This window comes from Scyliorhinus canicula, chromosome 18 (genome assembly GCF_902713615.1).
Source record: "Scyliorhinus canicula chromosome 18, sScyCan1.1, whole genome shotgun sequence".
NCBI lineage: Eukaryota > Metazoa > Chordata > Chondrichthyes > Carcharhiniformes > Scyliorhinidae > Scyliorhinus > Scyliorhinus canicula.
In genome coordinates this window covers 127,172,843-127,244,464 of record NC_052163.1, presented here as the reverse complement: position 1 = coordinate 127,244,464, position 71,622 = coordinate 127,172,843, and the positions used below count along the sequence as shown (strand labels likewise).

General features: G+C 43.2%; 2 protein-coding genes and 1 long non-coding RNA gene across 18 annotated transcripts; 2 read left to right on the top strand and 1 right to left on the bottom strand.

Annotated features, from left to right (window-relative positions):
• Positions 1-21,127: 21,127 nt before the first annotated feature.
• On the bottom strand, positions 21,128-22,442 carry LOC119952874. Its single transcript, XR_005457904.1, has 2 exons — positions 22,362-22,442; positions 21,128-21,732 (listed from the first exon to the last, which is right to left on the bottom strand). It is a non-coding gene; the product is annotated as an uncharacterized LOC119952874 (long non-coding RNA).
• A 44-nt stretch (positions 22,443-22,486) lies between these two features.
• Positions 22,487-35,405, top strand: LOC119952873 (cold-inducible RNA-binding protein B-like). Of its 2 annotated transcripts, none has more exons than XM_038776466.1 (7): positions 22,487-22,687; positions 29,596-29,703; positions 31,150-31,253; positions 31,782-31,914; positions 32,380-32,428; positions 32,509-32,582; positions 34,661-35,405. In XM_038776466.1, exons 2-7 carry the CDS (start codon positions 29,604-29,606, stop codon positions 34,672-34,674), a joined length of 474 nt encoding a protein of 157 aa, XP_038632394.1. In that variant the 5' UTR covers positions 22,487-22,687; positions 29,596-29,603; the 3' UTR covers positions 34,675-35,405. The 2 variants fall into 2 exon arrangements, with proteins under 2 accessions (XP_038632394.1, XP_038632395.1); XM_038776467.1 differs by having other exon boundaries at positions 22,561-22,687; positions 29,576-29,703.
• LOC119952871 (cold-inducible RNA-binding protein-like) lies at positions 32,380-67,072 on the top strand. Of its 15 annotated transcripts, none has more exons than XM_038776452.1 (12): positions 32,380-32,428; positions 32,509-32,582; positions 38,018-38,090; positions 47,113-47,222; positions 48,279-48,385; positions 49,294-49,435; positions 49,696-49,777; positions 49,895-49,950; positions 50,836-53,397; positions 64,343-64,477; positions 64,980-65,221; positions 66,812-67,072. In XM_038776452.1, the coding sequence occupies exons 4-8, from the start codon at positions 47,123-47,125 to the stop codon at positions 49,947-49,949; spliced, it is 486 nt and encodes a 161-aa protein (XP_038632380.1). In that variant the 5' UTR covers positions 32,380-32,428; positions 32,509-32,582; positions 38,018-38,090; positions 47,113-47,122; the 3' UTR covers position 49,950; positions 50,836-53,397; positions 64,343-64,477; positions 64,980-65,221; positions 66,812-67,072. The 15 variants fall into 15 exon arrangements, with proteins under 15 accessions (XP_038632380.1, XP_038632385.1, XP_038632383.1 ...); XM_038776455.1 differs by lacking the exons at positions 32,380-32,428; positions 32,509-32,582 and adding exons at positions 35,774-37,042; positions 39,281-39,356; XM_038776456.1 differs by lacking the exons at positions 32,380-32,428; positions 32,509-32,582 and adding exons at positions 35,774-37,042; positions 39,281-39,356 and having other exon boundaries at positions 47,110-47,222.
• Positions 67,073-71,622: the final 4,550 nt, after the last annotated feature.

Here is a 71,622-nt window from a genome sequence, read left to right as displayed (position 1 = left end):
ATACTGCCTCCGGTCTTGACCTGCTCCTTCCTGTTGTGCGTTTCTTGTCCAGCAGAAAAACAGATGGATTTCAATGTCACCCAATGGGTGCAAGAGCGGTTTAGGAGCATGTGGGCCTAAAGAAGGTCCAAAGTGATTAACAAGCAGCATGTCCTGCAATTGATAGAACATTGAGAGCATGAGGTGAGGCGACTGGCACACATTCAGTGCATATGTCCCATCTGCTTCTGAATCCCGCAACCCAAACACCTGTGCATTCGCACGCCCACACTACCTGCCTGGAGATAGAAGGTAGGAACATAGGAGCAAACTTTTCAGATGCCCTCACAAGTGCCACGTTGTAGCGAGAAGATTATGCCACTTAAAAGGTTGACATTATTCTTGGGCGAAGCGCAGCAAATAGTTTATTTTTTTCATTTGCATTTTTCTGTACTGCTGGGCAGTTATCCTGTGGACCCCTGGGTGTTAATGGCTGCTGCAACCTCCACCCAGGCCACCATAGGGTTCATTGCCTGACCAGTGATATTCTGGTCTCGGCAGAATCTTGAATGGCAGCCAGACTAATGCTCCTGGCCGACAGTAAGTGAATGTCCGCCTGAGTGCCCCTTAAAATTTACAATCCAACTATCAACCGCATGAGGTACCAACGGGAACCCCCTGCCCCGCAGCAAGATCGCATGTGGTCAGCCATTCCTCCCCCCACCCCCCAGCTGAAATCACTCTCACTTCCGTATCCACCACCAAACCCTAGAACAAAAAATTCTAGCCGTTAAACATTACTCTCCACAGGTGCTGCCTGACCGCTGAGTTTTTCCAGCATTTTCTGTTCTTATGATAATTGTGGTAGTTGTTCACATTTTGGCCACCAGAGGACAGTGTAGAAAATCATTCCCTTTCATTAATGCAATCTTACTAATATTTTGGTGAAAGTTCCTAATGCGTGATGTTATAATAACAATTTCAGCCTTAAATTTATCCTGTTCCTTGCCATTTGCATTTTTAACCTGTTATTTACCATTAAGTGCACTCTTTTTAATGTGTACTTGTCCGATTGAATGCAAAAGCACTCAAAGTTAAACTGGCTCTGCCAGTTTATTGTGAGAAACACTCAACACAGAGATACCTAGGAAGCCTTACCTCAGGAAAGTAATCGAGGAAATAAAGAAAAGTTTTGGTTAGCACGAGAAGGCTATCACTACAGGATGCCCGTTGAATGATCGAGCGATTGAATAAGTTGGAGCTCTTTACTCCAGAAAAGCAAAAGTTGAGGAGTGACCTACCTGATCGGTTTAAGATTATGTGAGGTTTTGTTAAAGATTAATGCAAGGGCCAGAATTTTACGCAATTAAAGCTGGCACGCCGCCGACCTCGGGTGATGTTGGATGAACGTCCTAACGTCGTCGAGCACACGTGTGATATTACGGTCAGTAGATGCGCACAGAAGTCAGAAGCGCGCCCGACAGCACTTAAGAGGGCTAATTACTAAGATCATGAATTTACCAATGAAAGCGGTTTTACGGTGCTGGTGCAATTTCACAGGCATTGCAACATGAGGACGTTTTCCTCGGATTTTCATCCAGGTCTAGAATAAAAGGCCACTGGAGCAGACTGATGAGACCATCAATTCACGCGACACGTGGTTAGAAGTGAACAGTGGTTTTAATCGTCTTACAACAGAGCCTGCCTGTGACACGATGAACTCCAGATGAACTATCAGGCAGGTTCTCAGCATCAACCTTTATACTTCCGGTTAGGGGGGAGGAGCCGTGGGTGGAGCCCAGTACAAACTCCCGTACACTCCCAGTGCATCTCCCTCTAGTGGCAAAGCAGTGCAACTGCTCGAGTGCCGAGCTTACAGAGACATAGTAATAGTGTGAATTACGCTACTGTGATTCACCACACAGACACTATCTCTTTAAGTTAGAGTTTATTGCTGCGAAGTTCAGTCGATTGGAGAGGTTCCACCGTCATTCCTGGTGCATTCCATGCACGGCTAGCTTTGTTCGGAAATACATTTTCTTGTCATCTATGAGGTTTTCAGCAGAGTGCACCCTCTGTGCATGAGACAGTGCCTTGTGTATTTTTGGTCATAGGCATTGTATCTGCAGTTGGTAGAACCTCTTGTGAGGAGGAGGCGGCCAGGAAAGTGACGAGGCCAGGTGACCACAGGCAGAGTCCCAGGGAATGACCTGTGGGAGGAGAGGTGCTATGGACCAAGTGCTGTAAAATGGGATAAGAATTGTGTTACATATCAGAGAATATATCCCTGCTGGTGGAATGTCACATGATCTGTAGTGAGGTCAGCAGAGTGTTTGTGTTGACTTCAGTTCTCCACCTTTGATTTTATGAGCAACATCTCCTCCTCATCGTGTTTGTAAGAATCGAAAACGTGTGACACCAGGGCAACATGGTGGCGCAGTTGGTTAGCACTGCGGCCTCATGGCCAAAGGTCCCAGGTTCGATCCCGGCTCTGGGTCACTGTTCGTGTGGAATTTGCACTTTCTCCTCTTGTTTGCGTGGGTTTCGCCCCCACAACCCCAAAAAAAATGTGCAAGCTAGGTGGATTGATCACACTAAATTGCCCCTTAATTGGAAAAAATGAATTGGGTACTCTAAATTTTAAAAAAATGTGACACCTCCAGACCTTTTCTCTTTGCGGCAGAGATATAACAAATTGATAGGTGCTTGATGGCTAGTGCAGATACAATGGACCAAAGGGTCTCTTTCTGTGCTATATGACTCTGAGGTTGAGATGTCCGCAGGAGATTCAGCTAGCTTGCAGCCAAAGTGTACAGGCAATGATCCAGCTATCTCAACATGTCCTGGTCCAGTGCCAAAGGAGGCTCTGTCTCTCTCGGGGCACTATCACAACCGTATGCCAGATGATTGGGTCAGACACCACCTCCAACTGTGTGGGTGTCCACCCTATGCCAGTGGCTCTGAAGGTCACAACCTCTACGATTCTGGTTCTTTCTAGGGGTCAGTGGGGATCTGTGTGGTGTGTCACACTCTGCTGCCACAGTTGTTTCAGGCTCGTTACTGATGCTCTCTTCAGATGGGTTGTGACATGCATCCTATGTAAGGCGGATGAGGTCAGCCAGTCTGAGAGAGCCAGAGGCTTCGTGATGATTGCAGGCCTCCCTCGCCATAGACTACATTCATGTGGCCATCAAGGCACCAGGGGATGAGCGGATCATATGCAACCACTAGATACAGATCCTGCACGTCTGTTGATGTTAACATTATGCGACACTCACAGGAGCTCAGGCTGTTTGTCACTCCTCGGTGACCAGGGCTAACCCCTGAAAAGGAGGCTAATGATGCCACTCCAGCCTCCACCTGTTGCAACACCCTGGGCTAGGGTTCAGGCAATTCCAGCCCCACTTGACCCAGAGTCACCACACAATTGAATTAACCAATAATTTTAAGAAAAATACCCAAAGTCTTTGGCCCTTGGCTGCCCAATAATTATTCACCAGGTTTGTAAATGTAAGCACAATTACTTTTTATTTACAAGAACTAAAATGAAAAATGCAGCAAATACAGTTGGTTAACTATTATCTAACTCCTAATCCCCCACTTTAACTTGTTCCCATCCTCTACACACACACACACACACACCAGACAAACACAGAGGGGAGGAGAGGGGGGGGGGGGGGGGGGAGAACAATAATACTTAAAGGGACAAATGTCTTTGTTTCAGATGGTTATATTCTCGTGCACATTCCTTAAATCCAGGTTTTCAGTTTGAGGTTTTTTACTGTAAATTCATTCATTCAGGTTGCCTGTAGGTTCAGAAATACAGCAGCTCACAGCATTTCTTGAGAGAGAGAAGGGCGGGACCAGGAACTCGCAGCTCCTTCTTCCTTGAGCGTCCAGGACCCAACACTGCTTTCCTCAGGTCTCTGGAAACCATCCCTTTCAGGCAGGATTCAATCACCACTGGGTACCAGGCAGAATACAGCCTTTTGGCCAATTCATTGGCCACCAGCCAACCAATCGTACAAAGTCCCATCCATCTCTTGGGTGCCACAAATTCTGAGTTCTGCTGCTCCATGTTGCAACTTTTTGAATTGTCACTCTCTCTGCTGCTTGACTTAAATATACTGTCCCTACTGTAAGGAACTTGCTGAAATCCTTGTCTGTTTCGTGTTCCTCATTTAATGCCTGCCCTGCTGGCTGGTTTTGAAATCACATACTTATGGTTTTGAACTGAAATTTCTGAAATGAAACCTCTTCCCCCGCTATGTGGATTGATCAGGCAGATCTCCTCTGATTCAGTATGCTCTGTGGCATAGCCCGTGATGCCATGCTGATGGACTTTGCAAGCAGCCAATGAGCCCATTTGCAACCCAGGCCTTGGACCGATTCTCGTTTGGGATTGGTGAAGCTTTTCAGAAACGTCTGGAACAGGAGAAGCAAGCCCCATTTTGTCAGTTCTGTGAAAGATCCAGGCCTGAAGCAGCTTTAAGGCACTCTCTCTCAGCCTTCTCTCTGCCAGGCGATTTGAGAGGCTCCCAGCCAGACCTGTGGAAGGCACTCTTATTTAAAGGACTTCAGGCAGTAGCCAGACCTGTGAAGAGAACTACTGGTTTGAAAGGCTGCAATGTGGTTCTCCCACATGGTCTGTAACAGTTTAATTCTCTGTCTGAATGGCTGGGAAAAGCTCAGTCTGACAATTCTCTTCACTATACAGCAGAATTTCTGTACAGATACCAGGAAAGCAGTTGAACAGCAGAGTGGATGTAAAATCCGCTGTAAACTCTCAGATCGAAAACTCCAGTAATATCTCAGGGTGACTGAGTCCATCTGGTGGTCACATGATAGAATTGCAGACTTGAATCTCCTGTGTAAAAGTAATTCCCCAGAACTACAGTCTAGGGATTCTAATAGATGGTAATCGTTAAACGATCCGAATTCACCGATGGTTTGCAACACCTCGCATTCTGAAGAGTTCACTGCTTACAAGCACCCCAACCTCAGCAGCAAAGATCCTCAATTCTCTCATACCCTTTTAATCCGTTATTTTTAATCCTTCGCCTACCTCTACTGTATGTTTGTCTTGTGTGTCTGGGTGGGACAGGGTTTTGGGAATAGGTAGACTAGTAGACCTTTGTTCCGTTATATGTTCATCTTTTACTCGTTATAAATAAAATTTGTTAATGTTTTACTTATAAATCTGGTGCCTGTAACTCATCGGAGCAGTCAAGGGTTAAAGATCTCAAGAAAATACACAAATTATTGGTTAATTCACTTATGTTGGGACTCCGGGTCTGTGGGTTTAGAACTGACCGTGCACCCTCCCAGGGTGTTGTAACACTATCCCTGGGTCACCGGCATCTGCTGCTGTTTTAAATGGTCGAAAAAGTCTGGAGCAGCCAGCACCGATTCGCCTAACATGGCCTTCAATCTCTCAAACTCTACTTGGTGTTCTGTGGACACCATTTTCGCTTGTTTCCCATGCACTGTATTTCAGTCTCTAACTGAGCCAGTCTCTGTGGTTTTAGTTGAGATGGATGTGGCTTTATTGGTTTGTTTCCTATATCTTCATAATAACTAGTTAATGGAGTGCACCCTGATGTTTCTTTTGTTCTTCTTCTGCTGATAGGTTTGCATCTTGAGTTTTAGAGATCCCTCTGATATCTTCAAACAGTGCCTTGTTTTCACTCTTTTCTTCAAAGTCAAAGACAACGTGCTTCCCTTTGTCAAATTAGAGAGGATGTCCTGAATGAGCATTTATGTCACTTTCTGTCTCTCAGATAATGCAGCCAGTCTTTTCTGATTGTCCACTGAATGTTTATCCAGATTTCGAGGATCTTCTGCAGCCAAACTACAAGCAGTATTGTCAATCCTGAGGGACGTATCTCGCTCATTTTTAATCAAATCCAAATTTATCTCAAGAGGCTTATCTTCTCCCGGGCCTGTCAAGGACTTTTATCTTACCTGGTTTGTGGCAGCTAGTGCCGTAAAGAAGGGGCATGTCCTCCTTCACTCCAACGGAGCTGGGCTTAACGGTGGACTACACACATATGCTGCACTGCCTGGATCTTGCCCATCCAGTCAGTACAGAACTTGTATGTTGCTGAGACATGTTGTCAAAGTTTTCTTGCACTCATCAGGACAAATGAAGATGTGGGCAGTACGGTTGGATAAACATTCAGGGTTAGCACAATTCCTTCACAGCTCCAGGGTGCCAGGCTCGATTCCGGCTTGGGTCACTGTACGGAGTCTGCACTTTCTCCCCGTACGTGCGTAGGTTTCCTCTGGGTGCTCCGGTTTCCTCCCACAGTCCAAAGATGTGCGGGGTAGGTGGATTGGCCATGCTAAATTGTCCTTAGTGTCCAAAATTGCCCTTAGTGTTGGGTGGGGTTACTGGGTTGTGGGGATAGGGTGGAGGTGTGGACCTTGGGTAGGGTGCTCTTTCCAAGAGCCAGTGCAGAATCAATGGGCTGAATAGCCTCCTTCTGCACTGTAAATTCTATGGAAGTGGAAGAGTGCCAAATTTCAAATAATGACAATTTATACAACAGGAGAAATTGCTGCTGATTGGTTGGCAAGTCGACTCCAATTGTCTGTGTGCGGATTTTCCATGGGGAAAGCAACAGGTAACTGTAGGCTCGCCCAGCACCTGGGGAATTCAAAAAAGGCACGTGGCTTGAAATTTGGCCTTTGTCCTGATAAGTGCAAGGCAAAAAGATTTATCTACGTCTCTCTTTTCAACAATATTCAAGTTATGCTTTTGAATGAAAAAATGAAAATCGCTTATTGTCACGAGTAGGCTTCAATGAAGTTACTGTGAAAAGCCCCTAGTCGCCACATTTCGGCGCCTGTCCGGGGAGGCTGGTACGGGAATCGAACCGTGCTGCTGGCCTGCTTTAAAAGCCAGCGATTTAGCCCAGTGAGCTAAACCAGCCCCTGATCAAGTATTTCATACTCATATTGATTTGGCTAACAGGGTTGCCACATTAGATGAAACCTTTATTATATAGACTTGATTCAACATTTCTGAAAGATTGACGTTCAAAATATTTATCAAATTTACAGGGGGTATGACATATACCTCAATTCTTCTCACGTTAATAATATCGGAGTTGCGCTTAATACTGAATAAAGATTGTATTGTCCTCCGCCAGTCTTTGTAGCCTGATCAAGAATCACTCAATTAACTCTGGTAAGTTGATGAGAGGATATTTTACATATTGGGACATGAAATGGAAGGAGGCTTCAATTGTCTTTTTGATACTTGATCTTTCTCATCTACCGATGCATTCCGACTTGATCATGAAAGTAAGGCTTTAAGATAGTACCTGTAGTTGAAAAGGATGTGACGTTCCTCAGTGCTAGATATAATCTTTGAAGAAGCTGAGATGATGCCTGGATCTTTTGACTAGTAAATTAGATGCAGTCAAAGGTAGGAACATTCTGACTGAGACCATTCCAGTTTGGCCTGCTGCATTGCTAAAATTTGTTCTTGGTATTCGTTTCAAGGACCCTTTTGTCTTCAATATGTCTTACTCCTTGATGTAAAGTAATCAAAGGACTTCTTTTACTGAATCACAAAAATGTACAGATATACAAGTGTGCCAAACATTCATCTCCATCCAGTCATAGTTAAAGTTAAATATTCCACTAACCTGCCAAGTCTCGCTTACTTTCATCTAACCCATTTCTAAGGGACTGAAAGAAAACGCTCTTATTCATTTGCAATCTATCTCATTGGATTTGTCTGACATTGGTAACTGTGCTGAGAGACTAGAATCCTTGGCTTCTTTTTCAAAAGCTGCATTGTTACTTGACCATTTTAGGATGTTCCTTGCTCTCCTTTTTTCTCTGGAAATTTCCAAATTCATATTGACTTATCAGTCATCTTCCACCTCTACTAATGGCTAATATGTAGTGCTCCAAACTACATTAATTCAGTTCAGTCAGTATAATGTTGCATGCATGAGCAGATCTCACATGGCTCGTGGAAATTCAGGTGGGTATGTTGTTTTGGAATGCCATATCGCATAATGTACAATGCTGCTATTAACTGAGCCTTTATAACAACAAGATCCAATTACTGTAAATGCTTCGGGAAGATTGTTGTGGAAAGGGATGTTTTCAGGTTGCAAATGATTCCAAACAGGAACTCAGCATGATGTACCTTCCCTTTTCGATCCTTTTGACACTTTGAAGTGTGTCATCTGAAGCGACAATACCTTTGGATAGATAGACAAGCACAAGTGCATTATCCAAAATCCGGTTGTTGGAAAACTGGAATTGTATGTAAACCTGGCATTTTTCTCAGAACTGGGCACTGCTCCCAGACCAGTGATTCAACTATGTGTTTGTTTGTTCATTCATTCATTTCCATTACACACATACTTCCATGCATGACCCTCCAAAAAGAGAATAGTTTCAATAGACTCCCATGGCCATTATAATGTTGTATAATTAGTTTTGAGTTTAAGGACAGCTATGCTTCTTCAGTGCTTCTCAGTGAGAGGTCTTTATTGAACTGCTCTGCGTGTCGGCTTCCAGAGAGACAACCACCTGGCCCAGTGACATGACTACAGAAAGCCAGATGTCACATCAGACTGATTACATTTCAAAACCCAAACAACCCCCTTTTCATAACAAACAAAAGATCCAAACACCCCCTTTTTCTAGTGAACAGAAGAAACATTTGCATACACAATCCTGTGTGACTGTGAGTTACCCACTACACACCCACTGTTCTCATGCATTAACAACTGTCTGTTTTGTTAGGAGAAATGAAATATAATTGATTAAAAGGGATTATAACTATTCCAGACTTAAAGAGTAAAAGTAAGGTCAGGTGAAGTTGCCACTGTCCCAGATGACAAAAGATTGCTTTCCCCTTTGAGGGGGGAGCTGACTGGTGGTGGTTTAACTTGAGGACCACCACACCTCAGGCAAGGGGCAAGTTTGAGAAGGCCATCATACTCGCGCTGATGGCCTCGCTCTGTATCACGAACCAGCTGACTAGCCAACTGAGCTAAACCAGCTAAAAGACACCACTATTGAAATGCTTAGGTAGACAATAAACTTTACACCAGTAAATCTTTACTCTATGGGGCATATCAGTTAGCATGAGTTGTCTGACGAACTTGTACTCCTCAGATCATCAAGGTCTTGAATACTTCCTGTTCGAAGGACAGACAGTGTGTCAGATCAGAGTAAGTAGGCCTCTGGGAGTAAGGAGAGGACAGACAGATCCTGTACCTGGAACCTGATAAACTGGAGTCTTCAATGAACCAAGCTGTGCGAGATTTGATCAAATGAATTTCAGAGACAACACAAAGGTACCAGGAAGAAATAATGACACTCAATTCAGTTGGCAACTCAAAGCAGATGAAGAAACTGAGCCAGATGTACAAGCAAGCAAAAAGGCAGGCCATCTGGCCTAATCAATCAGGTCCTCAAGACTACCTTGTCCCACCCGGGAGCCATCCCTCCTGTCCCCACCACGACACCCCCACAAATCCTGGGCTTTCGGCACTTAGAACCTGGAGACTGCCAGATTATTAGGTGGAGGTGGAATACCCTCATGAGTGACGGCATAATTAAGTCCCACCTCCAACCATCCAAAGAGCATTAAATAGCTACAGGATTGCAGACATTGGCAGGGATGTGGTGACTCCTGACATTTTCAGTCCCAGGCCCCACTAAAATCCTGCCTCAAGTAGATCTCTTCTGTCCTTGAAAAATATCGCCATCTGAAAAGTACCTGATTGTGTTGTTATACATCCCACATCTTTACCTACATCTTACACAGCTCAAACCCTGTTTCAATCTCTGTAATCAGGTAGCCCTGCAAGATTGTTTGTTCGACATCAGGTATGTAAGAAAAATTTCAAATCCCTAATTGCATGATCAATGATTCAGTACTCCATTCTGGTAATAGTTGTGATTATATTTAAGCAATGAGACTTAATATATTGTGGGATCCAAGTAATAGTTCAGAAAGTGCAATGGAGAATCAAGTTACCCATTATATCTGTTCTAACTGTCCTTTGGAAATACCCTAGCCAGTCCATGGCAGCATCTGTGGAGAGAAACTGACATGCCGTTTCAGTTTGATGAAAAGTACATCCAATTCCATAGGCTTGAACACAAATCCAGGCTGACAATCATGCACTACTGAGGGAGTGTGGCACCATCAGGTGGGCTATCTTTCAGATGAGATGTTAAAAGTCAAGTCTGGATTTAATGGAGTCTGCCAAGATGGACCAAGTGGCAGGTGGACCCGTTCGGGGAGGCCGTGAGTCCCATTCCCGCCAGAAAGGAAACTGACCTCCATTTGGTCAGCAAAGGAGAATGGACCAATGTGAGGAACCCACCCGCTAGCTAATTAGTCTCATTATCGAGCCACTTAAAGGTAATTATCCCTGAGCACACCAGATTTAACCGTGGCCGAGGGATTCTCCCAAACTCATGCTAGTTTCCCATGCTCTCCTTAAGGCCATTCTGTCAAGTTTGTCAGTAGCCTCCCAGGGGTCGCTCTTTCGAAGGCCTGATCGAGGGACCTGGCATCGAGGGGAACATCTGCTAAGAGACACCTCTTGTTCTTTCAACTGGTCCACCTCCGCCCCCACCCCCACCAACTTCTCTGATGAGACCCTCCCCACGACCCCAACCCGCCCAACACTGGTCTCAGAGATCCACTGATGATCCTCGGCAAAGGCCTCAGTTCAATTATTGACAACAGCCACTGCTCCCAATGGCGCTATCTGTAACGCAGTTACTGGCCTCTGATTGGCCAGCAGCTCTCAGGGGTGGGATTACTGATCAACTGAGGAATAAATTCTGAGGGAGACCCATCACTCCCCACATTATCTGCTTAGACCTAAATAGGATTGGGGTTCTCTTAGAGATAGCATGGCTCTCCCGCCGGTTCTCTCAGTTGAACCTGGATGATGAATTTGTCCCATCTGCTTTTGTAAATGATCTCATGACATTATTTTAAAGAAGAGCAAAGGGGTGTCTCCTGATGTCCTGGCCAATATGGATTCCCTCAACCGATATAACTAAAACAGGTGATCTGGTCATGATCACACTGCTGTTTCTGGGAGCTTGCTGTGTCCAAATGAGCTGCCACAATTTCTGTATTACAATAATAACTATGCTTCAAAACTACTTACAAACATACGAATTAGGAGTAGGCCATTCAGCCCCTTGAACTTGCTCCGTCATTCAATAAGATGGCTGATCTTACTGTAACCTTACCCCACGTTCCTGCCAGGCCCCGATAACCTTTCCAGCTTGGCCTTAAGAATATTCACTGCATTTTGAGGAAAAGAATTCCAGAGACTCATGACCCTCAGAGAAAGGATTTTTCCTCATTTCTATCTTAAATGAGGTACCCCTTATTTTTAAAAAGTGCCCTCTAGTTCAAGATTCTCCGACAAGGGGAACCCTCAGGGTCTTAAAGGTTTCAATCAAGTCGTCTCTTACTCTTCTAAACTCTAGTGGATACAAACCTAACCTCTCTAAACTTTCCCCTCACAGCAAATGATAACATTATATTAACTTTCCTCTCGCTGTACCTTTTGTGATTCATGCAATCAGGCACTCAGATCCCTCTGCACCTCAGAGCTCGGCAATCACTGACCAGTTCGTTAAGATGATTTTTTTATTTTTCCTGCCACAGACAATTTCACATTTGCCCACATTACGGGGGCCAGTTTGAGGCTTCGTTAGAGAACCAGGAAATGTGATTCTCTCGGAAGAGATGCATTTCCCGATTTTCCACACCCCTTGCCGGTGATGTCACAATGTTCACACCGACAAAGGGCAAGAACCTAATTTTAATGTTTATGAATATATTTGATTGGAATTGCCCAGCCCCCTGCCACATGACCCCTCCCCACTGAGTATTCATACCATTCCGGTTGGCGAGGTTTACAAAGGTTTTGATAAACAAGATTCAGTCGAGATGATCCCTCCCCCGGAGTCGCAAAGTTAAGTATAGCCCCCGGGGAGAGGGATATGACTGGACAGTGCCCCTTACCAGCACATGCTGGTAGTGCCAACCTGTGCCAAAGGGGCAGCGCTACATGGCAGTGCCAGGGACAGTCCCTCTTGAGAGCCACATGGGGTGGTTATGTGTGGTGAGTAGGAGAGCGCCAAGGCCATTAAGGAGGGAAGCTGCAGGCACAGGGTGGGGGAAGCAGGCAGTGAGGACGGAATTTGAAGGCACTGTGGGGAAGAACGGAAACTAATGGAGAGGGAATGACAGCAAAACTCTGCAGTGGAGGGCGGGGAGGAGAGCCCCGATGATTGTGTGGATGCTCGATGGTGGGGGGAGTTGATCTTTGGTTCCTAACGGAATCCGTGGATCCGGCAAGCAGGCTCTGGCATGCCAGACTTATGGCATAATCACCCACTGATTAAGGCTCAAGATCCGGAGTGAAAACTGGGCTATGCAACTGGAGGGCTACATGCCAGTTTTCAGTTAGAGCCTTAACCTCTCTGTCCCTTTTAGCCTCCTTTTATCCTGTTCACAATTTGCTTTCCTACCTATCTTTATATCTTCAGCAAATTTAGCAACCATGCCATTAGTCCCTTCACCCAAGATATTGAATCATAGAATCTCTAGTGCTGAAGAAGGCCATTCATCCCATCGAGTCTGCACCGATCCTTGGAAAGAGTATCCTACCTCGGCCCACACCCCGACCTTATCCCCGTAATCCCACCCAACCGTTTTGACACAAAGGGACAATTTAACGTGGCCAATCCGAAGCAGGCACTCCCAGTACAGACATTGGAGTTGTTGTGTTGGCGAATGGCTGCTGCTGTTGCTGCTTTCTCTCGTTCTCTGTTGCTGCTGCTCAGTTTGCTGCCTGTTCCCAGGGTTTTGTTGCTGCTGAGCTGACTGGAAGGAGGTGAGGAAGGAAGGAGACGAAGACAAGAAGGCGACTTCAACACCAAGGTGGGAGCAGAGCTCTTTGGGCTGCTTGTTTACTGGGCCATCTCGAGCTGAGGGCCCTGGCCTGCCCAACCCGGTTCTCCCAATTAACATCAGCCTTCAGCACGGACGAAGCCTTCCTTCTTCCATCAGGTGTGCTTGTTCCAGGACTGGGGATCCAGTGGACAGTGTGTTTGCTAAGCCCCTCTCAGGCTGAAGACACCAGCAGCATCTTTTGGCAGGGAGGAAGTCGGATTCCATCTGTGTGGCCGTTCCAGGGTCAGAGCACGGACATTTGTTTTTGCTGAGCCCTACTTGCGCTGCAGACCTCACAAACCTGCACCTACTTACATCGGTGTGGTCGTCCTAGGGTGAGTGCACAGGCTGTGTTTTTGCTGAGCCCCCTTGCAGGCTGAAGATCTGCTTGTGCTCAACTATCCTCCCATCCTCCAGCTTCACAGGAGTCTCCCACCTCAGGCTCCAATCCAACCACGGAGCCCCACCCTCCTGTGCTGCAATCTTCCTCCCACTGTGTCTCTTGCTGTCTCTTCTCTTCCCTTCCTTCCCTTGTTTCCTCGCATATCTTTCTGGTAGTATATTGTTCTACCTCGCTCTTCCCGTGGCAGTCCAGAGTCACCTATGCAGGCCCTCTTCAGCCTCCACTGCTTCCACAATCCCTTCTGGTTGCTAACTCGGAAACAGAGGGTTAGGTGCTAAGCTGTCGAGGGAAGGGGGGGTGGGGGTCGGTGTGAGGATGGAGGTTTCCTCAGCACAAGCCACCCACCTGTAAGCAGCACCACTCCTTGGAGGTGGGAGGGGAGAAGAACATCATGAATCCCCCCACCCCCAGTGCGGAGAGAGTGGCACCCCGACCTCTGCTCTTCAACGTCACACCTTGCCCCTGCAAGAAAACGGAAAAAAATAAGCATATATTCATCCCTGAGCTATCGCAGTGCCCTCGAGCAGGACGCCTCGGGCTCGTTCCACCGGGTGCAAGTTTGCACCTCGGAGGCGTTCATTTTCACGATGCCAGAGGTCTGCAGTAGCGCCCTGACCTCAGGTAGTGGCGTGGAGGGCCCCCCTCTCTGCCCCAGCCTCCAAAGCCTGAAATTTCCCTTCCAGAGCTTTCCCAGAAATTCCTGGATCTGTCTGGTGACCCGGCATCACAAGAGGAGCGGGGGTCTGAGCCACCACCTCCCTCTGGCCCAGCTCCCCGAGGAGCCTGCAAAGAGCCCATCTGCCAATGATCCGGAGGGTTGGGGTCATGCCAGACCCAGGGCTAGTTGGTGGGTCTGTGCTGTCCGCCACACTCAATGTGGCAGGGGACTCGGTCCCAGAAGGCGACTGCATGGAGGACAGCTGATCGGTGGGGGGCACGGTGGATGATTTTCAGTCCACCTGTAGCGAGGCGGTGGACATCCTTGTGCTAGACACCGAGTAGCCCTCGACCTGTGGTCGGACATGGCGCTGCTCATTGTCTTCCCGCACCTACGTTAAAGAGGTTGAAGCGACTGAGCAGCGCTGGCTGAAATCTTTCCTTGCCGGACTCCAGTGGGAGAGGAGCGGCACGCACTCCTCTGCTCCCCCCGAGCACTAAAAAGGTGACTGATGGCACTTTACTGCTGACATGGAGGTGATCATTGCAAACCTCAACATCAACAAGTCAGGACACGCTCGACAGATTCCAGAACTTCTCGGTCCTCCGGGACGGGAAGTATGCGCCGTGCTTCTTGCAAGAAACTCCGGGAGACGAAGCCACGTGGCTCCTGGAGTGGCGAGGAGGGGTGTCTACATGAGTCACTTAACCTCACGTTTAGGCGGGGTGGCTATCTTATTGGCCCCACATTTTCAGCCAGAGATCTTGGGGGTCAAGGAGCCAGTGCCAGACCAGTTGCTGCACCTGACGGTCCACAAGGGCGGCGAGGTACTTCACTTTGTGAATGTCTACGCTCCCCAGGCTGGCCAGCAGCAGACGGCTTTCTTCGAGCAAGTGTTCACTCATCTTGACATCACCGCCGCGGCTGAGTGCATCATCCCAAGGAGGAAATATGCGAAGGGGAGGACAAGGCATTCATGGTTGATGAGGGAAGTCAAGGATAGCATAAAAGCAAAAGAAAAATAATTCAAAACGGAATTAATGGACTAATGGGAAACCAGAGGATTGGGAAGCCTTTAAAAGTGAGCAGAGGACAACTAAAAAGCAATAAGGGGGGAGAAGATGAAAAATGAGTGCAAGCTAGCTAGTAATATAAAAGAAGATAGGAAGAGTTTTTTTCAATACATAAAAGGTAAGAGAGAGGCAAACATAGACATTGGGCCACTGGAAAATGTGACTGGAGAGTTATAATAAGAAACAAAGAAATGGTAGAGGAACTGAATAGTTATTTTGCATCAGTATTCACGATGGAAGACAGCAGTGGGATGCCAGAGCTCCAAGACAATCAAGGGGCACAGGTAAGTGTAGTTGCCATCACTAAGGAAGAGGTTCTGGGAAAACGAAAAGATCTGAAGGTGGATAAAGCACCTGGATTGGACTACAACCCAGGGTTCTAAAAGCTGAGGAGATTGTGGAGGCATTGGTGGTGATCTTTCAGGAATCACTGGAGGCAAGGAGGGTCCCAGAGGACTGGAAAGTGGCTAATGTAACACTGCTCTTTAAGAAGGGAGGGAGGCAGAAGACGGGAAATTATAGGCTGGTTAGCCTGACTGTCAATGGTAAGATTTTAGAGTCCATTATTAAAGATGAGATCGCGGAGTACTTGGAAGTGCATGATAAAATAGGACCGAGTCAGCACGGCTTCGTCAAGGGGAGGTCATGTCTGACAAATCTGGGGCAGCACGGTGGCACAGTGGTAGCACCGCTGCCTCACGGCGCCGAGGTCCCAGGTTCGATCCTGGCTCTGGGTCACTGTCCGTGTGGAGTTTGCACATTCTCCCCGTGTTTGCGTGGGTTTCGCCCCCACAACCCAAAGATGTGCAGGGTAGGTTGATTGGCCACACTAAATTGCTCCTTAATTGAAAGAAAATGAATTGGGTACTCTAAATTTATTTTTTTAAAAGTCTGACAAATCTGTTAGAGTTCTTTGAGGTGGTAACAAGGAAGTTAGACAAAGGAGAGCCAGTGGACGTGATATATTTAGATTTCCAGAAGGCCTTTGACAAGGTGCCGCATAGGAGACTGTTGAATAAGTTAAGAGCCCATGGTGTTAAGGGTATGATCCTGGCATGGATAGAGGATTGGCTGACTGGTAGAAGGCAGAGTGGAGATAAAGGGGTCTTTTTCATGATGGCAGCCGGTGACTAGTGGTGTACCTCAGAGGTCGGTGCTGGGACCACAACTTTTCACAATACACATTAACGATCTGGGAGAAGGAACTGAAGGCACTGTTGCTCAGTTTTCAGATGGTTCAAAGATCTGTAGAGGGACAGGTAGCTTTGAGGCAGCAGTGGGGCTGCAGAAGGAGTTGGACAGGCTAAGAGAGTGGGCAAAGAAGTGGTCGATTGAATAAAATGTGGAAAAGTGTGAGGTTATGCACTCTGGAAGGAGGAATGGAGACATAGACTAATTTCTAAATGGGGAAATGCTTAGGAAATCAGAAGCACAAAGGGACTTGGGAGTCCTTTTTCAAGATTCTCTTAAGGTTAAAGTGCAGGTTCAGTCGCAGTTAGGAAGGCAAATGCAATGTTAGCATTCATGTCGAGAGGGCTAGAATACAAGGCCAGAGATGTACTTCTGAGGCAGTATAACGCTCTGGTCAGACCCCATTTGGAGCATTGTGAGCAGTTTTGGGCCCCGTATCTAAGGAAGAATGTGCTGGCCATGGAAAGGGTCCAGAGGAGGTTCACAAGAATGATCCCTGGAATGAAGAACGTCGTATGAGGAACGTTTGAGGACTCTTGAGTCTGTACTCGTTGGAATTTAGAAGGATGAGGAGGGATCTTATTGAAACTTACAGGATACTGCGAGGCCTGGATAGAGTGGATGTGGAAAGGATGTTTCCACTTGTAGGAAAAATTAGAACCAGAGGACACCATCTCAGTCTAAAGCAGGGGTGGGCAAACTACGGCCCGCCAAAGGTCTTTATGCGGCCCACCAAGTCATTAAAAAAAAAGCTGTTGGGTTACTTACTGATATAGGGTGGATACGTTGACTTGAGTAGGGTGATCATTGCTCGGCACAACGTCTAGGGCCGCAGGGCCTGTTCTGTGCTGTACTGTTCTATGTTCTATATGAGGCGCCCAGAATCATAACCGGGTGAAGTAATTATTTTACTTAATATACTATGCGGCCCTTTAAAATTGTGAATTTCTGAATGTGGCCCTTGCACGGAAAAGTTTGCCCACCCCTGGTCTAAAGGGACTATTCTTTAAAACTGAGGTGCAGCGGTGAAGTTAAGGAACCTGGTCGGGTTCTTTGATTTGCTGGATGTCTGGTGGACTCTCCATCCTGACTGCAGCATCTTCACCTTTGTGAGGCCTGGGGCCGGAGTGTCCAGAATTGACTGCCTCTACATTTCCAGGGCATACCTGCCCAGCGTCCTGACGGCCTTCGTGCAGCAGGTGCCGTGCTCGGACCACAGCCTGGTGTGGGTGAGGCTTGCCCAGTCTCGCGCTCAATGGCGGTCCTCGTATTGGCACTTTTTAACAAATAAATTTAGAGTACCTAATTCATTTTTCCAATTAAGGGGCAATTTAGCGTGGCCAATCCACCCACCCTACACATCTTTGGGTTGTGGGGGCGTAACCCACGCAAACACGGAGAGAAAGTGCAAACTCCATACAGTGACCCAGAGCCGGGATCAAACCTGGGACCTCGGCGCAATGAGGCAGCAGTACTAACCACTGCACCACAGTGCTGACCTGTACTGGCACTTTAACAACCTGCTGCTGGAGGACGAGCCGTTCCTGGGCTTGTTTTGTCACTTCTGGACCGGCTGGAGAAGGAAGCGGGGAGGCTTCCCCTCCTTCAGGCTATAGTCGAATCTGGACAAGACTCATGTGCATACCTTTTGTCAGGTGTATGCAAGGGGTCGACAAAGAGGCAGAAATACAGGGTCGAGGAACTGTAGGAAGTGCTCGACCTGGAGTCACGCCTCGGTTAGCTTGATGAGGACCCGACCCTGCGGCTGGTGTACATAGAGAAAGGCGGGCTGTTGGACCTGCAACTTGTCAGGTCCTGTGGCGCGTACATGATGTCGCGGATCCAGATCCTCACGGACATGGACCATGGCTCCCCCTTCTTCAACTCGCTGGAAAAAAGGCATGGGGTCTGTCAGCAGCTCCTGACGCTGCTTGCTGATGACAGGTCCCTCGTGCAGAGGAGGTCAGGGCCCTAATCCAAAGCTTCAATAGCGTCCTTTTCTCCCCGGATCAGTTCACGGAGGATGCTTGCTGAGTTTTGTGGGAGGATCTCCCACAGGTCGGCCCGGAGGCTTGATGTCCCTATAAGCCTGGAGGAGCTGACGAGCACCCTCAACAGCCTGTCCAGGTGCAAAACCCCAGGGTTGGACAGGCTGACCATGGAGTTCTTCAGGGCATTCTGGGATGTCCTGGGGAGCCACTACGCGAGGATCCTGGGAGAAAGTATCGCAACCAGGGAGATGCCCCTTTCGTGGCGCCTAGGGGCTTGTCACAGTAACTTCATTGAAGCCTACTTGTGACAATAAGTGATTATTATTATCAAATGCCTTCTGTAAATAAGAACATAAGAACTAGGAGCAGGAGTCGGCCATCTGGCCCCTCGAGCCTGCTCCGCCATTCAATGAGATCATGGCTGATCTTTTGTGGACTCAGCTCCACTTTCCGGCCCGAACACCATAACCCTTAATTGCTTTATTCTTCAAAAAACTATCTATCTTTATCTTAAAAACATATAATGAAGGAGCCTCAACTGCTTCACTGGGCAAGGAATTCCATAGATTTACAACCCTTTGGGTGAAGCAGTTCCTCCCAAGCTCAGTCCTAAATCTACTTCCCCTTATTTTGAGGCTATGCCCCCTAGTTCTGCTTTCACCCGCCAGTGGAAACAACCTGCCAGCATCTATCCTTTCTATTCCCTTCATAATTTTATATGTTTCTATAAGACCCCCCCCCCCCCCCCCCCCCCTCCGCGCATCCTTCTAAATTCCAACGAGTACAGTCCCAGTTTACTCAACCTCTCTTTGTAATCCAACCCCTTCAGCTCTGGGATTAACCTAATGAATCTCCTCTGCACTCCCCCCAGCACCAGTACAACCTTTCTCAGGTAAGGAGACCAAAACTGAAAAGAATACTCCAGGTGTGGCCTGACATCTTATACAATTGCAGCATAACCCCCCCTATTCTTAAAGGACAAAACTCCATTTGCCTTCTTAATTACCTGTTGCAGCTGTAAACCAACTTTTTGCGACACATGCACTAGCACACCCAGGTCTCTCTGCACAGCAGCATGTTTTAATATTTTATCATTTAAATAATAATCCCTTTTGCTATTATTCCTACCAAAATGGATAACCTCATATTTGTCAACATTGTATTCCATCTGCCAGACCCTAGCCCTAGTATTCACTTAACCAATCCAAATCCCTCTGCAGACTTCCGGTATCCTCTGCACTTTTTGCTTTACCACTCATCTGAGTGTCGTCTGCAAACTTGGACACATTGCACTTGGTCCCCAACTGCAAATCATCTATGTAAATTGTGAACAATTGTGGGCCCAACACTGATCCCCGAGGGACACCACTAGCTACTGATTGCCAACCAGAGAAACACCCATTAATTCCCACTCTTTGCTTTCTATTAATTAACCAATCCTCTATCCATGCTACTACTTTACCCTTAATGCCATGCATCTTTATCTTTGCAGCAACCTTTTGTGTGGCACCTTGTCAAAAGCTTTCTGGAAATCCAGATATACCACATCCATTGGCTCTCCGTTATCTACCGCACTGGTAATGTCCTCAAAAAATTCCACTAAATCAGTTAGGCACAACCTGCCCTTTATGAACCCATGCTGCGTCTGCGCAATGGGACAATTTCCATCCAGATGCCTCGCTATTTCTTCCTTGATGATAGATTCCAGCATCTTCCCTCCTACCGAAGTTAAGCTAACTGGCCTATAAATTACCCGCTTTCTGCCTATCTCCTTTTTTAAACAGTGTTGTCACGTTTGCTAATTTTCAATCCACCAGGACCACCCCAGAGTATAGTGAATTTTGGTAAATTATCACTAGTGCATTTGCAATTTCCCTAGCCATATCTTTTAGCACTCTGGGATGCATTCCATCAGGGCCAGGAGACTTGTCTACCTTTAGCCCCATTAGCTTGCCCATCACTACCTCCTTAGTGATAACAATCATCTCAAGGTCCTCACCTGTCATAGCCTCATTTCCATCAGTCACTGGCATGTTATTTGTATCTTCCACTGTGAAGGCCGACCCAAAAAACCTGTTCAGTTCCTCAGCCATTTCCTCATCTCCCATTATTAAATCTCCCTTCTCATCCTCTAAGGACCAATATTTGCCTTCACCAATCTTTTTTGTTTTATACATTTGTAGAAACTTTTACTATCTGTTTTTATATTCTGAGCAAGTTTACTCTCATAATCTATCTTATTCTTCTTTATAACTTTTTTAGTTGCTTTCTGTTGCCCCCTAAAGATTTCCCAGTCCTCTAGTCTCCCACTAATCTTTGCCACTTTGTTTGCTTTTTCCTTCAATTTGATACTCTCCCTTATTTCCTTAAATATCGATGGTCGATTTTCCCTCTTTCTACTGTCCTTCCTTTTTGTTGGTATAAACCTTTGCTGAGCACTGTGAAAAATCGCTTGGAAGGTTCTCCACTGTTCCTCAACTGTTTCACCATAAAGTCTTTGCTCCCAGTCTACCTTAGCTAGCTCTTCTCTCATCCCATTGTAATCTCCTTTGTTTAAGCAGACAAAACATGAGTGTTTGATTTTACCTTCTCACCCTCCATCTGTATTTTAAATTCCTACACTAAAATCTAACTACATTGGCTGTAAAGGGCTTTCAGATATCCAGAGGCATTTAAAAGGATTAAATAAAAATGCAAATATTTCTACTATTTTCTTCTTAAAATGACCATGTGCGTGGAGCTGATACAGGGGAAATTGAATAGGGTATAGGAAAAGCAATGAACTACCGTTCCCCTTCCAGAATGGAGTTCAGTTTCCATCAATATTAATAAAATACTCCCAATATACTGGCGATTAAATTACACTTCCAACAATGCTTTTTATTTGTTAAGAACAGGATGCATTATTTATTTGGAATCATGTCACAATGGATGAGACATAAGTGTCAGCTTTCACCCAGTGGCAGTGCTCTTTTGCCTGTTAAGTCAGGTACTGGTTTGGCCTCAACTCAGGAGGGTGTGTTCTGGTTCTTGGCAACTTGCATCAGATAGCACTTAGAAAAGATTTGTAAGAATGGTTTCAGGAAATGGTTCAGGGCGACCCAGAGGTTAGCACGGTTGTCTCACGTCACCAGCGACCTGGGTTCAATTCCAACCTTTTGTCTGTGTGAGGTTTGCCCTTTCTTCCCACGCCTGCATGGATTTCCTCCGGGTATTCTGTGGTTTCCTCCCAGTTAAAAGATGTGCAGGTTAGGTGGATTGGCCGTGATCAATTGTCCCTTAGTGTGTCCAAAGGTTAGCTGAGGCGATGGCGTTAGGGCAGGGTGGGGGGTGGACCTAGGTAGGGTACTCCTTCAGAGGGTCAGTGCATTCTCAATGGGCCGAATGGCCTCCTTCTGCGCAGTTGGGACTCTTCAAGTAGCTTTGGTTGGTTGCACGGCTGGACTGGAGAAGCTGGTGCGATTTTCCTTAGAAAAGAGGCGGTTAAGAGGAGATTGCACGCAGCCAATGTTTAGATCCGGATTCGAGCGGGCGGTGGAGGCAGAACCAATGGAGGCATTCAAAGGGGAAACGGGATAATTATCTGAAAAGGGGGGAAAAGGACAGCACAGTGGTTAACGCTGCTGCCTCACGGTGCCAGGCGGGTTTGATTCCAGCCCCGGGTCACTGTCGGTGCGGAGTCTGCCTGCGTGGGTTTCCTCAAACTTTGGAGTTATTGTAGAGGTGAGGAGGAATTTCTTCAGCCAGAAGGTGGTGAATCTGTGGAACTCTTTGCCGCAGAAGGCTGTGGAGGCCAAATCACTGAGTCTTTAAGGCAGAGATAGATAGGTTCTAGATTAATAAGAGGATTGGGGATTTTGGGGAGAAGGCAGGAGAAGGGGGGGGGGTGTGAGAAAAATATCAGCCATGATTGAATGGCGGAGCAGACTGGACGGGCCGAGTGGCCTGCTCCCTTGTCTTTATGGGTCGGCGGCCGGCTTTCCGTCCATGATGTGAAGGAAAGAGGGCGGGCCTGTGAGGGGAGCGAGGGGAAGGCTGCTCCCCCTCAGAGTTTGCTCCTTTGAACTCGGTGCCTCCCTCCACAGACGCTCCTTACCTGCCGGACATTCCCGCCTCCGTGCGCGGGAGAGGGGCGAGCCTCCTCTGCGCCTGCGCACCGCTGTGGGGTGTGGGGGGCAGGTGGCGGTTTCTTTTCAAAAAGAATGGGTTGGCTGTGCCTGCGCGCTGCCGGGAGTCGGTGCCTGCTCACCGGGAGGGGACGGGAAATCCAGGCGCCGCGCCTGCGCAGTGCTGGGGAAATAGGGCGGGCGGATTGTTTCCTCCCCCTCCCCGCGGCTGTTGTTTGTCTCGCAGCACAGAGAGAGAGAGTGAACGGTGCGCCGAGGGGAAACGAGAGGCTTGCGCTTTGTGCATAAACGAACGGTGAGTGAGGTCAGCGGGCTGCTCTGTTTGGTGCTTCGATCCAAAACCCACGGACGGGGAGGGTCGCTTTCTCCCCTCTATTTTTAAAAAAGTAACTACGGCCGGTTAAATGTTTACGCTGTGAGGAGCCGGGACGTCTTGGGGTAGTGGAAAAGTCCCGTGTTGGTTTCTGTCTCCGGCGTGCGTGGTGGGGATATTTATGGGGGATTGAGTAGATGTTCAACTCGGCAGGCTCGGGTTTGGAGAGAGGCCCCGGGGGGGAGGGGGGAGACTTCGCTCCGCATCCGCGGTCTAAAATGGCGGCCCGACGGTAAAATGGCGGCGGGGGTGGAGAGAGGGGAGGCCTCCTCCAGGGCTCGGGGAGGGAGGGGGTGCCTTCAGCTCCATTAACGTTTGGGCGGGTGAACTGGATGTCTTCAGGTCTTTTTTTTTGGGTGTGGGGGTGGGGTGGGGGGAGGAGATCTGAAGTCTCCATCTGGGCGGGAGGATTTGGCTCATGGGGGGGGAGAGAAGAGGGTGTCTTAAAATCTATGGGCAGGAGGGGTGTCTACAGCTCCTGGGGGACTCTGGGGAACAGGGCAGCTGCCTCCATCTTCTGTGTCGCAGTTACAATTAAAACTTGCCGATTTCTTTTTCTCTCCTCCTCCTCTTGCACAATCCTGTATCTCCTCATGTGACACAGCTTTTGTCATTTGAAGATTGCTTCTGTGGCCATTTAAACCGGCTTAAGTAATCCATGTTTGTCAACATAAGGGCCGCACAGCATCTCCATTCCTTAAGATCACATTGCCAGTCTGTCAAACGTAGCACAATGTAAAGAGTACAATATCAATTTTTCCTGCCCTTCCAATAGATCATTGTTGTAATTATAACTGAGGGAAAGTGTGTACATAAGGTGATGTTTCTTTTTAATATCCTAAAAAACTTTACAGGTGTTAATTTTTCAGCAAAAAATGAGGCTTCTAGAATCCCTACAGTGCCGGAGGAGGCCTTTCGGCCTAACGAGTGCACCAACCCTTCGAATGAGCACCTCTAATTATCTCCCCAAATCTTTGACTGTGGATGGACTACATTTAAAATATTAAAAGCTCATACTGTAAACTTGATGTTAAATCTAGATGTATTTTAATTCTACTGCCTCTTCCGAAAGCACATTTTTGTCTTTAGAACGTTACAGCGCATTACAGGCCCTTCGGCCCTCGATGTTACGCCGACCTATTAAACCACTCTAAAGCCCGTCTACACTATTCCCTTATCATCCATATGTTTATCCAATGACAATTTAAATGCCCTTAATGTCGGCGAGTCCACTACTGTTGCAGGCAGGGCATTCCACGCCCATTCTACTGAGTAACGAACCTACCTCTGACATCTGTCCTATATCTATCTCCCCTCAATTTAAAGCTATGTCCCCCTCGTGCTAGCCATCACCATCTGAGGAAAAGGGCTCTCGCTGTCCACCCTGTCTAATCCTCTGATCATTTTGTGTGCCTCAATTCAGTCACCCCTTAACCTTCTCTCTAACGAAAACATCCTTAAGTCCCTCAGCCTTTCCTCATAAGATCTTCCCTCCATACCAGGCAACATCCTGGTAAATCTCCTCTGCACCCTTTCCAATGCTTCCACATCCTTCCAATAATGCGGCGACCAGAACTGCACGCAATACTCCAAATGCAGCCACACCAGAGTTTTGTACAGCTGCAACATGACCTCATGGCTCCGCTACTCAATCCTTCTGCCAATAAAAGCTAACGCACCGTACGCCTTCTTAACAACCCTATCAATCTGGGTGGCAACTTTCAGGGATCTATGTACATGGACAGATATCTCTGCTCATCCACACTACCAAGAATCTTACCATTTGCCCAGTACTCTGTCTTCCTGTTACTCCTTCCAAAATGAATCACCTCACACTTTTCTGCATTAAACTCCATTTGCCACCTCTCAGCCCAGCTCTGCAGCTTATCTATGTCCCTCTAACCTGCCAAATCCTTGTCCACAACGCCACCGACTTTAGTGTCATCTGCAAATTTACTCACCCATCCTTCTACGCCCTCCTCCAGGTCATTTATAAAAATGACAAACAGCAGTGGCCCCAAAACAGATCTTTGTGGTACACCACTAGTAACTGAACTCCAGGCTGAACATTTCCCATCAACCACCACCCTCTGTCTTCTTACAACGAGCCAATTTCTGATCCACACTGCTAAATCACCCTGAATCCCATGCCTCCGTATTTTCTGAAATCGCCTACCATGGGGAACCTTATCAAACGTTTTACTGAAATCCATACACCACATCAACTGCTTTACCCTCGTCTACCTGTTTGATCACCTTCTCAAAGAACTCTAGGTTTGTGAGGCACGACCTACCCTTCACAAAACCGTGTTGACTGTCCCTAATCAAATTATTCCTTTCTAGATGATTATAAATCCTATCTCTTATAAACCTTTCTTTGCCCACAACAGAAGTAAGGTTCACTGGTCTATAGTTACCGGGGTTGTCTCTTCTCCCCTTCTTGAACAAGGGGGCAACATTTGCTATCCTCAAGTCGCCTGGCACTATTCCTGTAGACAATGACGACATAAAGATCAAAGGCTCAGCAATCTCCTGCCTTGCTTCCCAGAGAATCCTAGGATAAATCCCATCCGACCCCATGGGACTTATCTATTTTCACACTTTGCAGAATTGCTAACGCCGCCTCCTTATGAACCTCAAGCCCTTCTAGTCTAGTATCTTGTAACTCCGTATTCTCCTCGACAACATTTCTTTTCCTGCGTGAATACTGATGAAAAATATTGATTTAGCGCCTCTCCTATCTCCTCAGACTCCACGCACAACTTCCCACTACTGTCCTTAACTGGCCCTAGTCATTCTTTTATTCCTGATATACCTTCTTTTGACACGTAATTCAACTACTTTAGTAAACCACGGTTCCCTCTCTCGACCACTTCCTCCCTGCCTGACAGGGACATACTTATCAAGTAGCTGTTCCTTGAACGAGCTCTACATTTCAATTGTGCCCATCCCCTGCAGTTTCCTTCGCCAATCTATGCATCCTAAGTCTTGCCTCATCGCATCATAATTGCCTTTCTATAACTCTTGCCCTGCGGTATATACCTATCCCTTTCCATCACTAAAGTAAACGTAACTGAATTGTGGTCACTATCACCAAAGTGCTCACCTACCTCCAAATCTAGCACCTGTCCTGGTTCATTACCCAGTACCAAATCCAATATGGCCTCTCCTCTTTTTGGCCTATCTGAAAATGAAAAAAAATGAAAATCGCTTATTGTCACGAGTAGGCTTCAATGAAGTTACTGTGAAAAGCCCCTAGTCGCCACATTCCGGCGCCTGTCCGGGGAGGCTGGTACGGGAATCGAACCGTGCTGCTGGCCTGCTTGGTCTGCTTTCAAAGCCAGCGATTTAGCTGAGTGAGCTAAACCAGCCCCTACATACTGTGCCAGGAAACCCTCCTGCAAGCATTGGACAAAAACGGACCCATCTAAAGTACTCGAACTATAGCGTTTCCAGTCAATATTTGTAAAGTTAACGTCCCCATAACAACTACTTTCGCTCCTATCCAGAATCACCTTTGCAATCCTTTCCTCTACATCTCTGGAACTTTTCCAAGGCCTATAGAAAACTGCCAACAGGGTGACCTCCTTTCCTGTTTCTAACATCAGCCCATACTACCTCAGTAGACGAGTCCTCATTAAACGTCCTTTCTGCCACCGTAATACTGTCCTAACAATGCCACCCCACCCCATCTTTTACCACCTTCCCTGAGCTTACTGAAATATCTAAACCCCGGAACCTGCAACATCCATTCCTGTCCCTGCTCTAGCCATGTCTCCGAAATGGCCACAACATCGAAGTCCCAGGTCCAACCCATGCTGCAAATTCACCCACCTTATTCCGGATGCTCCTGGCGTTGAAGTAGATACACTTTAAACCACCTGCCTGCCGGAACATTCCTGCAACCATGAAACCTTACTCATGACCTCACTACTCTCAACCTCCTGTATACTGGAGCTACAATTCAGGTTCCCAACCCCCTGCTGAATTAGTTTACACCCTCCCGAAGAGCATCAGTAAGTTTCCCCCCAGGATATTGGTACCCCTCTGGTCCAGGTGTAGACCATCCCCTTTGTACAGGTCCCACCTACCCCAGAATGAGCCCCAATTATCCAGGTATCTGAAACCCTCCCTCCTGCACCATCCCTGTAGCCACGTGTTCAACTGCTCTCTCCCTATTCCTCGTCTCGCTAGCTCGTGGCACGGGTAACAACTCGGATAATAACTCTTTGTTCTCGCTCTAAGTTTCCACCCTTGCTCCCTGAATTCCTGCTTTCCATCCCTATCCCTTTTCCTACCTTTGTCATTGGTGCCTATGTGGACCACGACTTGGGGCTGCTCCTCCTCCCCCTTAAGGATCCTGAAAACATGATCCGAGACATCGCGGACCCTGGCACCTGGGAGGCAACACTCCAACCGCAAGTCTCTCGTTCCCACAGAATCTCCTGTCTATCCCCCTAACTATGGTCTCCAATGACTAATGCTCTACACCTCTTTCCCCCCATCCCTTCTGAGCAACAGGGACAGACTGTGCCAGAGACCTCTAACCCATGGCTTACCCCTGGTAAGTGCCCCCCCCCCCCCCCCCCCCCCCCCCCCCCCCCCCAAAACCAGTATCCAAAGGGATATACTTGTTACTAAAGGGAACAACCACAGGGGATCCCTGTACTGACTGCTTCCTTCCAGCCCCTCTCACCATCACCCATCTATCTTCATTCTTCGGAGTAACTACATCCCTGAAGCTTCTAACTATGACCACCTCTGCCCCTCCCGAATGATCCGAAGTGCTCCAGTTCCCTAATGTGGTTTCTGAGAAGCTCAAGATGGGTGCACTTCCCACAGGTGAAATCAGCAGGGACACTGACGGCGTCCCTCACCTCAAACATTCTGCAGGGGGAACATTGCACTGCCTTCCCTGCCACCCCCTCTAGATAAAACAAGAAAAAGAAAGGAAGAGCTTACCTGATATTCACTCAACCCCTTATGTTAGAGGAGGTGGAAGGGTGGGGGACAGGACACTACAAATGTAGTGTCTCGGGTTTAGCAACTGCCCAACTTATATACAGGTACTAGACGCCTTCCCAGAAATCCCTACGGCCGACTTCTGGTTTCCTGCTGCTCTGAAACAAAAAAAACAACTCTGGAAGAAAAAAGTTATTTAAAAAACAAAGGCTGCTTCTCCTGGAAGATTTTAAAGCGGGAAACTTACCTTCCTGACAGCTCCCTGGTTACTGCTACTGCTGAACAACTGAAGCCCTAGTTTAAATCTTTTGTCTCATTTTAATCTAGATTTGGGGTCTGAAAATGAGATCTGGCTTGCAGGTCAGACATGTTTTAATGCTATCTGCCCAGATGAACTGTCTTGTTATTCATTTCCTCATTCTTTAGAAAAGATCGCACCTAAGTGCCATTGCACAGTATAGTTAAGTTGAAAAAAATTGCACAGCCTTACTAAACGCATTATTAGCTGGTATGTGTTTAAAAATGGCATTTGCAGGGTTGAGGGAACATACGAATTAGGAGCAGACCAGCCTGTGAAGTTTGCACATTCTCCCAGTGTCTGCGTGGGTCTCACCATTACTACCCAAAAAGATGTGCAGGGTAGGTGGATTGGCCATGCTAAACTTCTTAATTTGGAAAAATATAAATGGGTACTCTAAATTTATTTTTAAAAAGAGCATGAGAAGGCAATTCAGAGTCTGCTCTGTCATTCAATCAGATCATGGCTGATCTCTTCCTGGTCTCAAAGCCACCTCTCGACCTGTTCCCCATATCCCTTTAACCTGATTTTTAATCAGAAATGTATCTATCCTCCCTCCCCTTGAAACCATTTAATGATTCGGACTCCGCCGCACTCTGGCAGAAGTAGTGCCTCATCTCAGCTTTAAATCTGCCTCTCAACCTGTACCTGTGACCTCTTGTCCTTGATTGGCCCCACAAGGGGGAACATTTGGTCTACGTTTACTTTATCAATCCCTTTTAGTATTTCATATACCTCGATCCTTCTAAATGGGTATAATGTCAAATTGTTTAATCTCTCGTACATCGGCCCCTTCACCCCAGAATCAATCTAGTGAACCTCTGAACTGCTTCCAATACCACCGCATGCTTCCTCAAATAAGGTGATCAAAACTGGATACAACATTCCAGGCATGTTCTCACTGACTCCCTATATATAATTGCGACAATACTCTATTTGTATACTCCAGTCTTTTGGCTTTCTTACTTCATTTTGTACCTGAATGCAGACATTCTGCTATTCGTGAACAAAGACGCCAGGCGCATTTTGAATCTGCTTTATATTTACATAATTCCATAGAATCCCAAAGGTGCAGGAGGAGGCCATTCGGCCCATCGAGTCTGCATCGACCCTCTGAAAGAATACCTTATCCCTGTAGCCCCACCTAGGGACAATTTACCATATCTAATCCACCTAACCTTCACAGCTTTGGACTGGCAGGAACCCGGAGAAAACCACGCAGACACGGGAAGTATGTGCAATCTCCACATACAGTCGCCCGAGGTTGGAATCGAACCTGGGTCCCTGGTGCTGTGAGGCAGCAATGCTAACCACTGCCACCCTGCTTGACTATTCTTTCCGTCAAAATGGATAAGCTCCCACTTGTCTGTGAACATGTATCTACAATTTTAATCTGTTTCCAGAATTTATATGCATGCATGATGTGACTTTGTTGTATTCTATTCCAATTAGATGGGTGGGATCCGGAAGTAGTTTTAATTTTCAGAGTAGGTTCTCCCTTGCAGATTACAATTTATTCATTACAGTATTTTTCATTGAGATTTCTTAAGTGGTCTATCTACTCTCTCAGAAAACACCATGTCTGATGAAGGAAAGCTTTTTGTTGGTGGCCTCAATTTTGACACAGACGAGCAATCACTGGAACAGCTATTTTCCAAGTATGGAGAGGTTCGTGATGGTAAGGTTTTAATGTGTACAGTATGTTCATTTGAAACAATTTTCATGTGGCCATTCCCTTGCTAAGAAAAAAGAATTGGCCTGTGCCAAATATGCTTTGTCACTGGATAATAGCATTAGTATACTAAACGAAAATAATAAGCTGCTGAAGGATATGACAACTGGGCAGGGAGACTCAGAATTGGCTGGTTTTGCTGGGAATGCAGAAGGACACCAGATTAAATATATCGAGGCAACAAGATCAACCAACATATTTAAATATAAAATGGTGACTTCTAATTTCTGTGGGAAATGAACATAAGCTGGTGATTTTGGATTGATACCCAACTGCTATAATTCTCATTAGACCCTCCGTTGGTATTCATTCCTGAATAAAACTGTTGAGCTGAGCGCACAAGTGTAGGTTCACACCCCATTGAAGATGTTCCTTTTATTGTACTTTTTTAATCAAGTGGACAGGCCAAGGTGTGTAAGTTAGATGTGTTTTAGTGCCCAGTTTAACAAATAATATTCCCATGTGCTATTTGGTAGATGTTCAGAGAGTCAAATACTCCTGGCCTGTTTTCTTCAATCAACACTAAAAAATAATGATTTGTTATTTTCATACTGTGCTATCAATGTAGTAAACAATCTGTGTGCTTGGTGAGGGGGAAATAAAAGAGAATGAATAAACAGAATCTGCAGTTGCTGAGCCATAATGAATGTGAGAACAAGTGACTAATCATGTTTGAAAAGATAGACTTTGTGAAGGTTTGTTGAAAGTGCAGAGCCATAAAGGTTTTGGCAAGGAAGTGATGAGTCAAGGTGGCTGAGATATATTTGGATATTGGGGCAAAGGGATGTATGTTGAGGATATACAAACTGTTCAAATGAGGCATAGACAAGTGTGGGGTAAATGAGGCTGGTTTAGGTAGAGGTGAACCTCTGGAAGATTGTGAGGAATGATTCAAATTTAATGCATTGTGGCAAGATAGACAAAATCCGGTTTATGAGATTGGATAATCGCGAAAGCAGGTTTTAGTATGGAACCGCGCATTTGCTGTTGAATTTTAAGCAACTTGAAATTTACGATGGGTGGTGTGCTGAGGACACAAGATTTTATACAGCGGTGGTGGGTGACATTAGAAATGGAATTGATGATGGGATGTGGGAATCATGCCCCTGCCTCAGACATAACACCCAAGATTTTTAGATGTGGTTTGGCTTGGGCAAATAAGCAGGGTAGTGAACAAAATTGCAGGCCTACTTGTTTATGAAATGAACAATCCTCAAGTAGACCAATCTTGCCTATGCCATAGTCTGTAAATTGCATATTTTAAAAGACCAGCTCAACAATAATAGGCCAATAAATACTGTATGCAAGGTGTTTAATTTAGAAATTTGAATGTATTTTTAACTTGAACACTTAATTCTGATGCTGCTTTCTTTTCTCCTTACCCATGTTCAGTCCTTGTGATCAAAGATAAAGACACACACAAATCCAGAGGATTTGGTTTTATTACTTTTGAAAATCCAGATGATGCACGAGATGCCTTGGCTATGAATGGAAAGGTATATATTTCTGAATACGGGTATTTGAAAACTTAGATCGTGGACATCACTTCCGATATATTCCAAATAACAGGAAAGCATTTTGTACCATAGAACAAATTTTATATTTACACTGTTGTATACTGTCTCACCCTATACATTGCAATTTCTTTGAAGTAAATTAGTGGCTTTCAACCAGTAAATTAGATTATCATAGAATCTCTACAGTGCAGAAGGAGGCCCATTGAGTTTGCACCGATCCTTTGAATGAGCTACCCATTTACATTTCCACCTCGCCCATTCCCTGTAACCCCATAAGCTAACCTGTACATCTTTGCACTGTGGGAAACCCATGTAGACATGGTGAGAATGTGCAAACTCCCCACCCATGGCCGGAACTGAACCCAGGTTCCTGGCGCTGTAGTGCTAACCAGAGTGTCTGTTTTGAATTCCAAACTTTTTGAGGAAAGCAAATTGAAGTATTGTGATTATAGTCCATACCGCACCACTATGGCAATTAATCAGTTTTGTTTCTTTTGACACCTGTAGTCAGTTGATGGTCGGCAGATTCGAGTAGACCAAGCAGGAAAAGGCTCCGGGGGACGATCTCGAAATTACCAAAGTGGGCAATCACGAAGTTATGGATTCCGTGGTGGGAGAGGCAGCCATGGATTTTACAGAGGTGCTTAATGGTGAAACGTAGCCTGCTGATATGTGAATGTAATTGGGGGTGGTAATTTATTATTTATGGTACTGAACTTGTTCCTAGTGAAGTTTGCGGAATGAAGTCAATAATGTATTTTGTGGGCTTGCAATAGAAACATTGGCACAAATAAGTTGAGATAATTGTGCATAGCTACTGCAATTTTATCTGAACTGGCCTGCATGTAATTTCAGTGCCCTTGTGGCAACTAGGGGTGGGTAATAAATACTGCTTTGCTAATGTGGAACAATAAACTTTTGGTTCCAGTTTTGGAATGATGCTGCACGGAATATAGGTGTCATTCGGCATGTTCAAGCTTAACATGGTTCTACCCACAATTCTAAAAAGTAGACAAATCTTGTACAGTAGATGTTAAACTTATTTTTCTACCTGCCCCCTTCAACGCATGTTCTCAAAAGGCTAACTGGCTCAATCTTCCAATAGATGGTGACAGAAGTGGACGAAGCAGTTACAGAAACGACAACTATAATAGGTAAATAATTGCATTCCTTCATATTAGTAAATCTTTTTGTGTGTTGCATTGTGGTAAATATACTTTTTTTTAAATTGTAGGACTCAAAATTCTAGCAGTTATGGCTATAACAGTTCAGCTGGAAGGTCGTATCGAGAGGACTATGATAGTTATGGTAAGTACATGTGCAAACCTCTTACTTCCAATGCAATTTGCAGCAAGTTTAGAACAGTATAGTTATGGTGATGTGGATTACTCATTTAATCTTCATTTAAAAATGTTCTTTTACAAAATCTCAGAACCTAATCTTGTTGGGACGCTGATATTTCCCTCCTATTGAAAAATACGTCCTGACTCACCCTTGAACTTGATATGAAAAATTCCATGCAGCTTTGAGGTTCAAGCTTTCTTAAAATCTCACCTGGGGTAAATGGGATATCTGTAGGTTTCCCTTTTCACCTTTTCACAATACTGGGCTTCAACTATAGTAATAACTTGACATTAAGTTATTTTTAAATACAGCAGATTTAATGTAAGCCTTTATACCAGTGAACAATAGTATAGGTTGTTATAATTCCGTACTGAAATTAAGATATACCAACAAGGAGTGTTTGGCTGTGGGATTTTTGAAATGAGTTAAACCTGTAAGCTTAGTTGTGTAGTGCCACTGTTGGGCATATTTACTCATTGGAAATTTAACTGCCGCAAACATCAAATTTTTACTTGGCAATTCAAGAAGCTGGAAAGCTTTATTTCAACCTCCCCTCGCCACACTTCATAAATTGTGAAAATGCCTTCCTCTGAACTGGAAGTAGTAATCAGGAAAATGGGTACGGGCAATTTCTAAATGAAAAAAGTTAAGCAGGAAGAATTCTGATGAGAAGAAGTTGTGTTTTAAATTGTACTTTTGATATTGTAATTTAGGATTTTATTATAGCAATAAAATTTATTTTACAAACTAATATGAAAAAACCTATTTTGATTAATTTTAACCCTTCAATTTTGTTGAAAAGTGTTTTCAATAAAGTGTTTCATAGGACTTTAATTATGTAATCGCTTAACTCACATTTTAGTTTCAAAATGTGAGCTCTAAAATGTAGAGTGGATAATCGGGATTTCATGGAACAAGATTTTCCTTTATCACTCTTTCTATGATCAATTAAGTTCAATTCTAACAACTGGATAAATGGAGCGCTTCTGTTACAGAAAAATGCTGGTTGCCCTCAATTATTGTTTCCTAGAGTCATTTTTCTGCAGATTTGTAAACCAAACGTATCGAGTCAACTTAAAACTCACAGATGAAATTTTGATTTTCAACTCCTCCAGGACAGAAGAAATGAAATTGTGAACTTATTACTCGTCTTGTCTTGACAAATTTAAAGCACTAATTTTGGTGCACTACTTTTGAGACCATGGCTTCTTCTACTGGTGGTTGAACTCCCTTTGTACTATTTAATCAGTATATGAAGGAGAGGGAGGTGAATGACATGAAATAACCTCTTCTGCATTATGCTCCCTGGGGCTTTGGCTGCTGAGTTTTGTTCACGGAGCTTTTGGAGTGGGTCTACCAGCCCTATCAGTGAACTGTTTTATCTAATTGGCAATGCATGTTGCACACTCTTTATTTGGGCATTGACAGTACTTTGCACCGAGAAGGAGCTTCGGAAGCTCCAGATTATCCTCATACCTACAGCATCACTAAAGCGCTCTAAAGGGCATTTGTTTTGTTCTGTTTTTCAACGGGCAACATCATGAGAGATCCTTTAGCTTTGATATTTCTCTTGGAATCTCAATTTCTGTCTACCTACTACCTTACTGTAACAAAAGGAAATTGTCTTGGCTGTGGATGTCATTCTGTATAAAGTATGAAGAGGTGGGTGCTTCATATGCTAGCCTTTTTTCTTCTCTACCTCCTTCCTCCCCATTTGACTCCTATAACCCCCAAGAAAAAATACTTGGAATGAAATGTTCATCCAAGATTCTGGCAAGTGTAAGAACTTGTCAATTGACATAGATCCCCAATTTGGAATTGGAATTGTGCGCTGCCTGCCCAGTTGCTTGTTTTGAATATTCTTAAAGTTTGAGCCTTACTGGTACTAGCACTTCATGCAGTTTGTACTTTAAAAAAAAATGGTGTTAAAGAAGGAAAGTGTACCAATCAGTTGCTATTTTTACAATCTGATAGAATATGGAGAAGCTGAATTGAAAGTGTATTGCAAATTCTTTACCTTGTGCCTGCTTCTCCTCCTCCAGCTACAAATGAATAATCAATCTCCTTGAATCAAGATCATCCTCCTTTTGGCTCTTGAGTTTTGGAACTACAGAAAGCAGTTATCTTCTGAACTTATTGTCTGTTTTAACATTATCAAAATTATTGACAGTCTGATAGCTTCTGACTTGAATGTGCATTTACTTTTAGGTCAAAAAAGACCTATTGAGCCTATTTATTTTAAAGTTTTCCTTTCAGACCTGCACTTGTAAAGAACAGACTTGGTCTTGTTTTTATCTTGTTGAAGTCTTCATCAGTTCCTTTCCCAATTTCCCAACTCCAGTTTTTGTGCAGAATTTTGATATTTCTCATTTTTTCTCTCCCCTCTGCTGGCTGTAAAAAGACCAATTGAACAAGATAACACAAGCTGTGCATGCTGCAGAGTATTGATTTTTTTTTTCCCAAGCTTATTTGTTGAAATACAACTAAACACAGATTACTTTCCTGATGGTAAATCAACATTCAGTCGTTCTGCCTGTCATTAAAAATTAACTTGCAGTGGAATGTTCAAACTGCTGGATCTTGAGTATTTTGCATTGAGCCTGTTAAGATACAATTTACAAAAAAATGCATTCATTTTCAATCTAATATAGGAGGCTTGTTTTTGGAAAATTATATACTGGTAAAGTTGGCCATTTGTTCATGCTGTATTTCATGTGCAAGGATGAAACACTTTTTTTTTGTATAAACTTGGCTTTTTTGGAAACTGATTAAAGAACCTTGCCCAAAGATCTCTTGTTGCCTTTAATCGACCATAAGTATCATAGTGAACCCTGCTAACTGAAGTTCATCCAATTTCAATAAAGAGTAGCTACTGAAATTGGATGCAAGTTGTCCATTTTAATACATGTGACTTTCTGATTATTGTCCTTTATCTACCTCTATAATTCTAAGTACTGAACTCTCAGAATCTACAGTGCAGAAGGAGGCCATTCAGCCCATTGAGTCTGCACCGGTTCTTGGAAAGAGCATCCTACTTTAAGCCCATAACCCCACCTAACCTTTTTTGGACACTAAGGGGCGATTTAGCATGGTCAATCCACCTAACCTGCACACCTTTGGACTGGGAGTAAACCGGAGGAAACCCACGCAGACATGGGGAGAAAGTACACACAGGCACCCGAGGCTGGAATTGGACCCGGGACCCTGTGGCTGTGAGGCAGCAGTGCTAGACACTGTGCCGCCCATGCAGTAAAGAACTCTATTTTCTATTTTGTTCTATAATTGAAGTAACTGCAAATGCTGCATAATTTCTGTAAAGGAGGCTGCCAGATTGCTTTCTTTCCTGGCTAACATATTATTAACAGTGGCTTTAAAAACATTTTAAATAACACTTTCCTATTTGATGAGAAATCTAATGAGCGTTATTCTTGTGTGTTTTAAAGTGCAAGCAAAGTGACAGTGTCTTCTATTAGTCACTAGCTATTCTGTATATTTAAAAAAAACATTGAGCACATTTTGAACCAAATTTGAAATGGACTTTGGAACCCAGTTGTGCAGGCGAGATGGATTAGCACTGATCTTGATCATTGTCAGTGGTTTCCTCCTTCAGACCCTCTCCCTTCTCGCCTTGACCCAGCAAGCCAGTTTCTCTTTTTGTTGAGATTAGAATGATGTTGATTTATCTTTAGACTATTTTTGAAACGGCATGAATGAGTCATTTTGATCTGTAGTTAGTGCGGTGTCATTTAGATTTGGTAAAATATCGCTCTTTCTTTTGAATGGCTCGCCTAAATTCAATTTTTAAACCCTCTTCATTCCAAATTGTATGAATAATACTAATTATTGTGGATAACTAAAATGAGTAATCATACATTAAAACTGCAATGTTTCAATATGGAAAGCTAGCTTGCTCGGATTAAAACACGCCAGACTTGCTTTATGTAATTGTTCAAGAACATGTAAATCAGTCCTAAAAGGAGCCCAAATGACACTTCAGCGTTCTAGAATTCAGACTGTAAATACAATCATTGACCTTCTAAGTTACAACCCTAGCCCCAAAGGTAATGTCTTTTTTTAAATTAAAGCAATTCTCACGTGCAATGCAAGTTCTTCCCTTCTGTTTCACCCTACCCAATAATCCTGTTCCACCAGGCATTTAAGTAAAACTTTCTCAAACTATCCTATCTGAAAGTACTTCCTGCTTAGTTGTTTTGTCCTTTTAATATTCAAAACTTGTGCAACCATTACATGAATTAAGATAACAGCCCATATTACCTGTCAAAAAGATGTCATATACTTTACAATATCAAGATTTTTGCTAGCTTTGCTGAAGGTAGTGGCATTGAAGAATGACGTGTTCCTCGTGCAAGGAAACTTCAGCTGGTTATGGCTAATGCATCAGTGGACATAATCATAGCCTTGAGGTAACTCATTTTGCTCTCGTACAATGTCCACTTTCCCATTTCATTAAGCTGAACCGTTTTAAATGTTCTGGTGATGAACTTGAAATAAACTTGAGTGGATTTCTTCCTTGGCCTTCTTAATGTGTACATCTCTATAAATCAGTTCAAGAAAACTACAATTCCCAATTTTGTAAAATGCTCCCAGATCAAATGGGCTTGTTGCCATTGGTGAAAAGACCAATGAAGGACTTGATGTGAAACTGTCCACCTCTGGACCTTAATTTGCCAAACTCAGCAACACGAATGCTAAAATCAATTGCGCTGTTTAAATAGAAGGGGGAGGAATTTGTGCTTTGAGCGATTCTTTTTAAAAAGACAATATCCCAGTTCACAAGTTATTTCTCATATACAGTGTACATTTCTAAACTGGGGTTTGCGAGGTCCCCAGATTTCAGTCTGGGGCCCAGCATACCACAAGCAATGGTTCAAATTTTGTTTTTTATTTGTATTTAATTAGTGGCATGTTTATAATTTAATAGTATTGCTTTCTGCAATTATGTCACTATTCCCTTTGGGTGGTTAATCTCTACAGGAAGTTGGAGTGGAGGATCTCTTGGGGTTTGTAATATTTGCAGTCTCTGCATAATTTGGAATTATAATCTAGGTTGTAATGAGTGGACTCTTGATCTTTTTTTTCTAAAATACCGACTAATTCGTCCCACAACTTTTAAATTGGAAAGCAAACCATTCAATGTTCAATTCATACTGAGTTATACTTGTGAACATGCTCGAATTTCACAATTATACAAATACTTTTGGATTTGCTTAATTAAGGCATTTTGAAAGCAAGAACTATAGAAAATCTTAGTTTTCTGATGACCCACATAAAACCTTAGTGCTGAAGTAGAATTTTATGCTTGGATAGTGAATTAGTTAGTGGACTAATATTTGAAATTACATACAAGAAAAGGTTAACGTATTGACTTTCTGTTGTAGAATGAGCAAGGCTGAAGAAAGAAGATGGGTTAAACGTTTGGAGAGGAAGAGGTGAAATTTCATGAATTGCAATGTAAGTAATTTCATTCGTTAAAGTTCTGTAAGCGAGCTTGTCACTAGTGTGAATTAAATCTTTGCGTTTAGAGCAGCACGGTGGCTCAGTGGATAGCACAGCAGTCTCGCGGCGCCGAGGTCCCAGGTTCGATCCCAGATCTGGGTCACTGTCCGTGTGGAGTTTGCACATTCTCCCCGTTTTTGCGTGGGTTTCGCCCCCACAACCCAAAAATGTGCAGGTTAGGTGGATTGGCCACACTAAATTGCCCCCTTAATTGGAAAAATTAATTGGGTACTCTTAAATTTTTGTTTTTATAAATTTAAAAATCTTTGCGTATAACTACATTTGACAATAGCAAAATGGATACTATTTTGAGATCGCCACTTGTACATTTTTAGTTGTAAAACTAGGATAATAGATCAGCAATGAAGGGTTATCAACTCTTTAAATTTTGTATTTTCCGTGCAATCAAATGACTGATATAGTCAGATTTGAGAATCCAGATGGTACATATCTAAAAATAATTGACGTCTGTATACAGTTTGCCTAGTTTTAATTTATCTTGACCAACCCTACCTTAGGTGTGTTAATTATGCTGGTATGAATTAATCAGGATGAGGGGGGAGAAGAGAAAACCTTCCACTGTTGGACAAAAGTGGCATTTTGCTAATCTCACAATTTTAGTTACTGTTGAGTAGCGATTAGCTTTGTTGCTAGCCTAATCCAAGATTTTGAACGTTTCTTTGAGTTTACTTTTCGCTATGAACATGTATTCTGAATGGTAAACGTGTATTTCATTTATTCAATTCCCACTTTAATCCTCCATGTGTTCCAGCAGTACATTGGGTAAATGAGTTGATACTTGAATGATTTCTTCAAGCTATTGTTTGTCGAATATTGCATCTAATAGCAAGAGGGGCTGGTTTAGCACAGTGGGCTAAGTGGCCTTGTAATGCAGATTGTAATTCCAGCCTCCCCGAACAGGTGCCGGAATGTGGCGACTAGGGGCTTTTCACAGTAACTTCATTGATGTCTACTTGTGACAATAAGTGATTATTATTATCGTGGTTCATTCTTGTAAATATCTATAGACCTTCAATATTTGATGCCATTAGATTTGTTCATTACTATGTATCTATGACAGATTTTTGGATTGGAGTCATGCACATTTGATCAATCTTTGTAAATGTTGTGTTCACTCATTTCAGGCTGATTCTTCTGTTTGAAAGAAAAGGAAGAAAAAAGGAAAAACATTTTTAGTATAGTTGCAGTTAATGTTTTCAGGTAACTGGCCAACACTTTTGTTGGATTAAATTGTTTGTGTCCAGCCTACAGTTTTCTCCCATTTTTATTTAGACATTAAATTGTGGATATGGCATTCTTGAAAGCATTATAGTTAACTCGAGTGCAACAAGTACCCACAAAAGTCTAAGAAAACTATGTCAGTTGTTGTACAATATGTTGATCTGAAGAGCCAAGTGTGTGCACACTTTTAAATGATTTTCTGTCCTTCGTTCTCTTATGCTCCTAATCCTAGTTTTTAAAAAAAAATCCATCTAGCTGAGCACTACCAAATCAATCCTGACTGCATCACTGGTTACTTTAGGAAACAATTAAAATGTATTATAAATGAGGACTTGTACTGTAAAAAGAAATATAGAATGTACTTCTAAATTGTTGATTAAATGTTGTAGTTCTATTCAATGTGGTTAGTGTTTTACTTAATTAAGTGGTCAAGCCCATTTTTTTTGTGTTTTATACAATGAAATCTACAGTGCTGCTGCAAAAAAAAATTTGCTGTGCGGAGTAAAACCTCCTTGGAATGGATGATGACTGGACATTTAAAAGCTAAATTATCTGAATTGACATTCATTACACTGAAGATTGTACTTGCAGCTTTCATTTCCAAACTATTTCAATGCTAAATTATGAGGTACTGAGTGAAAATTACTAGTTGCAGTAACTGTCAACCATCATTAAAATCACATTATTGGCAGGTGGCAGCTTTGGTCAGTTCAATAATATTTAAACTGAAAGAATTTACACTATACAGGTACATATGCATAATAAAACAATTTTAGATGAGTTGGTTACACATGAGCACTTTGTAGACTAAATGAATTGAGCCTGAGCTGCTTTTGAAGTAGAATATTTGTAATTTCTTGCTTCGCCCTTTGATTTTCTGAAGGTGGCATGCCTCACTTATCCACATAGGACAATGCTGCTTGTTCTTTATAAAGGTGGGGAAGTCATTTTGTGAGTCATAGTCACACTCCTCGACTTTTGTATTATCTTTGAGCTGCACGTATTTTTTTTTAAAGCATCATTCCTGTTTTTGGCGCTTCATTTTATTTTGCTCCTGATGTATCACTATATCATAATATCTCAAACTCTTAATGTTTGGGTATTCAGATGTAATTTCCGATGCACCCAGAAGGATAACTGGAATTAATAATAATCTTTATTGTCACATGTAGGATTACATTAACACTGCAATGAAATTACTGTGAAATTCCCCTAATCACCACATTCCGGCGCCTGTTCAGGTACACAATTTCAGAATGTCCAAATTACCTAATAGCAAACCTTTTTGGACTTGTGGGAGGAAACCGGAGCACCCGGAGGAAACCCATGCAGACTCCACACAGTGATCCAAGCCGGGAATCGAACCTGGGACCCTGGCACTGTGAAGCCATAGTGCTAACCACTATGCTACCTTGCTGCCCTGAATTGTTTTATGCTGAGCCACCAGAGAATCTAACTTCCTGGAGACTCCTTACAGAAAGTGAGGATTTTGAACTGAAAGATTATGTAAATTCTTATCCTCCATTCTTGCGCAGGGAAGCTAATGCTTTGCTGGTTGAAGAAAACCTGCTTTTACACGTGTAACCAATGCCATGCAAGAGCTAGACACAGATAATTGAATTAGTCGTGATGGTAAAACAAAACATTTTACTTTATTTCCTGATTATTCCGAAGCTGTTTTTAATGAGCCTAGTTCAACATCGGAGTCAAATATGTTATTGAGCATGTGTCCTAGGATCTCCTCTGTACACTATCCATTTGCATGACTGACTCAGGCAATCAAAAGCTTTTGGAAAAATAACAATCTGTCATTGAGTTGCATATGATGTAATTCAATGTTAATTTCATGCTATGTATTGATCTAAATTAAAAATAAATCTTGACTTTTTAGGCTGTTATGTAGTCTCTTAGAGGGATGAAAGCATAATTGTTCAGACTGAAATATTTGTACTGTCCCGTTTTATTTCTGTGCCACTTGAGATGTGAATTCTATTATGTGCTTCTGTTTCTGAAACTGCCTTTGTCATTGTGACTAGTTAGTTTGGAAGGTTATCTGAACACTCACCTGTCTTGCAAGTATATATAATTGGAGCACAGAAGGAGATATTTGCCCCATTGTCTGCTGGTATTTTAATATTGGCTTTATTGTCCTTTTAAAATCTGTCACCTGTTGAAAGCAGAAAGCTCCACCCTTTTCAAAAGAACTCAGGAAAAGAAAGCAGGAGTCGGCTATCGCCATTTAATCTGTGCCTCATTCATTTAGCAACCATTAATTCATATTCCTTGATCTTGTCTAACAATTGATCTCTATCATGTTATAAGGAGTCGAGATATAGATCAGCTATGATGTAAAATATTTGCATAATGGATTTTATCTTGGGTAAAGTAGATCCACTATAGATGTTCAGTCAATTAGTTTTTGGCACTAACCTGAGATGTTTTGGCACATTCAGAATATATTGGCTCTCGGGAAAACAAAGCATGAAATCTTTTCCTGACGTTTAATTCATTGCCCTGAAACACTATAAATTGATCAAGGCTGTTGATTGGAATGACCTATGGAACACCAACCCAAAATGTCACTTAAAGCAATTATATTTGACTTAGTTCAGGCAGTGCAAAAGGAGTTTTGGGTTGTGTATAATCAGCATTTAGCATTGTTACTCCACTGAAATGCAAAACAACCTTTTGCAATTTGCACATCTGCAGAATAATAGAAACGTCCAGAACTGGTATGGTGGGTGGAGGCATGGGAGCTATGTGATGGGTGAGATTGAGGTTCCTAAGAACATTAATGAAATTACAACTGCGTGTCTTTAACATGGTCGAACTTTCCGAGTACTTCACAGGACCATTGCCAGATGAAATTTGGCGCCAAGTTGAAATATTGAGACAGGTGAGCAAAAACATAGCAAAGAGACAATAGGTAGAGAGATTGAATCTTTTGTGAACATTGGTGACAAGGCCACAATTTGCTGGCCATCCCTAATTGCCGTTGAACAAAGTGGTTTTTGGACCATTTCATAGGGCATTTAAAAGTTAACCACAGTGGGTCTGGAGTCATCTGTAAGCTGGACCAAGTAAGGATGGCCGATTTCCTTCCCTAAAAGAGATCATGGAGCCAAGCGGTACAATAATCAATGATAGCCTCATGGTCATCATTACTAGGTGGAGCTTTATATTCATAGAATCCCTACAGTGCAGTAGGAGGCCATTTGGCCCATTGAGTCTGCACAGACCCTTTGAAAGAGCACCCTACCTAGGCCCAATCCCCTGCCCTATTCCTGCAACCCCACCCTCTGAGGCAATTTAGCATAGACAATCCACCTAACCTGCACATTGCAGATTTATTAATTGAATTTCAATTCCACCAAGTACTATAATGGGATTTAAGTCCATGTCCCCTAAGACTTTAGCCTGGGCCTCTGGATTACTGTCCAGTGACATTACAACTACACTGCCATCTCTGAGATGTGTGGATTCTTTTAAAAGGTTTATTCAGCATCTAGAACAGCCCCCACAGATTTGAAAAGTAACATGTGATTTGACATTTAAAGGAGGGAGAGGCAACAAGGAATGAAAAGCCAGCGAGAAAACATGGAACTAAAGACCAGTTATTGATGAAAGGGAAAATCCTAGAATAATATTAACTGAATACCTTGAACAATGACATATTGTTGACTTTTCCTAATACCTACAATAATTGGAACAATTGTAATATGCAAGTGGGGATCCTTAACAGACCTATTACTGACCCCTTTGAGGTTAAGACGGGAGTCAAACATAATTGTCATTGCTCCAACTCTCTTGACCTTGATTGCTGATGTGCTCCTGCCTTTATCAAATGGACAGTAAACTATTTTTGATTGAATGAGGACTACTTTGACCTCATTAAGCTCCAATATACTGTAGTAACTGAAACGGATCTCCAGAGAATGGCTGCAGTAAGTGCAGCGTCTGAAACAGATCTCCAGAAAATATTTGATGCATTTACTCAGACAGATGAGAAAACGGGCCTTCCGCAATGTTCAGAAGGCCAAAGTCATTCATCAGAAGTTCCAAATGCATATGCCCCAGGATTTACAATGGGTGCTTTAAATGTGGAACACTTTCACAGAAGGCTGACATTGATGAAGAAATCAACATTGCCTGAAATGTGCTGGTGCAGCCTTTGGCCACTTGAAGCATGTTTACCAGTTGCAATGTTAAAACGCATCAAGCTTGTGGTGCTTACTCGGAGGCTGAAACATGGACAATATATCCGAGGCACTTCAAACGACTTGAGTCATAAGCAGCATAAGCTTTTTGGCTATGATCATCAGCTTTGTTGAGTTGGTCACAGTTCAGATACCAGACCTGTCTTCTCCAAGCTCAGTTGGAGCTGATTCACCAGAGGAGGACTGAAGAAGTGCATCACTGTTGTGCTAAAACTAACTCGCGGAAATGCAACATTGACATCAACTGGACCAAATCAAATGGCGAGAGTCTGGGTCGGATCCCAGCACTGAGGCCCAATAACAAAAGAAAGAGGAAAAGTAAACGGAACATCCGTGACCTGGGGTACACAACCAGATATTGCACCTGTGTGCTATGGTGTCTCAAGGTCCTGAATCTGCCTCCATCAGCCATTGTTGGACACATGGCAGACAATCCTTGCTAGTGAGGGGATAGCCAATAACAAATCCGTTTCCATTACTGTCACCAATATACCCTCCTGCCAATTTGGTGCTGTGCCTCCATTGATATATGCAAAATTAAAACCTGGATGGTTGATATGTGAAGTTTCCATTACAAATTTCAGGACCATATGTGCAGATGAATAATCAGTTGTAAGTGATATCCTCTTTGTATCACAAATGTTAGAAAAACTCAGCAGGTATGGCAGCATCAGTGGAGAAAGGAACATACTCAACATTTTGGATCAATGATATGAAGCTACCTTTGTCTCAGAAATGTAGTAAAGTTCCTGAATTTCACATTGTAAAATTGTTGCTTTTAAAAGTGCAGATGCTATCTTGCTATAATTAGTATGTGTGGTAGAGCTGCTTTTTTTCAATAACTGTCCCTGCTGTTAAAAAAATTATTTCTTGATGTCAGCATAAAATAAATGGGATTAGGCTGAAGCACTGTTTGATCAAACACATAGATGAGCTGCTCTTTATAATGGATAGTTTGTGTACTTGTACCAACCCCAAAACAATTTTGGGCTAAAATTGGAGAAGTGTTCGGATGTTGAGCGAACAGTAAGTATGGAGGAGTTAACGCTTTTTTCTTTAATTGATGGTGCCTGACCTGAGTGTTTACAGCATTTACATTCACTCAACCATAACTGGTGGCTTTGTCTCCAGCTGGCCAGTTCAAAATTCAATTCCCCCTCCTTTTAAGACGTCCTTGTTCAGCGAAGCTCTTCACCTTGATTGTGATTCAGTGGCAATTTTGTTTGCTAAACTTCATGTGAAGTGCTATTATTATTTTTGCACAACAATAAATGGGCACGGCTAAGTGAAGAATACAGACCTTTCCCTTACTTGCCTGCAAAACTAAACTGACTGTGTATAAGTAGTGGTTTACCCCGGTTTTCTTCCATAAGTCCCTAAAGACGTGCTTGTATGTGAATTGGAAATTCTGAATTCTCCCATTGTACCCAACATGCGACTACGGGATTTTCACAATAACTTAATTGCAGTGTTAATATAAACCTACTTTGTGTCACTAATAAAGATTATTAAAATAAATGTGAGGTGAGGACTGGGTAATATACATAGGAACACAAGTAAGCCATTCAGCCCCTTGAGCATGTCCTTCCATTTAACAACAATAATTTAATGAGACCATGGCTGATCTGTGACTTAACTTCACACACGTGCCTTTGGCCCATACTCTTATCTATCAGATCTAGCTTCAACTGTTGTTTGTGGGAGAGAGTACCAAACTGCTACTACCCTTTGAGTGAAGAGGTGCTTTGTAATTAAGACTCAGCCCTAATTTGTTTAGATTATGCCACGTAGTTTTTGAATCTCCAGCCAGTGGAGATGGTCTTTATGAAGCCTGTCTTTCCCTGTTAATATCTTGAATGTGGCGTTGCAGTGTTGTGCTGCTATGGTAGCTGTAGGTGCTCAGTGGTTTAGCTGAGGTTTCAGTGACTGGGTTGTCCTGTGTTGCTGGGGCAGCTGAAGGTGCTGAGTACCTGAGCTGAGGTTTGAGTCAGTGGGTTGTCTGGGAGTAGCTGTAGGTGCTGAGTGCCTGAGCTGAGGTCTGAGTGAGGGGATTGTCTGGGGTAGTTGTAGGTGCTGAATGCCTGAGCTGAGGTCTGAGTGAGGGGGTTGTCTGGGGTAGCTGTAGGTGCTGAGTGCCTGAGCGGAGGTCTGAGTGAGGGGGTGTCTGGGGTAGCTGTAGGTGCTGAGGTCTGAGTGAGGGGGTTGTCTGGGGTAGCTGTAGGTGCTGAGTGCCTGAGCTGAGGGGGTTGTCTGGGGTAGGTGCTGAGGTCTGAGTAAGGGGGTTGTCTGGGGTAGCTGTAGGTGCTGAGTGCCTGAGCTGAGATATGAGTGAGCGGGTGTCTGGGGTAGCTGTAGGTGCTGAATGCCTGAGGTGAGGGGGTGTCTGGGGTAGGTGCTGAGTGCCTGAGCTGAGATATGAGTGAGCGGGTGTCTGGGGTAGCTGTAGGTGCTGAGTGCCTGAGCTGAGATATGAGTGAGCGGGTGTCTGGGGTAGCTGTAGGTGCTGAATGCCTGAGGTGAGGGGGTGTCTGGGGTAGTTGTAGGTGCTGAGTGCCTGAGCTGATGTCTGAGTGAGGGGGTTGTCTGGGGTAGCTGTAGGTGCTGAGTGCCTGAGCTGAGGTCTGAGTGAGGGGGTGTCTGGGGTAGCTGTAGGTGCTGAGTGCCTGAGCTGAGGTCTGAGTGAGGGGGTTGTCTGGGGTAGCTGTAGGTGCTGAGTGCCTGAGCTGAGGTCTGAGTGAGGGGGTTGTCTGGGGTAGCTGTAGGTGCTGAATGCCTGAGCTGAGGTCTGAGTGAGGGGTTGGCGGCTGCGCAGAGCTGGCTCCGGGACTCTGGGTATAAATAGCGGCGGCCGCTGCCGCGCTGCCATTGCCGCCCCGGAGTCTGGAGGTGCTGCTGGTCCAGTCAGTCTGCTGGCAGTGAGTGAGGGGGGAGGGGGGGGGGGGGGGGGAGGACAGACTGAGGGAGCCCGCTTCATTGGGGGGGTCAGTCAGAGACAGAGTCCCGCTTTATTGGGGGGGGGGGGTTCAGTTAGAGACAGCCCCGCTTTATTGGGGGGGGGGGGGGGGGAGCAGCCTCCCTTTAAAAATAACGGGGGGGGGGGGGGGGGGAGTGTTTCGCTGAACCGCGAGAGAATCTGGAGCTGCGGGTGGATGGGAATCAGCGGCTGGAAGTGGGGTTTTTTGTCGGGGAGGTGGATGGGTTTGATTGTGAGGAGGGCGGTGGGTGTGGAGATGGGGGGGGGGGGGGGGCGGTATTGTGGTGGTCTCTAAAATGGCGGCGGCACAAAGGCGGCCTGTGTGTGTCTCTCCCTCTCTGCTGTCCGGCCGCCGGCACGGCCACTGCCTTGAGACCCGGATCCTGCCGCATTGCGGCACTGCCTGCCCGGGGGAGGGGGGGGGGTCTCCATGCAGCAAACCGCCCCTCAATCTGAGGAGGGGGGGGGGGGCTCTCATTATCCCTCTGCACATTCTCAATCCCCTCTCTCTCTTCCCCCCCCCCCCCCCCCCCCCCCACAGCAGGTAAAGCAAGATGTCTGACGAGGGGAAGCTTTTCGTCGGGGGGCTTAACTTCGACACCAACGAGCAGTCCCTGGAATCCGTCTTCTCCAAATATGGACAGATCTCTGAAGGTTGGTGTCCGGTGTAGAGTCTAAATATAATCTAAATATGTACCCCACCCGGGCTGGCAGCGCACGCTTTCAGCATCACCGCCTTTTCATATTGTCAATGATGTTATTTTGCAATGGGTATTTTCCTCACATTCTCCACCTTCAGGTTACTCTGCTTGTGTGTGTGTGTGTGTTTTTTTTTACTGTGGAGGGCACATTGCCCTCACATAAGTCAGCCCAGATCTTCCAGCCACTGGGGTCCCCCTCCCCTCCTTAAGCAGGGACTGCACTGGAATTGCCCAGGAAGCTTCAGCTTCCACTGGGCAATTAACCTGGATCTGGAACCCTACAAAAAAATTATAACTTGCACACTTCAGATGATTCCAATTCGTTCAGCAGAATATTTATCCAGGGAAGATTAGGAGTATTACAACCAGTTCTAACTCCTAGGTACCTATACTATTGACCCCCACCCGACTATCCCACCGACTTAACTGCAGACCCCCCTGCACCCCTGACATAACACCCCCCCCCGACTCGCCCTCTGACCAATTGACTACCCCCACCAATTTATCTTGCACACTTGGGCTGAAACATTTACATTTAGCAGTTTGCAACAGCCAGTGCTGTGTGTACAAGGGGTGTGTGGCTTCACTTCCTGTGATAATCCTATGCTATACTGAGCAGCTATGCTCCGCGTTTCTCAGCAGGCCCTGGTCAGAAATGTGGAGTTCCGACTAAGATCAGTAAACCAGAATCGAGTGGCAATCCGATGGTGTTTTGCCACTCCACAGATTTGGCGCATCAATTTCTTTCAATTTCACGGTTTTAAACTGGTTGGAAGCCTTTTTTTGTACTGTATATGGGTGCTCAAACAGATAATTGGAGGAAGGCAGCAGTAAGTGAAGGAGGATGCAATAAATTCAGTAGGGCAGATGAATACCAGCAGTCCTAGATCTTTTGAGCCAAATGGCTTGCCTTAGTGCTGTGAATTCTATAATAGTCTAAATAATTTTTTAGCTGCTTCAGTCATGTGACATTTCATAACTTGACCCGTTTTTCCCTTATCTGCTTTAGTTATTGTAATTAAGGACCGAGAGACGCAGAGGTCGAGGGGGTTTGGTTTTGTCACCTTTGAAAATCCTGATGATGCAAAGGATGCCATGTTAGCAATGAATGGAAAGGTACATTTCAAATACCCATCAATTGTACAACCGTTAACAGTTTAGATCTCATCTAGGTGTCATAAGTGGTATCTGCTGCCTCAGGGTGAGAAGGTAATGGATTCACTCCATCCCTCTCTCTCCATTCCGGAGATTTGAGCACATAATTCAGGATGACTAAAGTACAGTACTGAGAGTAATGTCAAAGGTGCTGTCCTTCAGATAAGATGTTAAATGTGATCCTAGCTGTCCCCACAGGTGGATGAAAAAGATCCCATGGCACTATTTGAAGAAGAGTGAGGGAGTTCTGTTGTCCTCAACCAACATTACGAAGAAAATAAATCCAATACTTGTCCATTCATCAGTTTCCTGGCAGCTGTCTCCGGCTGAACCAGACTTTACAATCCCATATCCATCATGCACCTCTGCAATAGCACCTGTCTCTATCTGTCCTCAGCCCAACTATTGAAACCCTTTTCCGACTCTTGTTGTTTTTGATTCCAGACTTTGGTTTTCCAGTACTCTTTTGGCCAAGTGTCTTGTCTTCCTCTACCATGATGCCTTATTCGCCTCGTTTATCTCTTCCTTTGGATTGGTGTCAATGTTTGTCTTATTGCAATCCTGTGGAGTGCCTTTGGACTTCTGTTAACGGTTTTGCACAAATGTGGGTTGTTATTGGTGCAATGATTGCAAGCCAGCCACCATGTTTCCTTAATTTATTAATTATTGCAATTTTAAAAAAAAAATCAAGATCAGTCATAACTTAATGAGTTAAACAAGCTCCAGGTGATGAATAGCCTACTTGTGCTCCTGTGTTTCTGTGCAAAGCACATCAGACTGTCTAGTGATCATAAATGCAGGTTATTTTATTTAGAAATTAAACCATTTGACAACTAATAATTATGTTGTAACTCTTCTCTTGATTCTAGTCTATTGATGGGCGTCAGATTAGGGTGGATCAAGCTGGAAAATCCTCCGGAGACCGATCCCGAGGCTACAGGGGTGGAAATGCAAGCAGTCGCGGATTTTTCCGTGGAGGGTCTGGACGTCGAGCACGCGGGTTTTCCAGAGGTATGTAACGTTACCGGTATAATTTGAAAGAATTTTGTCCACTGACTCAATGGAGGTTGGAAGGACTGATTCCATCGGCTGTCATTGCACCCATAATTTTGAAACGATTTTAGTATTCAATGTATAGCGGTACTGGAAGAATTTTTTTGGAACCTTTTTCCCGTTGGAATTTTCTAGCTATTCCATGTAGTTAGTTTTAAGTATTAATGGACTTTTGTCCATTTGATTGTATTTACACCATTATTTGGATTCTTACACAGGTGGAGGAGATAGAGGGTATATTGCACGCTATGATTCAAGAAGTGGTTACTCAGGATCAAGAGACTACTATAACAGAGATAGGTAAAAATGTTTCTTTATTATTTAGTTTAATTTTTATTATATTGTACATATTGTTATAATTGACTGTTTGCTCTGGAATGATCTGCAAAACACTACAGGGACTTTGTTTGTCCCTAGGAGTCAAGGGAGCTATGGCGGCGGTGGTTCCTACAGGGATAGTTATGACAGTTAAGGTAGGTGCCATTAAAAATGAAAATTAAGCGAAAAATGGTTGGGCTTGGGTTGCAACTCTAATCTTCCAAAAACATATATTTTGGTAATGGATTTCTGAAAAAGTATATAACGTGAATTGCCACTAAGCAGTGTATCTGCATGTCAATGTTGTCCTTATGGATTTGAGTAACCATAACCTGAATACTGAAAGCTCAGTACAATGTAATACTTATTCTTCCTGTAGTACCAGTCAACAGTGCATCTCTGGGGGCGGAAAGTTCTACTGATGGTAGGTTCTGGCCTTGCAGTTCTGTTGGGTCCAGGCGGAAAGAACAGGTTCTTGGTCTGTGCTACACCACAGTGCTTGATCCCTGCTACTAGGTTCTATAAGTTAACTGGAATGGTGAAATATTGAGAAGTCGCTTCAAATCTTGGGAAGTTAATTGTATAGTATCATAGTTTAATGCATTCTTTTGCATTGAAATCTTGGGCTAGTATTCTTTTCGCTCTTATTCTGCATGCCAGACTTTTCACTCGCTATTTAGACAGCAGAACAGATTTGTTCTCTCCTCAATAAATCCATTTATATGTATTACTAGAACCAAAACCAAGAAAGCAGCAGTGTATTCTAAATTTATAAAACATTGAAGGCATCTTGGTTCAGACCTGGACTTTATATATCTCAAGCCCAGTTCCCATACTATGTTCGTTATGAGATTGCATCTACATTGGTGGGAATGCAAATGCTATAATTTTCAATATTACGTGATGCTTCAGCTAATGTTCTGCCAAGCCCCAGTAGCTCTAAACCATGATCCAAGTCAGTCCACTGATCTAGCAGTAGGAAGAGGAAGCTATGATTACTGTTGCAGTCTTTTTACATTGTACCTGCTTCTTGTTCTCAGCTACACACAACGAATAAATAAATCTTCCTGACTCAAGATCGTCCTTCCTATGGCTGTATTTATAAAGATTTTCGGAGCTTCGTGGAATCGTATTGTGTACTTGTATTCTCACTGACTTGTAGTAATTCAGTTTGGCCTTGTTAATCACAGCCTGACAGCTTCTGACATGAGGATGCACACTAAGTGTTGGCTCAGTAATCTTGGAATTCAAACAATCAATAAGGTTCTCAGGCAGTTGGCAGAGCCCTCAATATTTTTTAGTAATGTTTTGAGGTTTTCTTTTTACTTTAGATGTGCTTTTTTGTCTTAACATTGCTCAAATGCTTCAATGTTTCCCATAAAATCTAGCTATTTCGGAATTGCAAGTTGTGGGGTTGACTGGAATTATAGTAAAACAAACATGTAAAAGGGGTTACTAGTGTGTTCTCAATCTATTTTTATGCTAAGCAAACTGATGTTTTATAGAAGCTGAACAAGCTGTGGTCTTTATTTTAAAATAAAGGCTTTCATAGCCACTTATTCTTGTAAAAATTGTCATCTGAAACGTTCCTTTAGTGTAGCAAGGTAGGGAAACTACACGTGAACAGAAGATATTCTCTGCCTCACAAACCGCCTTCATACTGCTGAAGATAAAAGGCATCATTTTTTAACTTGTAATTGGACATTTGTGCATCTTTCAGTAGTTCCAAGAGTTCTGTACGTTGTAAATAACTAGTTAATCATGTTCCAAATTCTTCAAAATTTACAAATTCAGTCCTGAGCAATGTATCTTTATAAGCTGACATGTATTGGATGAGAAATATTTGGAAATGGCTTTCTTTGTGTTGTATGTTCAAGTGGTTTAGAGTTGACCTTTTTGTACTGAAACAGGCTTCACGAAGCCTCATTAAACTAAATACCTGACTCATAACCCTGATCTTCCTGTAGTTGGATTCTTGTGGGATGGGATATAGTAGAAAGGATACAGTTAGGGATTAATTCTGTAATGGTAAAATTAATTGGAGGAAGATGATTTTTAAAAAAAACCAAATTGGGGATATTAGGAATTGACTCTACCCAGCAGTGAAGTCTTGTATTGCTATTCAGTTGTAGATGTATAGCCAGTGCAGTTGTTTCCCCATCTTATCTTGGCAGCCAAGTATCCAGCACCGTGTGGCAAAAGCTTTTCCAGATACATTCCATTGTCAGAATTTTGTAGTATACTATATAAAAATACTGTCAAACGGTATTAACCAATTAATTAAACTGAAATCTCAGGCTGTCCCTTTTGCAACAGTTGTAGGAATTCTAGTAAAGTACTATAGTACTTTTTCCTACGTAGCTGGCATGTCTGCGGTCATTGCCAGCTTAAGGTGTATATTTGGAATTATTCCTTGGGTTGGACTTTGAATCTATCCTCCTTGGCTTTTACCATAGATCAGCCATTTTCCGTGCATATAAGCATTCTAAGCTTACAGTGCTAATTCTTATCAATTCACACGTGCAGGAAAGCTAATTTTGAAGCGGAGCTTTTTTGTCCGCCTTGCCAGATTTGTTTGAAAATAATTATTTTAATGACATACCCAAAGGCTATCTGCTTCTGTTTGAAACTTTGCTATAACATTCTCCAAAACTGGTAGCTTTATAATGACTGACAACAGGTGGAGTAATTGATAGCAAAATTGGTTCCAAAACTTGCTGCTGTATAGGTGAGGTGACAAATTTAGTACAAGCAGCTGGATGGTCTGTAACAGCTTTTTGGATTTCAATTATCAGAAACATCAGGATAGAGGATACCAACAGTTCAAAAATAATCTGTCTCTGTTGCTATAATTTAAAAACAAACAAAACATAATTGGACAGAGCTAAATTTGGTGCAAATGTCTGTTCAGAAAGGTGTTCACGTCCATTAAAGATTTTTATAACGCTTCACAACTTCTAAGGATCTTTGCTAACATTTGGAAAGAAATGGCCATGGAGACCGAAGTGCTGTGCCTTCTTCAATGAAACCTGAGATGAAAACAGCACATGGCTAAGTGCATTTGTGGATATAGTCCTAGATTTGAGGTAACTCCTTTTACTCTCATAGGCAGTTTGCATTGACTGTTCATTCAAAACGCTTCTGAAATAATATGCTTGTGAAATTTCATTTATTTTATTGGGTTAGTTCTGTAGCAGAATCCAACTCTTAAGATTGAACACCACACCAAATCTTATTATAAAGTTTCATTCCTTGATCTATTCATTCAGTTGCTTGCTGTATTCTACTCCATTGACTTATAACAAAGTGAGCACTCTAAAATATTACCCTGTTGAAAAAGGAAATTGGATCTTGTACTGTTAGTGGCACAATTTGTTCCCTTAACTAGGATTTGCCATGCTAGTGACTTTGCTGAAAATCGTAAAACTTTAGTGTAATCAAATTCTTAAGCCTGTAAAGTTTACATTTTGCTGAGTTGCTTCAAATGTCCAAACATAGCTAATGGTCTCCTTTCATATTACAGAATGGAATAGTGATGACTTCATGAGTGAATAATGATGTTGATTGCCCATTGACACTGAAGGCAGAGCAAAGCATGTGTGGTATGTTTGACTTTACATTTGCAGTAGGCTGTTGAATACGTAGTCACATTTTAACCCTTGGGGCTTGAGAATAATAGATTTCATGTAAATATTTTTGGCTCTTACATTTCCCATCCACTTTATTTCCATTAAACTAAGGCTAAGACTAGTACAGGTTATCACTTTGTTAAACGAACCACTTGCTTTGTAATGTAATTACTTGTGCCTATTGTTACATTCTTTAGATATTTTAAATAGGTGAATTGTCTTGTCCCCACTGAGTCAGGTGAATAAAAATGTAGATGCAAGACATCAAAGAAATGCTTTGAAACTCCAAACTGTTCCAGAAGCACTTATTTTTAGTACATACCAGTTTCTGGTGTATTATGTGCTGGTGTTAAATATTTTAGTACCAGAATTAAGCTATTTTGCAATAGTAATGACCTCCGTATTGAAATGTTATAGGAATATGTTAAAATAACCTGAAAAAAACAGCTTGTAGACGAGTCAAATGTAATGGGGACAGGCAAGAAAGTGGAATTGATGAAAATCAGATTGGCCATGATATTCAATGGCAGAACAGGCTTCAGGAGCTGTAAGGCCTACTGTCGCTCCTATTTCTTGTATTTTTGTGGTGAATGACAGCTGACTATTTGAGCTGTTTGGAGAAGTAACCTGTGCAATGGATAAGGAAGAACCAGTGGATGTACAGCCCTAGGATATCCAGAGGCATTTGATAAAGTGCCACGTCAAAGGTTATTGCAGAATATAAAAACCTCATGTTATAGTTAGACACACGCAGCACCGACTGGCGACTCTTGAGCAGTGTGTCCCGAAGGTCTTGGCAGCTTGATCACCCAACATACTGGCATAGATAGAAGATTGGCTAGCTAGCAGAAAGTAGACACAAATGTTTTTTTTTCAGTTTGACAAAATATAAAGTGGTGTGTCACAGATCAGTGCTGGGACCTAAATTGTTTATAATTTATATAAATGACTTGGATAAAGGGATTTAGGGGATGGTTATCAAATTTGCTGATGACACAAAGGTAGAAAAGTAAGTTGTGAAGGGGACACAGGGAGGCTACAAAAATATATAGATAGGTTGAATACGTAGGCAAAGATGTGACATATGGAATGTAATGTGGGAAAATGTGAAATGCTCCATTTTGGCAGGAAGAATTAAAAACAAAGCTTATCTAAATTACGAGAATACTGAGGTGCAGAGGGATTTGAATCACAAGGCTAGTTTGCAGGTACAGCAAGTACCTGGGATCATTTCCCATACAACAGGAACCTCCTCTCAACGTGAGCAGACATTGACGATGAAATCCAGCATCGAACCCAATGTGCCAGTGCAGTCTTCGGATGCCTGAGGAACAGAATGTTGGAAGACCGAGACCTCAAATCCAGCACCAAGCTCATAGCCTACCGAGAAGCTTTGGTCCTGCATGCATCAGAAACATGGACAATATACAGCAGACACCTCAAATCCTTGGAGAGATAGCATCAATGTTGCCTCCGCAAAATCTTGCAAATCCACTGGCAGGATCGGCTTACCAACGTAAGCGTCCTCTCCCAGGCCAATATCGAAGCACTGGTCACGCTCGACCAGCTGCAATGGGTGGGCCACATTGCCCGCATGCCCAACACAAGACTCCCAAAACAAGTCTTCTACTCCGAGCTCTGCAGTGGCAAGTGATCACGAGGAGGGCAGAGGAAACGCTGCAAGGACACTGAAAGTCTCCCTAAATCAATGGCATTATTCCCATCGACACGTGGGAATCGCTTGCCTTAGAAAGCACAAACTGGAGAAGAAGCATCCACCATGGCGCCAATCACCTTGAGCATTACAGCATGTGAAGGCCAAGCACAGAATCCAGAGCTCCCACCCACCCACCTCATCAAACACTACCTACCAAATCTGTGGATTGGACTATTCAGCCACTGCAGAAGCCACCGCCCTGGAGTGGAAAAATGTCATCGACACAGGCACTTGCCAAGAAGAAGACAATAAGTAATTAGGAAAGCTAATTTCTTACGAGGCAAATTGAATACAAAAGTCGGGAGGTTATGCTTCAGTTGAACAGGGCACTAAAGAGATCATATTTAGAACACCTGTGTAAATTATTGATCACCTTATTTAAGGAAAGATGTAAATATGTTGGATGCAGTTCAGAGGTGGTTTACCCACTAATACCTGGAATGGGTGGGTCACCTTATCAGGAATAGTTAAGCAGGCTAGACTTGTATCCACCAATGTTTAGAAGAGTAAGAGGTAACTTAATTGAAATAAGATCATGAGGGGTCTTGACTGGGCAGATGTGGGGAGGATGTTTACTCTTGTGGGAGAATCTAATTATTGGGAGACTGTTTAAAAGGAAGTGGATTTAAAACGGAGATGAGTAGAAATATTTTCACTAAGGGTCATGAATCTTTGGAACTCTCTTCCTGAAAAGGTTAAGAAAACAGAATCTTTGAATATTTTTACGGCAGAGGTGATAGATTATTGGTAAGCAAGGGGTTGATGGGTTATCGGGAGTAGATGGAGTGCAGATTTGAGGCTACCACTGAATCAGCCAGGCAGATGGGCTGAGTGGCCTACTCCATGTTCGTATGTGTTTGGTTGGGGGGGTGGGCGGGGGAAGGTTCGTGGTTACTTCTCGGGCTGGTATAAAAATGCAAAGGACTGCAAGATATGGGTCCGTAACTTCCTGGCTCCCGAGTGCAGTAAAAAAAGGGGGCTGCTCACCAGTGTTGCACTGTGGCCTTCAGGGACTCGCTGCAGGTCCCAAGCAGCTCCAGCCAGTGGAGCTTTGAACAAAGTTTTCCAGAGCAAATAGGTGCTCTTCAAATTCTTGCCATTCCAGCTGGTTGGAAGTTATGGCCCATAGTTTGTGGAGCCTAAGGAATTTTGTTCAATTGCCAAGCTACCCTTTTATAAGACAAAAACAGAATACTGCAGATGCTGGAATGGGTCTGATGAAAGATCATCGACCTGGAACTTTTGACTCCGCCTGAGATTAAAAGGTAAGCCATTCAGGACTGCGATGAGGAAGAACTTATTCTCTCAGAGTTGTGAACTTGTGGAATTCTCCACCACAAACTGTTGAGGCCAGATCGTTGGATGTATTCAAGAGGGCTCTTGTGGCTAAAGGGATCAAGGGGTATGGAGAGAAAACGGGAGTGGGATACTGAATTTGCATGATCAGCTATGATCATATTGAATGGTGGTGCAGGCTCAAAGGGGCCGAATGGCCTACTCCACCTATTTTTTATGTTTTAACTCTGTTTCTCTCCACAGATGCTGAGCATTTCCAGCATTTGTTCTTGTATCTTTGGTTCAATAAAGTGCTTTCAACAAAACAGCCTGGTTATAATTTACAGTATTAAGACTAGATATTTATTCCTAATCATACAACACATTTAATTTTGAAATCCAGGTTTGCTGCAGTTCATGCGGTCACTTTTTTTCAATTGTTCATTCATTCAGGCCAGGTATAATATACAGCATCTGATAACTTGAGCAAATCGAATGAAAGTGGAACATTTATTTAGTGGAATACTAATCATATGCTTGGAACACAGAAACTCTTCAGATCTCATTTGGATTGGCATATAGATTCACCTTTTTGCCTGCTATTTATGTGTAATGTTTGTTTCAACTCGGACAAAGGACTGAATGTGTGAATGTATTTGTTTGAAGGCTAGCTTCACTCTAAAGATTCACTGAGCATTCTAAACAAAAATAATAAAAATTACATGGATCAGTCTAGCCAGTTAATTACTAGTTTGGAGTTCTGCAAACATGCCTGACTGATTTCTGACATAAATAGGAGCAGGAGTCAAGCCCGCTCCACTGTTCAGTTTGATCTTAGTTGATCTACTCAATGCCATTTTCCTGCACTATTATTCCCATACACCAAGATATCTCTGACTTGAATATACTCAATGACTGAGCCACCACTGCTCTCTGCACTAGACAATTCCAAAGATTCACCACCCTCTGAGTAAAAAATGTCCTAATCTTAAACCTAAAAGGCCTACCTCATATTCTGAGTCTGTCCCCTGGTTCCAGATGTGTGAGCTTGGAACTAACTCAAAAAGCAAAGCAAGTGGAGATGTGGTAGATTACCAGGCAGAGAGGTGCAAAGCTTGAGGTAAGAGAGATCACGTGTCAGTTTCTTGTACCCTGCATAGGACTGCAGTGTCTCAGACATATTGAAATTTTGGATTGGCTTGGACTTTGTAGCAAGTTGGTGGGTGGGGTTAAAAGAAGGGTCAGTTATCAAATGCTTTCTTTTGTCCTCTGAAAAAATATAAAACCCTATGATATTGTGTCAGTATTTAATTGTTGGTTGCACTTGGACATTCGAGATGTTGAGTGGGAAATTATTTTCTCAAATGAGGAAAATGGGTATCTTGGTCACCGCTTAATTGGGTGGATCAATGTAAGATGGTAGCTATTGCTCAACTTTGAGAAAGCTTAAATGAACTGAAGAATTGTAAAACAATATTTCTTCCCCAATGAATAATATGGAGATCAGTGTGTTGCTTTTTGAAGAGAGATGTAATATTGCAATTGAAAATAAGGAAATTGTAGCATTGCTGAATAATTACTTTGTGTTGGTCTTAACAAGAAGGAAAACGAGGACATTCAGAAATATGAGTAAATCTTAAATTTCTCCCCATGATTTATTTTTAACGCAGCTGGGAGTGAAAACAGTGATAGTAAAAATGTTGAGGTTGAAGATGGACAACATTGCAGTACCTCACAGTTTCTTATCCCACAATGCATTAAAAGAAGTAGGTGAGGACATTGTAGATGCTTCGGTCATGATCTCAAAGAATCTCTTGATCCAAGAATTATCCTTCTGGATTGGAATATTGTTAATATCACTCCATTATTTTAAGAGCGAGAAAGAAAGAAGAAAATTGCAGGCATTTTATAGACTTGTCTTGTAGGGAAGTTACATGAGTTGCTCAGTAGGGACTGACTGGATAAATTATGAACTGATCATAAAGTCAGCATGGATTTGTAACGAGAAAACCATGTATAATCTAGTTGATTATTTTCAGTTCAGTAAGGTACTAGGTTAGGGAGTGGCTAAGGATGTTAATCATATAATAGAGTTTGATTTTCAGATGATATTTCCTAAAATATTAGGAAAAATAAAACACATTGGTAAAGAATTAGCAAAGAGTGCTAAATTGCCCTTAGTGTCCAAAATGGTGGTGTTACAGGGATGGGGTGGAGGTGTGGGCTTAGATAGGTAGGGTGCTCTTTCCAGGGGCCAGTAGACTCGATGGGCTGAATGGCCTCCTGCACTGTAAATTCGATGATATGAGTTTATTTCTATAATGAAAATTATATTTTGGCAATGACGCACAGATAAATATATTAAAGTTTGTTGATGAAAGTAAGTCATATAAAAAGGAACAGAGTTGCAGAGGAACATAGTGAGTGTGTAAACTCGGCAACTAGAATTGTGTAGGAAGTTGTAAGGCAGATGGAAAAGAGTACCTTCTAAACAATTAAAAGTTAGGAAATAGAAAAGCAAGATGTTTAGGTATTCGTGTGCAGAGATCACAGAAATCTAATGGATCGGAACAAAAGGCTCGTTGAATGTTGACCTTTATCTCAAAGGGATGGAAGTTATGCATCAGTAATGTAAACCATTAGTCAGTTCACATCTGGCGTACTGTGTTCTGTTCTGTATATTGTGCCACAGGGCAGGGAGGATATATCCCTTTGGAGGGGGTGCAGTGCAGGTTTACCAGAAAGCTTTCAAGGCTAAAGGGTTAAAGATGTTACATAGACTAGATTGGTATTCGTTTCAGGCCTGTGACCATGGTACTGGGACATTAACTCTGTTTCTCTCCACAGATGCTGTTTGAGCTGCTGAGTATTTCCAGTATTTTCTGTTTTATTTCAGATTTTCAGCATCTAGTATTTTGCTGTAGGTGGCTTGTATCACCTTGACACTAGAACATTAAGGAGTGACCCATTTTGAAGTATTCAAGGTGATTCAAGGATGTAATTGAAGAGAGTCTATTTTCTCTGAAGTGTCCAGAAAAGCGGGGGGGGGGGGGGGGGGGGGGGCGGCATGTTCTTAACATTAGAGTTGGCCATTCATGAGTGATGTCAAGAACTTCACAGACAGGCCAGTTGAAATCTGAAATTATTCTACCTGCATCCCCAATTTAAAAAAAAAAAAGTCGGTGAGATCAATCAAACATTTCAAAGGTTGACAGATTTTTCTTCTGATGGGGTAATAACAGATGGTATTAAGGCAGGTAAGTAAAGATGAGATGCAAATAATCAATGATCCAATTGAATGGTAAGGGGATAAATGCCAAGATGTTGCTTTCCTATGTGCTGAGAGAAATGGGGATAAAGTACTGGGAGGGTGATTGATGAAAAGTAAATTTAGTGGTTTAGAGTGAGAATGTCAAGGTTTTGATGAACAAATTTACCCAATCTGCTATCTTGGGAGTGTGCATTATAGCTTGCTCTAAGCAGTTGTCCGGTATACTTTTTAAATTTCTGATCACGTCGGTGAGCTACTTAATTTTACCAGTTTAAACAATTCTGTGATGCTTTAAAAGTATCCTGTGCACGTATTTATGAGAACACCTCCCTCCCCAAATCTACTTCCCATAGAGTTCAGTAAAACATGTATTTAGTGAGAAAATGGGTCAAGCCTCGAGAGAATCGGGTCAGTTCATATATTCGGCTGGAGAGCAGCAAGAATCCATTTTTATTTTTTCCTCCCACCTGTGGAAACATTGAGGTAAATTGAACACTTTCATTGATACTCTATGCAAGAGCTAATTTTACTCAATCCAAGCACTGAAGCATCCGTATGACAGCACTACACTGCAGTCAACGCCATTGCTATATGGGAAGAACTTAATTTGCTGCATAATCTTTGGATTTATCATGCAATTCTTAGAATACAGGAAACCTTGCTGAGGAATGGATTATATGGCGAGTGCCACCATTATTAGAATGGTGTCAGCATATGCTATTTTAATAAAGTTACACACAGCAGCAAGCAGTTATTTAAGATGTGTGTATATTTATAGCAAAACAAAAGGTTAACAGCCTGGCAGAGGATCTGTCAAAAAACTGGTCACCTGATTGGAAAACCCAGATACTCATTGACTGAATTTCAAGATTAGATGATCACAGGGTGGGAGTGGAAAATCCTAGAAGAACGTATTATAATCCTCTAAAACCAATCAATATGCTTAGTTAGACACATGGGACTGAAGTGGGCTGCATGCCACACCAGCGAAAGAATATAAATGAAAAACAGGAACCAGACCATGGAAAAAAGATTAAATCACCGTGTCCTTTATATATTGAACTGCACTGCAAAGGTGAACCAACAATATAGAAAATAGGAGGAGGCCATTCAGTCCTTCGAACCTGCTCTGCTATTCATTATGATCATGGCCGACCATCCAACTCTAGCCTGCTTCCGCCGTCCCCTGCATCTCCCTTGATCCCCAAGAGCTATATCTAACTGTTTCTTGAAAACATCCTGGGTGGAATTCTCCGCTCCCGGGAAAAATCGGGAGGGCCGTCGTGAACTCGGCCCGAGTTTCACGACGGCCTCTGAGGCCGCTCCTCGCCCCCTATTCTCCCCTACCGGCGGGACTAGGAGCGGCGCTCTGTAGATCTCGGCCGCGGGGGTTGATCTTGGGGGTGGAGGGGAAATAGTGTGTCCGATTGCGATGCCGGCCCGACGATCAGTGGGCACCGATCGCGGGCCTGTCCCCTCCCGAGCACAGTCGTGGTGCTCTTTCCTTTCTAGGCCACCTACAAGCCCCAAACGGGCTTCTCACTCCCGTTTCACGATGGCAGCGACCAGGTGTGTTTGCCGCCGTCGTGAAACGGCCGCGAACGGCAGGCCGCTCGGCCCATCCGGGTCGGAGAATCTGAGTTCGCCGTGAAAAACGGCGAGCGGCGATTCTTCTGGGAGGGGGTGGAAATCGAGGGGGGCCCTCCCGCGATTCTCCCACGCCACGTGGGGAGCGGAGAATCGCGCCCACAATGTTTTGGCTTCAACTACCTCCTGTTGTAACGAATTCCACAGATGGAACACAATTTCCAATCAGATGACCACTCTTATTTGGGTAGCACAAGTGGATAGCACTGGCTTCACAGCGCCAGGGTCCCAGGTTCAATTCCCCGCTGGGCCACTGTCTGTGCAGAGTCTGCACATTCTCCCCGTGTCTGCGTGGGTTTCATCCGGGTCCGGTTTCCTCCCATAGTCCAAAGACGTGCACAGTAAGAAGTCTTACAGCACCAGGTTAAAGTCCAACAGGTTTGTTTCAAACACGAGCTTTCGGAGCACTGCTCCTTCCTCAGGTGAATGAAGCAGTGCCCCGAAAGCTCGTGTTCAGTCTTCAGTGTTGTTTATAATTGACTCCCTGCCACTCTACCTGCATACTTTCCTTTTTTTAAATACATTTAGAGTACCCAATTATTTTTTTCCAATTAAGGGGCAATTTAGAGTGGCCAATCTACCTATCCTGCACATCTTTGGGTTGTGGGGGTGAAACCCACGCAGACACGGGGAGAATGCAAACTCCACTCGGACAGTGACCCAGGGCCGGGATTCGAACCCAGGTCCTCAACGCCATAGGCAGCAATGCTAGCCACTGTGCCACCGTGCTGCCCCTCTACCTGCATACTTGTATTTCTGATCTTTTCATTTGATTCCTCAAACGCAGTCTCATTAATTTGAGGATAATTCTAAATATTTTATTGTCCCTTCGACACTTATTTCCTAATTCAGATGATTTTTTTTTTTAGTTAAACCACTGAATTATCAGGGTTGGGTTATAATTGGAAGTTAGGAAAGCAGGTAGAGCCTGTAAATCAGGTTAACTGGAGGCATTGCCAGAGGTTGGTTTTTTTTTTGGAGGACATTACCAGAGCGGTAGATAACGGGGAGCCAATGGATGTAGTATATCTGGATTTCCAGAAAGCCTTTGACAAGGTGCCACACAAAAGGTTGCTGCATAAGATAAAGATGCATGGCATTAAAGGTAAAGTAGTAGCATGGATAGAGAATTGGTTAATTAATAGAAAGCAAAGAGTGGGGATTAATGGGTGTTTCTCTGGTTGACAATCAGTAGCTAGTGGTATCCCTCTGGGATCAGTGTTGGTCCCACAATTGTTCACAATTTACATAGGGCAATGTGTCCAAGTTTGCAGACGACACTAAGATGAATGGTAAAGCATTCCCTACAGAGGGATTTGGATAGGTTAAGTGAATGGGCTAGGGTCTGGCAGATGGAATACAATGTTGACAAATGTGAGGTAATCCATTTTGGTAGGAATACCAGCAAAAGGGATTATTATTTAAATGATAAAATATTAAAACATGCTGCTGTGCAGAGAGACCTGGGTGTGCGAGTGCATGAGTCGCAGAAAGTTGGTTTACAGGTGCAACAGGTGATTAAGAAAGCGAATGGAATTTTGTCCTTCATTGCTGGAGGGATGGAGTTTAAGACAAGGGAGGTTATGCTGCAATTGTATACGGTGTTAGTGAGGCCACACCTGGAGTATTGTGTTCAGTTTTGGTCTCCTTACCTGAGAAAGGACGTACTGGAACTCACGGGTGTGCAGAGGAGATTCACTAGGTTAATCCCAGAGCTGAAGAGGTTGGATTACGAGGAGAGGTTGAGTAGACTGGGACTGTACTCAATGGAATTTAGAAGGATAAGGGGGGGATCTTATAGAAACATATAAAATTATGAAGGGAATAGATAGGATAGATGCGGGCAGGTTGTTTCCACTGGCGGGTGAAAGCAGAACTAGGGAGCATAGCCTCAAAATAAGGGGAAGTAGATTTAGGACTGAGTTTCGGAGGAACTTCTTCACCCAAAGGGTTGTGAATCTATGGAATTCCTTGCCCAGTGAATCAGTTGAGGCTCCTTCATTAAATGTTTTTAAGGTAAAGATAGATAGTTTTTTGAAGAATAAAGGGATTAAGGGTTATGGTGTTAGGGCCGGAAAGTGGAGCTGAGTCCACAAAAGATCAGCCATGATCTCATTGAATGGCGGAGCAGGCTCGAGGGGCCAGATGGCCTGCTCCTAGTTCTGATGTATGATGTATTGTCATGCCTAATTAAAATACATCTCATAACATGACTTTATAAATACTGTATTTAACTTTTAATGGTTGAGCCTCCTGTTGTTGACTATCTTTGCTTGCAACTTTGCACCAGCAGCAATTGTGTAAGAAATTCCAAGAACTAGAAGGCTGTCATAATCAAGTGAAAAGGGGAAAACCAGATGAGAGGAGTTTTGATTTCACCAGTAAATCCCTGAAATTATGGCAACTGCAGAAGTGCTCCTGTTGATCTTGGTATTCCGGGGCTAGTGAGGGGCAGTATAAGGATCAGAAATGATCAGTTCAACCAGGAGGCACACCTAAGCATACCAGGCTTTGACAAAAGAGTCATCCAGTTTCAAAGTTAGCTCCCTTCTCTCTCCACACATGCTGTCAGATCTGCTGAGATTGTCCAGTATTTTTTTTGCTTTCTTTTCAGATTCCAAAATCCGCAGTAATTTGCTTTTATATGAGCATTTCAGGTATAGATACGTCTCAGCTGCAATACTCTGTGCAGTTCAGTCCATGCTGCTTGTGCTAGTGAGAAATAAACCCCTCAGTGTAGCCTTAGCCTAAGATGACTGCACATCCCTGTAAAATCACACCCAAGAATCACACTTTCAGCAGAGGTAAAATGGAGAAGAGTTCAATTAATTTGAATATGAACTATAAGATAATAGGAATTATTCGTATTTCATCATGCTGTGCAGTAAGGCTTAAAATACTTAAGCATACATTCTGTTCCTAAAGATTAAGGTCTTAAATTATGAATGTTACTGCAGATCGGCTTGCAGTTCATTATAGTTAATACTTCTGCTTTGGTTTTCTAACAGATCAGAATTGCCATTTGAGGTTGTGTTGGCTGTGGTCATTACAAAACGATGAAGAACAGAAGCAAAATGACTCGGGGTTACTTTCATCCGGAAAATAACAGTATCACAAAAATAAACAACAACATGCTTACCAAGGTAGTTTAAGGAAAAGAAAATCTAGTATCGCTCAAGTTACCAATATAAAGGCTGCCCTTGGTTTATTGTAGATTAATTCAAATTATTGGAGAACTTTGATTTCTAACACTGATTTCTAGCACTAAATTACCACTTTTGTGATTTGCATTCCTTGTTTTAAAGTATTGGATAATTTTGAATTATTAGGAGTAGTTTGAATACATATTAAAATAAACTAATTTTGACCAACTGCTTAGTTAGATTCTCCTTCATTTTAATGTTTCTAAAGGAAAAGACTGCATGGCATGGTTCTGTTTCAAGGGGAAAGAAGGGGAGAATTCTGGTGTCCTGGCCAATATTTGTCCATCACCCAATTTAAAACCGATCATTTATCTCATTTTAGCTCTCATGTTTGGCCAGGATGACCACAGGATGGCTGTGAAATACTTGGAGATGTCCTGTGGATGTGAAACGTGCTTTATAAATGCATACCTGTTCTTTTAATATTTATTTTGTATTGCAGGTTAATAACAAAGAGACCCTGACAACCATTGAAAACCACTGACCTTTTTTTAAAAATTTAATATCAGAATGGAGTTGTTTGCACTGAAACTGGAGGATGGGAGAAAAATACCTGAGAACTTTTTAAAAAGTGAATTAATATTCAAAGTGCAAAGTTCAGCAGCTTACATTTGTTTGATCATCTGATGAAGAATACAATGATATATGCTGGTGACTTTAACCGGGACAAATGATACCTGTACGGTAGGCATTTTGCACTTTTATACTTGATATTTGTTCTTGATTTTCACCTGCATTACATAACTGATTTGTGGTCATATGTCACGAACCACACCGGTTCATGGGGATGTATAGTTTTGTTTTTGGAATTACGCAAATAGTCAAGTGAAACCCCGGTGAGAATAAGTAGCCCAATCATCATGTAACCATTATTAAAGACTATTGATTAAAGAGAAATACACACTAGCAGGACCATACTACACGAAGACAATTAAGTATATGAATTACTAAATACACCTAGTTTATGTAAAACGGACCCTTTGCTCAAAAATATAGCTACACTCCCGTAACTCTGTGACTTCCCTGTTTCCCAAACAACATCCAACGTAAATACATTTAGAAGTTTAAAAACAGCTTATAGTTACCACAACAGAGGGATGATACTCCAGCCTGGAAAACGTCTTGTCCTGATCCAGTGGAGATATTTAAACGGTTGTTCAAAGTTTTTCTGCACTGCCTTGGCTCCATGATTTAGAGACTGTTAGAATATAAAACCTGACCTCCACACTGATGGTTGTCAACTGGCCTCTTACTTCTGCGGGCCTGGCAATTATACCTTTGTTCCACTTTGATTCTGCTTTCTGAATGTCTGCCCATATCAAATTCCATGTCTCTAGACATTTACATGTGTATACTTCATTGATGGCCCAATCATCCAGGTAAACTGTTTATACTAATAAACGATTCATATCTAAATGCCTTCTAATCTTGTTACTGGGAGAGATGCATCGCACCCGGCCTTTTGAATACTAGCTGCTGCTATTGCTAGGCAGGTCGCATCCTATTAAGTCTTGTTGAATTTGTGTTACTGCTGTTGCTAGACAAATCCATGACATCCTGTTTCAAATCAGTACTTCACTTCTGTGTGACCCAGACTCATCCAGTTCTACCATTTTGGTGGCTCCTATTTCTTTTTTTAAATTAATACTAAATAAAACTTTGTTGCATTTTGGAAGGACCATAGACTAAACCCATGGCGTCATTATCACCCCATATAAACTTTATATTATTCCTGTCACGGAAAGTGAATGTTGATGAGCAGAGCAAGCTCCAGCTGCCTTAGAGAAGAGAAAAAGCAGGTTAACACCAAGGATGCCATCATAATGTCATAAAGGTGGAGCCCTTCCAGGACATTTTTTTGTTTCCCTAATACCTGTCTCGCCATACCTTTCCCATTCCTTGTAGCCGTGGGTATTTACATTTTCTATGTCTTTCTCCAGGTCACACATGTATAGTGCTTAACATTTAAGCCAATGTTTACTTGATTATGTGGCTTTCTCGCCTACCCCTTATCCTGTTCCTTTTTAAATGCTGTTCCTCTTAATATTTTCCAATCTTGATGGAGACGAAGTGAAACATCAGCTTGTATATTTTCTCCAGATGTTTCTAATTTATATCATCTGCAGTCTTGTTTCATTAAACTATCATTCCATAAAATTTACAATTTTAATTGTACATTAGTCCTGTCCTGAAGCAGTTTTATTTTTGGCCAGATAGTGGTCAGTGAGGTACTTTTTCATTTCAGTTTTAATGTAATTCTTGTATATTTTCCAGGAGGAATTCTGCTGAACTGCTGGTTTGGAAAAAGAATGAGATTGAAGGATTATTGTCCTTTGGCAAAGATTGCAAAAGTCAGATTGAGCAGAATATTTACAAAACTGATTTCCAGATATCTCCTATCAGAAGCAGGAAAACAAACTCTGCGTTTGCAAGTTACTGCAAATGGTCTAGTGAAAAGGAACATGTTCGCAGTGGGGAAACATCTTTCTGCTTGTTTCTGAATCTGAAAATACACAATAAACGTTTTGAGTTATATACATTGTATTTATCTACTTTTGTTCTGGATGGTTCTCAGCTGCATTAGTAACTATTTCTCCATAAATTAAATTGAATCAATAAATGGTGTCTCAGATTATTAAATCAAACCTGTATTTGTAGTATTTAGTAACTAAGTAAAGTCACCATTGTCCCAGATGACCATAGGCTGCTTTCCTCTTTGAGGGGGAGCTGACCGGTGATGATTAAAGCGGAGGATCACACCTTAGGCAAAGTGCAAAGTAGAGAAGGCACGTGGCCTTCATGAATAACCTCGGCTGGTGCGGGATACAACCCAGGCTGTTGGTCGTGCTCAGCATCACAAACCAGCTGTCCTGGCAATGGAGCTAACCGCCCCCAATGTATGTAGTACTCGCAGTGCAGTTACTTCGATGGTCAGTGCAACATTATCTATTTCTTGTGCTGCACATTGGTAGAGAGATGAGTCCAGCACAATGAAATGAAAATCGCTTATTGTCACAAGTAGGCTACAGATGAAGTTATTGTGAAAAGCCCCTACGTGCTGTACAATCAAAAGCTCCAGTAAAAAATCTACCCGTTGAGGCCATGGGTTCATGCTACAGGATGTTTCATTGGACTGTGGATCTGGCTCCACTCTTGTATATGCTCAGATATTTAAGGTTACAAAATGCAGAAACAAAGGCATTCTTCATTCGGACTAGAACCTTGCAAGAGTTATGGCAGGGAACTTGGCTTAGTGGTCACACACTATCCTATCAGTCAGAGCTCATGGATTTAAGTTCTGTTCCATAGCCTTGAGCACAAAATCTAGAATGACATTTATTGCAATACTCGGGGGAGTTGTAGGAGATAGTATGAGGCTGTGATGAGTGTTCAAGTGGAGGTAAAAGAGATCAGCATTATTCAAAGCTGGGGCATTCTTCCAAGTATCTGAGCCAACACGTGATCAATGAACATGACCAAATGAGATTTATTTTTGTTTGAGAGTCGTTGCTATGTACAAATAGACTGCTATGTAATGTAAATAACTATACTTGAAATGTAATTCATTTGACTGAAGCACTTTGATATTCTCAAAGTATGGAAGTGCACTGTTCACTAAAAACATTTGGCAAACGGTTTTGGTATTTACAGGCAGGCAATTAATCGGTTCCATGGTGAAGTGCATGTTGCCAAAGGCACTTTATACATCTGCTCATCCATAAAGAGCGGTGGTAACTTCAGTAGTTTTATATGAAATATATATTGCTCAAGGCAAAACCTATATCCACAGTGATTGGAATAATTAATTGTATACAAATCTTATATACTTAACTCTTGACCTTTCTTCCTCAACTAACATTTAACTTGCTGTAACCTTTTCTCATGTCTGAATGTTTAAACTTGAGATAGTTCTGGGCTGGTTTGGCACAGTGGGCTAAACAGCTGACATGTAATACAGAACCAAGCCAGCAGCGCAGGTTCAATTCCCGTACTGGCCTCCCCGAACAGGCGCCAGAATGTAGCGACTAGGGGCTTTTCACAGTAACTTCGTTGAAGCCTACTTGTAACAAGAAGAGATTACTTTTATTTATCACTATTCTTTGTACACTCGTGCACTCATGCTCCTGTGTCCTGTTTAATCCAGAGTTGAGCTCCAAACCCCATATGCACTTCATTCAGGCCACATACTTCATTTTCGTATTACCTTGCTCAAGTCTTGCCTTTTCCACTACTATTGATAGCATGCCTACAGTTTCAACAAATGGGGTTTACCATTGACCTGAACTAGACTAGCTACATAAATATTGTGGCTACAAATGCAGGTCAGAGGCTAGAAATTCTGCAAATAACTTGCCTCCCCAATGCTTTTCCGCAATCGACAAACACACAAGTCAGAATTATGATGGAATACTCCTCACTTACCGAGATGAGTGCCGCTTCAACAACACAAGTTTGACACCATCCAGGAAAAAGCTTGTTTGACACCCCATCCATAAACATTCACTCCCTCCATCGCCAACGAACAGAGACAACAGTGTGTGGCCTCTATGTATGGGATGCACTGCAGGAACTCACCAACACTCCTTTAGCAGCACCTTCCAAATCTATGATCACTCATCTAGAAGGGCAAAGGTGGTGGACATATAGTTCCCCTCCAAGCCACACAAAGTACTGGATGCACCTTCACCACATGGAGAGTAACAGTTCAAGAAGACAGCTCATTATCGTCTCAAGGGCAATCAGGGATGGGCAAAAAAAGGCTGGCCTATCTGTGACACCCAATCCCATGAGTGAATATTTTAAAACTCCTAAACTACCCGGCTTCCTAGCTCGAGCCTAACAAACAGAAACCTATCAAAACTCCGCTTTACGTTGGACAGATTTCCATTCCTGCATGTCTCTGTCCATGTCAATTTATGCTGCCTGTCACTGAATCGAAAATCATTAGAATTCCTACATGACAGAAGGAGGCCATTCGGCCCATTGAGTCTGCACCAACCCTCTGAAAGGCCACCCTACCTATGCCCACACTCTGCCCTATCCCCATAACCCCACCTAACCTGCGCATCTCTGGACACTAGGGCAATTTATCATGGGCAATCCACCTAACCTGCACATCTTTGGACTGTGGGAGGAAACACACGAGGAACGGGGAGAAAGTGCAAACTTCCCACAGTCGCCCAAGGCCAAAATTGAACACGGGTCCCTGGTGGTGTGAGGCATCAGCGATTGCCACTGTGCCACCCTGTTTACAAATTCCTATTTGCCCTATTTCGACAACTTCCTACAAACCAACAATCATTAGGTTGTAGCTTACAATATATTATCTCTTTCCACCACATGACTTTCAGAGGGAGATTCTTGAGCAATATTGCCGTCAGGTTGCTGACAGGTAGTGATGAAGTAGACCAGGAATTACTTCACACAGTTTTCAATCTATTCACTGAAAGTGTACAGCTCCCAACTCCACTCCGACATTCCAGTCTCTATATTTGATCAATTATTCATCCAATCAGTACCCTTCTGTACATAATTAGCCTTAATTTATCCAATTAACATTATAACTATTCATTGTTTCACTTCTCTTTCCAAACTAAAACACTTCCGCAACCTTGCATTTTACAATTTCCCATAACTTCTACTTCTGCTAAGTTTCCAATCCCTCCTGTGTGAAACCCCATGTGATCTTTTGTTGGTATTACAAGTATAATCGTTTATTGTCACAAGAAGGCTTCAATGAAGTTACTGTGAAAAGCTCCATCACCACATTCCGGCGCCTATTCGGGGTTGTTGGTATGGGAATTGAACCCGCGCTGCTGCCTTGTTCTGCATTACAAGCCAGCTGTTTAGCCCACTGTGCTAAACCAGCCCCTAACATTAAGGATACAAGCCCTGAAAGTCTACCCTTCTCGGCAGAACACTGCTGCAATCTGGTTGAATGGCAGAGGAATTTGGGATATTAGTCAGTTATATTGGATCTCCATATTGTAAAAGCCCATCAGAATTGGGATAGGCCCGTGTACCTGCACTCACAAGGGGATATCTGAGGAAAAGTCAGGGCTGGGGGGGACAACCCAATGCCTGCTCCTGTGAAACAAGAAGCTAGGCTCCGATCCTGGTGATAATGGGACCCACTATTATTTCAAAGGTTATTATTTCAAGCAGCCAATCACAGAGGGATCTTGTGCGTTGTAAAAGCAACAAATTTGAAATGGATCTTTTGAAATATTTCCTCAGACCTTCAGCTTGGCCAGCTGGTTAATTTACAACATACCTAGAGGGTCCAGCATGACTTTGGAAATACTTCTTGTTTTGAGGTTGCTGGTTAATTAGAATCTTTATTATTGTCACAAGTAGGTTTATGTTAATACTGCAATGAAGTTACTGTGAAAATACCCCCAATCACCACATTCCGGCACCTGTTCGGGTACATTGAGGGAGAATTCAGAACGTCCAATTCAACTAACCTGCACGTCTTTCAGGACTTGTGGGAGGAAACCGGGGTACCCGGAGGAAACCCACGCACACACGTGGGGAGAACCTGCAGACAATGACCCACGCTGGGAATCGAACCCCAGACCCTGGCGCTGTGGAATCTACTGCTCACCACTGTGCTACCATGCCGCCCTTTGCGTTGGATGGGCAGAGAAAGAGGTAGTTGAGATGTGCATGCAAAAAGTCCTGTTCCCATTCCCTTTGCTGGCAGTTTTAGTGGCATAGGCAAGGTAAGGTGCTTCACACCAGCTCAGAGATGGCATGAACCATGGGAGAACCCTAATCAGGAATTGGAAACCTTTTGACACACAATTCAGCATATCAATGTAATGCCATATGATAAATATGACTGACAACTCAGACATCTGTTCCCTGCTTTAAGGCTTGATCAGATATCTGGGTTATTTCAATTAGATCAGGAGTTTTAATGTATTCAGCTCTGGAGGTTTTGATTATACAACTGTGCAATTGAATTCCAATATTAATGTTTGGCTGAATTTCAAACCCCATTAATGGATTCAGCTCAACGGGAGTCGTTGCTACAGCTGTGAAAGGAACTGTGGGTCTGTTTATCTCGACTACTAGTTTTT

Coding starts and splice junctions, on each gene's coding strand:
- LOC119952871 (XM_038776452.1), top strand. CDS start 47,123: ATGTCTGACGAGGGGAAGCTTTTCGTCGGGGGGCTTAACTTCGACACC. Junction 47,223..48,278: donor ATATGGACAGATCTCTGAAG/GTTGGTGTCCGG, acceptor TATCTGCTTTAG/TTATTGTAATTAAGGACCGA. Junction 48,386..49,293: donor TGTTAGCAATGAATGGAAAG/GTACATTTCAAA, acceptor TCTTGATTCTAG/TCTATTGATGGGCGTCAGAT.
- LOC119952873 (XM_038776466.1), top strand. CDS start 29,604: ATGTCTGATGAAGGAAAGCTTTTTGTTGGTGGCCTCAATTTTGACACA. Junction 31,915..32,379: donor CAGCCATGGATTTTACAGAG/GTGCTTAATGGT, acceptor ATCTTCCAATAG/ATGGTGACAGAAGTGGACGA. Junction 32,429..32,508: donor AGAAACGACAACTATAATAG/GTAAATAATTGC, acceptor TTTAAATTGTAG/GACTCAAAATTCTAGCAGTT.